At 42.2% G+C, this 71375-nt stretch overlaps 3 protein-coding genes and 1 long non-coding RNA gene across 6 annotated transcripts in view; 1 reads left to right on the top strand and 3 right to left on the bottom strand.

Annotated features, from left to right (window-relative positions):
* Nucleotides 1-21585: 21585 nt before the first annotated feature.
* On the bottom strand, nucleotides 21586-27489 carry LOC113422233 (uncharacterized). 2 transcript variants are annotated; one of them, XR_015747460.1, is made up of 3 exons: nucleotides 27278-27489; nucleotides 24387-26122; nucleotides 21586-23672 (listed from the first exon to the last, which is right to left on the bottom strand). XR_015747460.1 is itself a non-coding variant. In XM_087954511.1 (2 exons), the coding sequence occupies exon 2, from the start codon at nucleotides 26074-26076 to the stop codon at nucleotides 25045-25047; it is 1032 nt and encodes a 343-aa protein (XP_087810637.1). In that variant the 5' UTR covers nucleotides 26077-26122; nucleotides 27278-27489; the 3' UTR covers nucleotides 24376-25044. The 2 variants fall into 2 exon arrangements, 1 of the variants encoding a protein (XP_087810637.1); XM_087954511.1 differs by lacking the exon at nucleotides 21586-23672 and having other exon boundaries at nucleotides 24376-26122.
* Nucleotides 27490-34185: 6696 nt separating this feature from the next.
* LOC148131924 (uncharacterized) lies at nucleotides 34186-40967 on the bottom strand. Of its 2 annotated transcripts, none has more exons than XM_087954510.1 (2): nucleotides 40689-40967; nucleotides 34186-39333 (listed from the first exon to the last, which is right to left on the bottom strand). In XM_087954510.1, exons 1-2 carry the CDS (start codon nucleotides 40720-40722, stop codon nucleotides 38321-38323), a joined length of 1047 nt encoding a protein of 348 aa, XP_087810636.1. In that variant the 5' UTR covers nucleotides 40723-40967; the 3' UTR covers nucleotides 34186-38320. The 2 variants fall into 2 exon arrangements, with proteins under 2 accessions (XP_087810636.1, XP_087810635.1); XM_087954509.1 differs by having other exon boundaries at nucleotides 34186-39343; nucleotides 40696-40966.
* Nucleotides 40968-46489: 5522 nt separating this feature from the next.
* LOC113422227 (uncharacterized) lies at nucleotides 46490-48825 on the bottom strand. The gene is made up of 4 exons (XR_003372251.2): nucleotides 48663-48825; nucleotides 47965-48020; nucleotides 47764-47851; nucleotides 46490-46684 (listed from the first exon to the last, which is right to left on the bottom strand). It is a non-coding gene; the product is annotated as an uncharacterized LOC113422227 (long non-coding RNA).
* A 7756-nt stretch (nucleotides 48826-56581) lies between these two features.
* The window catches only part of CCDC51 (coiled-coil domain containing 51), a 22797-nt gene continuing 8003 nt past the window's right edge, over nucleotides 56582-71375 (top strand). The window contains exons 1-2 of the mRNA XM_087954508.1: nucleotides 56582-56911; nucleotides 67087-67251. Coding sequence (XP_087810634.1) covers nucleotides 56669-56911; nucleotides 67087-67251 — 408 coding nt within the window. The 5' untranslated portion in view covers nucleotides 56582-56668. The remainder of the gene's footprint in view (nucleotides 56912-67086; nucleotides 67252-71375) is intronic.

Here is a 71375-nt window from a genome sequence, read left to right as displayed (position 1 = left end):
ATAAAAACTGAATTTAGGAGAATTTATGCAAAGCCATCGGCACAGCTTATGGATGGATGAAAACTAATCAAGGAGAGAAGCAACCTAGAACTAAGGAGAAATTTCCAGATAGTTAAAACCATTAATCAGTGGAACAACTTGCCTCCAGAAGTTGTGAATGCTCCAATACTGGATGTTTATAAGAAGAGATTGGACAATTATTTATCTGAAATAGTATAGGGTTTCTTGCTTGAACGGGGTTGGTCTAGAAGACCTCCAAGGTCCCTTCTAACTATTATTCTGTTATAATGAAGAGGTGAGAAAAGTGCACACACTCAGGGAAAACAGCCTTTTATGGACAGGCTGCTTTCAAAATTTGGGAAATATGTTATAGTGCTTTCACAAAATTATTTCCCAGAGGTTGGGCTTGCGTGTTCACTACATGGCTACCATATTTGTATGTGTGTGTGTGTTTAAAACCCTGGAGAGCATAGTAATTCCGTAATTGCTAGTTATTTGCTTTCTTTTCATGAAGATTAAAGCTTTGGAATTGAAAAGCTAAGAAGCAGGAGTTGATAAGGGTGCCATTCTTTTGGTAAGAGCTCTTTTTCTCTGCCTCTCCTTCTCTGACACTCCCAAATGCAGGGAAGCAAGGAATAACTCTCGCAAAGGTGTTTGAACTGACACTGAGCAAGGGAGTTAGAAATAAGAATTGTGTTTGAGTTGCCCACTCAACATTTTATTTTATTTATTTTTATTTTATTTATTTTTATTTGTCAATCGCTAACAAAATAATAGGTATAAGTATATACATAGCTATGAATACATGAAATGGGTACATATAAGAAAAATAAAAAGAAACAATAGGACAGGGACGGTAGGCACGTTGGTGCGCTTATGCACACCCCCTAAAGACCTCTTAGGAAAGGGGTGAGGTCAATAGTAGACAGTCTAAGGTTAAAGTTTTTGGGGTTTGGAGAAGAAACCAGAGTCAGGTAGAGTATTCCAGACATTGACCACTCTGTTGCTGAAGTCGTATTTCCTGCAATCAAGTTTGGTGCGGTTAACCTTGAGTTTGTATCTATTGTGTGCTCTTGTGTTGTTATGGTTGAAGCTGAAGTATTCATTGACAGGTAAGTCATTGCAATGTATGATTTTATATACCATACTTAGATCAGACTGAAGACGGCGTAATTGAAGGTTTTCTAGGTCTAGAATTTCAAGTCTGGTGGCATAACGTATTCTACAACGAGTAGAGGAGTGGAGAACTCTTCTTGTGAAATATTTCTGGACTTTCTCAACTGTGCTAATATCATATACTGACTGATGAGGTGTATTCGAGTATTGGTCTAACAAATGTTTTGTATGCTCTAGTTAGTAGTGTGATATTACCAGAGAAAAAGCTACGTAGGATTAGGCTAACAACTGTTAATGCCTTTTTGGCTATATAGTTACAGTGGGCTCTAGCACTTAGATCATTAGAGATGAGTATTCCAAGGTCATTTACGGAGCTTGGATCATCAACAAGGTCTTGACTATTCAGCTTGTATTTTATTTTCTGATTTTTTTTGCCAATATGTAAGACAGAGCATTTATTTGTTGAGATTTGAAGTTGCCATTTGTTTGACCATTCTGATACATAGTCAATATCTTTTTGAAGGGTAGCAGTATTGTCTGTGGTATTGAACAGCTTTACATCATCAGCGAAGAGAACGCAGTTGCTCTTAATATGATTGCAGAGGTCATTTATGTAGAATATGAAGAGACTTGGTCCTAGAACACTGCCTTGGGGGACACCACTATTGACATGTACAGAATTTGATAGGACACTCCCAATTTTGACCATTTGTTGTCTGTTTGACAGGAATGCTTCTATCCAGTTATGCAGTTGTCCAGAGATACCATAAGATTTTAGTTTTAGGAGTAGTTTGTCGTGTACCACTAAATCAAAGGCTTTACAGAAGTCTATGTAGATTGCGTCTATTGTTTTGCCCTGATCGAGTTGTGTAGTCCATATGTTTTTGCAGTGTAAGAGTTGCAGATTACAGGATAGTTTTTTTTCTGAAACCAAATTGTTTATTAGAGAGTAGGTTGTTTGTCTCTAAGTGGAGGATAATGGATTGGTTAATAATTGATTCCATGACTTTACAGGTGACGCAGCATAAGGAGATTGGTCTGTAATTTTCAACTAGGCTGGGGTCTCCCTTTTTGAAGATGGGGATGACCGTGGCTTGTGACCATAGGTTAGGCAAGGAGCTGGTTCTGAAAGATTTTCATAGTTTATGCTTAGAGGTTCTGCTATGGCAGTGGATAGCTTTTTTAAGAAGTAGGCACATATTCCATCTGGTCCAATAGATAGAGATGGTTTTAGATTGCGTAGCGCTTTTTCAACATTGTCTTCTGTAAAATCGATATGTATTAGATCATTGTAGTTGTCTGTGGTTCAGCTAGGAAATACTGGGCATGATCCATTGCTGTTTACATTACTGAACCAAAGAATGTGTTAAAGATGTTGGCTTTAATGGTGTCGTCCTTGCAGTCTTTACCATTAGGTCCTATGAGGGGTGGGATGGACCTTGAGTCTTTTAGTTTGTTGTTTACAAAATTGTAAAAAGCGCGGGTGGAATTGGTGCGTAGGTGGTTTTCCTCTTGTTTAATGTGATAATTGGTGCATTCAGTCTGTATCTGGTGGCATAATTTTTGGTATCAGCTTTTGAAATTGGCAACGTGACCAATTTGTTTTTCTACAAGAGTGATCTCTTTTTGGATTGAAGTTTCCTTATTGTTATGGGTAATCTATTGTTTTTTTGTTTTGAGAGTTGTTGTTGGTACATATAGTTTGATGACTCTTTTGACTTCAAGTAAAAATATGTTGTAATGGTCTTCAACAGTATTGCATCCAGTGAATAGAGATTGCCAATCAAGGGATGAGAGATCGTTGTCTGTAAGATCATAGTTGCCTTTTTTGAAGTTATAATTGGGGATTACGTCATTGTGATGATTTTTGTGTGGACATATGTTGAGACAAAAGTCAATCATATTGTGGTCACTGTTGGAAAAGGGTTCTTTAGTTTGTATTCTGTAAATTAAATTCAAACTATTGCAGAAGATGAGATCGAGGCAGTTGTTAAGTCTACTATTGTTGGTTACTAGTTGTTCCAGTCCCAGATTTGTAACAGCATTGTAGAAGGTTGCGTGTATGGGTTCAGTTGTACATTCGTTTAGGGTCCAGTTAATATGAGGTAGATTGAAGTCACCAAGAAAGATAAAAGAGTGTGGGCAAGATGCTGCCCATGTTAGTAGTGTATTTAGCTTGTTTACATGTTCGATGTCATAATCAAGTGCTCTGTAACATAGTAAGAATCGAAATGTGATATTTAAGGACAGTTCACAGACGATGGTCTCAGGAAGAGCAAGCTCCTGGGTAACTTGGATGTTTTTTAGATGTAAGGACTTTTTATAGAAGATAGCAACACCACCTCCTCTACGGATTTCACGATCTGATCGGTAAACATGATAGTCTCTTACTGTGGTAATGGAGTCAGGGAGAGATGTGTTGAGCCATGTTTCATAGACAAATATGATGCCGAATTTAGCCATATTTAGTAAGAGGAGAAATTCATGTATTTTATTCACAAGGCTTCTTGCATTGAGTAGCTTGCATTTAAGGCCAGCAGTAGTTGGAATTGAGGTAGTTAGGGGCGTCCGTGCCTAGTCTTGGGTGATGATGGATTGGTTGAGGTAGGGTTGTGGTTGAAGGTTAAAGCTGAGTTGCGGGTTGTGTGACTTATTTTTGATACAGTCAGCACGGTAGTCAATGTACAGGTCCTTCTCTCCATTGTCTAGACATTTTTTGAGTTCAGTGCGGAGTACATGGGAGTGGGCACGTTGCTGTATGATTAGGTCAGGGCGAGAACGGAGGTTCTTATGGTTGGTGTTGCTTTTGGCAAGTGAATTTATAGAATAAATGAATTGACGTTTGCTTGATTCATTTTTGCAAATGACCCTGCAGAAGCGTGGGGCCACAGAGCCGTCTCTGTTTTTGTTTTTGTTTGTTTTTGTTTTTGTTTATTTCCTGTACCAAACACCAGGTTCATATCATTTGTGGTAGAAGCAAAAAAATATTGGAAGAAAATTCACATATGGCTGGAAACTATGACAAAGCAATGCATAGACTTGAAACCTGAGACATTCCTGTTGGGCATGCTACCAGAAAACTATAATAAAGGTAATACATATTTAATTTTACATATTCTAACAGCAGCCAAGATTGCATACACACAATACTGGAAAAACAAAGAAACCCCTACAGATAATATAATCAAAAAGATTCTGGAATGTGCAGAAATGGATAGGTTAACTCTAAAAATTAAAGAAAAGATTCAGAATATTTTATAACCTGGGAACTTTTCTACAAATGGTTAGTAGATAGATAGATAGAGGTTAGATGGGTGGATTTATATGAAAATATGGACTACATGGGAAAGAAAAACTGACTAATAAATATTTTGATAGTTATATAACTGATGTCAATATGGAAGATAGTATACTTTCTAATAATGATTGATATATCTTATATACAGGGATGGGATTCTACCGGTTCTGTCCACCTCTGTAGAACCGGTAGTTCTGAAGAGCAGCAGACAGAGAACATACATAGAACCAGTTCTATGTCTGCTGCTGTTTTGGCCCACCCGTCCGCCTGGGCTCTTACCTGACCTTTATTTCCTGCTTTTTCTATCGCAGCTGCTTTGCACGGCACAGCTGCAGTTGAAAAAGCAGGAAAAAGGGGCTTTTCCAACCGCTGCACACCTGGACGCAGCGCTGCTCAGTTGTCTGGGAAGCTCAGCAGGTCATAAATTGCACTCGCGCGATGCAGAGCGACAGAACCGGTAGTTATACTGGTCAGATCCCATCCCTGCTTATATATGTTTGTACATGATTATAATGATTGTGATGATGTTTATATTTTAACACTTTGGACACCTAGAAAACAAACTGTTCACTATAGAAATGGAATTTGTGATACAAAATAATAAAAATATTTAATAATAATAAAAAAAGAATGTTCAACTAGTCAGCATGTTCACAGTATGAAATCAATTTACTCTTCAAAGTCCACCTTTTGTAATTCTATTCTTTTATGGATCCAAAATGGGGGAGGATGTTCTGTTGTAGGGCTTGGAATTTTGGGAGTCAGAGCCGTCAAGACATCTGAAGCACAGAGTGATTAAAAAGCAGCATCATGTTCTGGTTCAGCACTTCTGGAACTTAAAATGACTAAACTGTTGCTTTATAGATTAGATTAGAATTCTTTTATTGGCCAAGTGTGATTGGACACACAAGGAATTTGTCTTTGGTGCAAATGCTCTCAGTGTACATAAAAGAAGATACATTCTTCAAGAGTCAAGAATCATCAGGTACAACACTTAGTAATAGTCATAGGTTACAATAAGCAATCAAATCATACTAGGAAACAGTATATTATTGGAGACTATTCCATCCTATACCTTCTGATTTTACAGAATAAAATAAAGTATATTTCTTTGGTGCATACACTTGATTTTCACATTGTTCTCTCCTCAGGTAAGCATAAGCAATGTATGTGGACAACGAAGGAGTAGTACAGGTGGTCCTTGGCATATGACCATTCATTTACTGACTTCAAAGTTAAAAAGGCACTGAAAAAAGGGACTGATGACCAGTTTTCATATTTAAAATCATTGCAGCATTTCCATGGTTACATGATCAAAATCTGAATGCTTGGCAACTGGGAGGTATTTATAACAGTTGTGGTGTCATGTAATGGTGTCGTCGTTGCAGTCTTTACCATTAGGTCCTATCGGGTGGGATGGACCTTGAATCTTTTAGTTTGTTGTTTACAAAATTGTAAAAAGCACGGATGGAATTGGTGCATAGAAGGTTTTCCTCTTGTTTAATGTGATAATTGCTGCAAAAGGGGCCCAAACCAAGTACTGAGTACATATGCATGCTTATACTTTTCAGAGGTCCGATATTGTTCTATGTACAATCCTTGTTTTATTGGTTGCATGTAATATTCTAATTTTCTGAGATTGTGGATTTGGGGTTTTCATGAGCTGTAAGCCATCATCATCACAATTATGACAAATCACGGCTTGAACTATCTTGCTTTGCATGTAATGAGTCTATCCAGGGGTGGGATTCTACCAGTTCGCACCTCTTCGCTAGAACCGGTTGTTAACATTCTAAGCAGTTCGGAGAACTCGTTGTTGGAAGAAATTACTGGCCTAATCCTGTAAGGAAGGCAGGAAGGAAACATTCTGGTGTTGCTTACAGAAACTGCCTCTCCGTTCACCCTTATTACATTCTTGGCAGGACTAGACTTCCTGTCTCTGGAACTTCTCTGCAGTTTTTTTCTCCTCCTTTGCTGGTACTTTGCTTGTGTGGAGTGACCATTCAAAGTTACAATGGCACTGAAAAAAGTGACTTATGACCATTTTTCACACTTATGACTGTTGCAGCATCCCCACAGTCATGAGAGGCCAGGCGAGGAGAAGTGTGCCTCAATGTGAGTGATATTGAGTTGGCCACGCTCAGCCAATAACATGACCACCAAGCCACGCCCACCAACTAAGCCACACCCACAGAACCGGTTGTTAAAAAAATTGAATCCCACCCCTGAGTCTATCTCATATATTAGTTTCACCTTTTAAGTTGCATTACTGAAATAAATGAACTTTTGCACAATATTCTAATTTTTCTAGTTTCACCTGTATGTGCCATTGCCCCTACTTTCTGGAATACTCTTCCCCTGCCCACCAACCTCCAGAGGTGATGTGAGCCGCTAACTTTCCTGGCTTTTTAAGAAGGGCATGGAGACCTGGCTCTGGGACTCAACGAATGGCATGCAACCATGGGGATGGTTAGTATCTTAAAGGCACTCCCTCCATCTTTAAGATTTAACTTATTCTACCTTCCTTTTTCAACTTGACTCCCATTTAACTGATGTATTTTTATATGGCTTTTACACTTTAGAATAGAATAGAATACTGTGATTGGACACACAAGGAATTTGTCTTGGTGTAAATACTCTCAGTATACATAAAGAAAAGGTACATTCGTTAAGAATCAAGAATCATAATGTACAACACTTAATGATAGTCATAGGGTACAATCAACAATCAAATCATACTAGGAAACAGTCACAAGTGGGAGGGGATGGGTGATAAGGAGTGGTGAGAAGATTAACAGTAATAGTAGTGTACACTTTGTAAATAGTTGAACAGTGTTGAGGGAATTATTTGTTTAGCAGAGTGATGGCTTTCGGGAAAAAGTTGTTCTTGTGTCTAGTTGTTCTGGTGTGCAGTGCTCTATAGCGTCATTTTGAGGGAAGGAGTTGAAACAGTTTGTGTCCGGGATGTGAGGGGTCTGTAAATATTTTCACAGCCGTCTTTTTGACTCGTGCAGTATACAGATCCTCAATTGAAGGCAGGTGGGTAGTAATTGTTTTTTCTGCAGTCCTAATTATCCTCTGAAGTCTGTGTCTATCTTGTTGGGTTGCAGAACCAAACCAGACAGTTATAGAGGTGCAGATGATAGACACAATCATTCCTCTGTAAAACTGTATCAGCAGCTCCTTGGGAAGTTTGAGCTTTCTGAGTTGGCGCAGAAAGAACATTCTTTGTAGTGCTTTTTTGATGATGTTTTTGATGTTAGGTGTCCATTTTAGGTCATGTGATATAGTAGAACCTAGAAATATGAAGGTCTCTACTGTTGATACTGTGTTGTCTAGTATTGTAAGAGGTGGTAGTATCGGAGGGTTTCTTCTAAAGTCTACCACCATTTCTACAGTTTTGAGTGTAAAAAATTTTTCTCCTGTAAACCACCCAGCGACCTCTCTAAGAATGAGATGGGCAGTACCTACATCTGATAAATAAATAAATAAATAAATAGAAAGAAAGAAAGAAAGAAAAAGAAAGAAAGAAAGAAAGAAAGAAAGAAAGAGAAAGAAAGAAAGAAAGAAAGAAAGAAAGAAAGAAAGAAAGAAAGAAAGAAAGAAAGAAAGAAAGAAAGACAGAAAGAAAGAAAGCATGTATTGGCAAACCAAGCCTATAGCACAAACAAGGCATAGGGTAAAAGTTTGACAAAAGCCATGCTTGGCTCTCAGTCAAGAAATCAGCCAAAATTTCAACAACCCCTCCTTCTTTGAAGAGAAGTTTGTGGCCTCCAGCTAACCCCCTCACAGCTCCATAAGTAGATTTTAGGAGAGAGAGATGCATTTTACAGCAGAAGCTTTTCACATGCTAAATAGGCTTGTTCAATGGTTATTAGCCACTATCCGGGATAGCCCACCTGACTTGGGTTGTGGGGGAAGGGTTTAGTTTCTCTGGTTGGTACACTACAGTAAGACAGCTCCTGTGCTCCAAATGCCAATGAAGTGAGTCTCTTCCCCCAATAATCTGGTTTCAATAAATGTAAAATAATATAAAAATTTACCTTACCCAAAATCACATGGACAGAAAAATATTACGATACAAGGAGAAATCCATAGATGTAATTGCAGGGGATTGAGAGGGAGGAGGTTGAATTTGGCTTGTATTTTCTTACAGGTGCATTCTGCTGTTGACTGTAATGACCCTAAGGCCGCCATGGCTGCAGAAATCTGGTGTGGCCCATCCCAGCTGTAAAGATGCTGATGGAGACAGGAAGGGAACAGGCACAGCGCAAGCCAACACAGTCCTAGGCTGCATTAACAGGGGGATAGAATCAAGATCACATGAAGTGTTAGTACCACTTTATAATGCTTTGGTTAAGATCACACTTGGAATATTGCATCTAGTTTTGGTCATCATGATATGAAAAAGATCTTGAGACTCTAGAAAGAGTGCAGAGAAGAGCAACAAAGATGTTTAGGGGACTGGAGGCTAAAACATATGAAGAACGGTTACTGGAATTGGGTAGGTCTAGTTTGATGAAAAGAAGGACCAGCAGTGACATGATAGCAGTCTTCCAATATCTCAGGGGTTGCCACAGAGAAGAGGGAGTCAAGCTATTCTCCAAAGCACCTGAAGGCAGGACAAGAAGCAAAGGGTGGAAACTAATCAAGGAGAGAAGCAACCTATACTAAGAAGAAATTTCCTGACAGAACAATTAATCAAGTTGCCCCCAGAAGTTGTGGGTGCTCCAACGCTGGAGATTTTAAAGAAGAGATTGGAAATTTAGACAATCATTTATAGGGTCTCCTGTCTGAGCAGGGGGTTGGGCTAGATTCTAGATCTAGGAGAACTCCAAGTTCCTGTAGGAAGTTAGCACCCACCCCTCTCCTAGAAAAATGAAATATCCTGGGAAATATTAAAAAGGCAGAATATTTCCCCTAAAAAGAGTAGAAACTCAAGAGCAGAAACTCACCTCAGAAGCAGAAACTCACCCCCACCTTTGTTAATGGGTGGGCCATTAAGGCCTGGGCCAGAATACTTTACATAACAGAGATCTCCAGGTAAAGCTATGGCAATTGCCAAAAGCCCTTTTCAGTGTATCATCATCATCCAGCAAGGCTCAACCAAGCCTGGGACTCAGGACAGCCTACAGAGTTGCCCCTGCATGGCCCCATGGGAGTCTGACAACCAATCAGAATACAAGCTCCAATTCAAATCCCAACAAAGGTTATAAAACCCAGGCACTCTCAACACCTCAGCCCTTTCTTGATCTCTTCCTTCACCTTGAAGCATGTGATCGTCCTTTTCACTTTGGAGCTTCAAGCCATGGGGTCCTGCTGTCCACCATTAAACCTTCCAAACAGCCTCCATGTTTCCAGTGTCTTTTTCCCCACTTGGAACTGAACCCAGAAGGACATTTCTTCCAACAGTCCATTCCAACTTTGTAATTCTGTTAAGCTATTTTTAGAAGGCCAAGTATAAATTACACTGTTTCTATGTTTGCTTCCCGCCTTTATTATTTTTACAAATAACTCGAGGCAGTGAACATATCCCACACACGTTCTTCCTCTTATTCCCACAACAACAACCCTGTGAGGTGGGTTGGGCGGAAAGAAAGTGACTGGCCCCAAATCTCCCAGCAGGCTTTCAGACTTGAACTCATGGTCTCCTGGTTTGTAGCCTAGTGCCTTAACTGCTAAACTGGCTCTCTTTGCCCACAAGCAGTTGTGTTCAATTGTGTGAAAGCAGGGAAAGGTGCAACATGCAGGAATTGGAATGGGGGGGAGTCGGCCTTATTTTGAATTAAATAAGTCTGTCCACACCAGGGGTCACCAACTTTTTGGACCTCAGGGACCACCAAGCTCATAATTTTAAATCCAGCCTACCAGAGACCCTGGGAAAATCCCACAAAAAGTCTGCAGGAAAATTCCCCACCCATTTTCCTACCGATCTTTATTTGGGATCAAGGATATCATCTCCAGATCCATTCTCAGGGGAAGAGAAAGAGAGAGAGACAGAGACTTTTGGCTTCGTGCAAGGAAAGCAGCAGAAGCAGCAAAAGTCTTCCTTTCTCTCCTGGAGGAGTTTGGGGGAAAGAAAGAAAGACTTTTGCTGCTTTCCTTGCGTGCAGCCAAAAGCAGAAGAAGGAAGCGGAAAGAAGCAGCCCGGTGGCCAGGCCAGGCACATGGGGCGCATGGGGCAAGTTCCCCCTCTGCCCTTTCCCCCTCCCCTCACTACCTCATGTTGTGCCCTGGCCCACTGGTTGATTGGCGACCAGAGTTCTGGTCTAGACAGGATTCTCCAACGCAATTTGCAGATTGTGGACTTCAACTCCCAGAATTCTCCAGCCAACATAGGTGGCTGGAGAATTCTGGGAGTTGAAGTCCACAAGTCTTAAAATTGCCAAGTTTGGAGAACTCTAGTCTAGACCAGCCAACATAGGTGGCTGGAGAATTCTGGGAGTTGAAGTCCACAAGTCTTAAAATTGCCAAGTTTGGAGAACTCTAGTCTAGACCAGCCAACATAGGTGGCTGGAGAATTCTGGGAGTTGAAGTCCACAAGTCTTAAAATTGCCAAGTTTGGAGAACTCTAGTCTAGACCAGCCAACATAGGTGGCTGGAGAATTCTGGGAGTTGAAGTCCACAAGTCTTAAAATTGCCAAGTTTGGGGACCCCTGATCTAGACCTAGATGCTTTTTTGTCACAAATTCTGGTATTGGCCAGAGAACATGTGGTCAAGAGGCATTTTTCTCCTTCTGGCAGCAGCACTGAAAACTCAAGCAGGGACCAGCATCATGTTGGGGGTTAAGGCATCCCCATTCAAATTAGGGGAAGAGTCTTTACTTAGGAAGGATGCGTGGACCTCGACAAAGGGGGAGCTGTGACCACCAGGGGGCTCTGGCTATTATTACTGCTGGAAAGAAAAAAGGTGATTTATACCCCTCCCTATCTCTCTGTCCTTTGACCAGGATATTAGGAGATTAACTTCCTGGGTCATCAGCAGGTCCAGACCAAGCCTCTCTGTTGTTCAATCCTTACATTCAGAAGAAGTGTTGGGGAGGGGGCAGGAGGAGGAAGAAGGGGAGGAAGGAGAAGCAGGAGGAAGATGAAAGAAATTTGAACTTGCTGCAAATTGCCTCCAGATCTGAAGAGGCATCTTTGGACAAGGATCTGACTATTTTCATGTAGGTGTTCTTATTGTTCTCCTGAACTTAGTCTACCCATATCATTTGTTTATTCAGTATGAAATTCGTCCTTAGCTCAATAGCAAATAATTTGGCACTAGGGACACCTTTAGTTAGAGCAGGTGTCAACCTTGGCAACTTTAAGCCTGGAGGACTTCAACTCCAGCAGAATTCTGGGAGTTGAAGTCCTCCAGGCTTAAAGCTGCCAAGGTTGGACACCCTGAGCTAGAGTTTGCTCCATGAAATGTAAATTATGGTGGGTTTCTTGATCTAAACCAGGAGTGGAGAACCCAGAAGCTGCAGTGGTTCCTTTCGGCTTTGCACCGCTCTACTTGTGCCTTCCTTAAGTCACCTGGAATGAACAGAGCTATTTTTTTTACTTTTTACCTGCCTATATCTGTGTTTGAGCCTTAAGGACATTTTAAGGGTCGACATTTATTCATTTAGTTATTAAAAATTATAACCTAATGTTAGGGATAACATTGTTTACCCTAACTGGTTTGGGTAAAAATAATAAATAAGGTATCATGGTTTGTTAGTTAAAGTGTGTGTAACTTTAACTGCAAGAATGTAATTAAGGGTGTGGTTGTAAAAGCACTATATTAGAAGCTCAGCTCTCTCTCTCTGGCTTACTGATCCCTAATTACTGGATGGATTGATGACTACGTCTTGTAGGAGTGTTGATTTTTCTCAACAGAGAGAAGATACATAGTAAGTGTACTGACATTGGCTATTCAACACGGACTTTGCAAATAGAGTATCCCGACAAGACTTGACTGAAATTGATATATGACTAATGGACCGTTTATTTTGACTATGCTATAATTCTTAAATGGAATAAACTATATTTTTGATAGCACAAGCGTATCTGTATTTTTACTGCGTGTTAACTAGAAAACTTATCTCAACATTACCTGTCTTCCTATCTGACTTCGCTGCACGTTCTGTTTAGTTTGTTTTCCTTAACACCGTTGGGAATCCAGGCTTAACACCTATCATGCTCCTTAGCTCCCTATTCTGCTTTGTCCTACAAAATCCACTAATATTTTCAAAAATGGCAAAAAGAGCTTTCTTTAAAAAAACACGTCCTAACCTCTTTGATGGCTTCATAATGCTATTGGGTCCAGAATTCCTGCAGAGAAAGTAAGTGGATTTATTTAGCAGACCTTCAATTATGGTCTTCATTTATGCTTGGGATTGGTGAGAGTCTATAGACGAAGGAGGGCCCAGCACAACACAGACCAGCCCATTGCAGTACTTAGGTTTTCTGTGCACAGTCTCTTGACTACGGAGATTCTCAGTCAATCATCCAGGCCATGATTGTCCCAAAGGTGATTTTCAAGAGGCAACTGGACTTTCTGGTGTTTCTTTGAAAACGTTTCACTTCTCATCCAAGAAGCTTCTTCGGCTCTGACTGGATCCTTCCATTCCCCACCGTCCAGTCAGAGCCAAAGAAGCTTCTTGGATGAGAAGCAAAACGTCTTCAAAGAAAAACCAGAAATTCCAGTCGCCTCTTGAAAAACATCTTTGGGATGTTTCTTATTCCCAAACAGCACCTCCTGTTAAAGCGGTAAGGTAAGGCTTGGCAGCCAACACTTTTGTGTTGAATCAGGCACTGTTTCTTCACCAGAAGCTCTTATAGCCCCGTTGACAGTTTAACAGTCATACTGAAAATAAAATAAACATCCTGGGCCAACTCCCCCATTGCTCTGCTGTTGATCTTCCTCTTGCTGTCATGGCTCCTGTACTCCTGTTTTCTAAAGATTTTACTTGATTGAAAAGAGAGCTTCCATGCTCTTTTACGTGAGAAATAAGCGTGTGTGACTCAAAAGACCACCTAAGAAGCGACTGGACATTACAGGGGTGGCTGCCTTCAAAAGCCACAATCTAATGAACAAACAGCATACAAATTGTTGCAATAAGCACAGGTAGTCCTCAACTTGCAATCATTTAATAACCATTTGAAGTTAAAACAGCTTGAAAAAAAGACTTATGATCATTTGCTGCCCAGGATCATTGTAGTATCCCCCAGGGTCATGTGATCAAAATTCAGATGCTTGGGAACTGACTCATATTTATGACGGTTGCAGCCTCCTGCAGTCATGTGATCACGTTGATCTCTCTGTCCTTTGACCAGGATATTAGGAGATTAACTTCCTGGGTCATCAGCAGGTCCAGACCAAGCCTCTCTGTTGTTCAATCCTTACATTCAGAAGAAGTGTTGGGGGAGGGGGCAGGAGGAGGAAGAAGGGGAGGAAGGAGAAGCAGGAGGAGAGATGAAAGAAATTTGAACTTGCTGCAAATTGCCTCCAGATCTGAAGAGGCATCTTTGGACAAGGATCTGACTATTTTCATGTAGGTGTTCTTATTGTTCTCCTGAACTTAGTCTACCCATATCATTTGTTTATTCAGTATGAAATTCGTCCCTTAGCTCAATAGCAAATAATTTGGCACTAGGGACATCTTTAGCTAGACGTGGTCCAACCTTGGCAACTGGAGTTAAGCCTCAGGCTTAAAGGGCGGTTGCAATGGGGGATCCAGGGAAGCTGGTGGAAGCTAAGTCTGACACCCTGAGCAGAGTTTGCTCCATGAAATGTAAATTATGGTGGGTTTCTTGATCTAAACCAGGAGTGGAGAACCCAGAAGCTGCAGTGGTTCCTTTTGCTTTGCACCGCTCTACTTGTGCCTTCCTTAAGTCACCTGGAATGAACAGAGCTATTTTTTTTAAACTTTTTTACCTGCCTATATCTGTGTTTGAGCCTTAAGGACATTTTAAGGGTCGACATTTATTCATTTAGTTATTAAAAATTATAACCTAGTGGGGGGGGGTAGGGGGGGGAGGTAGGGGGGGGGGGGGGGGGGGGGGGGGGGGGGGGGGGGGGGGGTTTGGGGGGGGGGGGGGGGGGGGGGGGGGGTTGGGGGGGGGGGGGTGGGGGGGGGGGGGGGGGGGGGGGGTTTTTTTTTTTTTTTTTTGGGGTTTGGGGTGTGGGGGGGGGGGGGGGGGGGGGGGGGGGGGGGGGTTGGTTTTTTTTGGGGGGGGGGGGGGGGGGGGGGGGTGGGTTGGGGGGGGGGGGGGGGGGGTTGTTTTTTGGGGGGGTTGTGGTGGGGGGTCGGCGGGGGGGGGTTGGGAGGGGTTTGGGTTTTTGGGGGGGGGGGGTTTTTTTTTGGTTTGTTTTTTTTTTGGGGGGTATTTTTTTTTTTTTTTTTGTGACAGGTGGGTTTTTTTTTTTTTGGGGTTTACCTAGAAACTTTTTCCCAATTTTTACTTTTTTTTTTTTTGTTTTGGTGGGGGTTTTTTTTGTTTTTTTTTTTTACACCCTGCTGGGGGACTAGGCTTAACACCTATCATGCTCCTTAGCTCCCTATTCTGCTTTGCCCTACAAAATCCACTAATATTTTCAAAAATGGCAAAAAGAGCTTTCTTTAAAAAAAAACACGTCCTAACCTCTTTGATGGCTTCATAATGCTATTGGGTCCAGAATTCCTGTAGGGAAAGTAAGTGGATTTATTTAGCAGACCTTCAATTATGGTCTTCATTTATGCTTGGGATTGGTGAGAGTCTATAGACGAAGGAGGGCCCAGCACAACACAGACCAGCCCATTGCAGTACTTAGGTTTTCTGTGCACAGTCTCTTGACTACGGAGATTCTCAGTCAATCATCCAGGCCATGATTGTCCCAAAGGTGATTTTCAAGAGGCAACTGGACTTTCTGGTGTTTCTTTGAAAACGTTTCACTTCTCATCCAAGAAGCTTCTTCGGCTCTGACTGGATCCTTCCATTCCCCACCGTCCAGTCAGAGCCAAAGAAGCTTCTTGGATGAGAAGCGAAACGTCTTCAAAGAAAAACCAGAAATTCCAGTCGCCTCTTGAAAAAACATCTTTGGGATGTTTCTTATTCCCAAACAGCACCTCCTGTTAAAGCGGTAAGGTAAGGCTTGGCAGCCAACACTTTTGTGTTGAATCAGGCACTGTTTCTTCACCAGAAGCTCTTATAGCCCCGTTGACAGTTTAACAGTCATACTGAAAATAAAATAAACATCCTGGGCCAACTCCCCCATTGCTCTGCTGTTGATCTTCCTCTTGCTGTCATGGCTCCTGTACTCCTGTTTTCTAAAGATTTTACTTGATTGAAAAGAGAGCTTCCATGCTCTTTTACGTGAGAAATAAGCGTGTGTGACTCAAAAGACCACCTAAGAAGCGACTGGACATTACAGGGGTGGCTGCCTTCAAAAGCCACAATCTAATGAACGAACAGCATACAAATTGTTGCAATAAGCACAGGTAGTCCTCAACTTGCAATCATTTAATAACCATTTGAAGTTAAAACAGCTTGAAAAAAAAGACTTATGATCATTTGCTGCCCAGGATCATTGTAGCATCCCCCAGGGTCATGTGATCAAAATTCAGATGCTTGGGAACTGACTCATATTTATGACGGTTGCAGCCTCCTGCAGTCATGTGATCACGTTTGACAACCTTCTGACAGGCAAAGTCAACGAGGAAGCCAGATTCCTTAACAACCGTTTTATTAACTTAAAAGCTGCAGAGATTCAACTGAACAACTGTGGCAAGAAAAATCGTAAAATGGGGCAAAATTCACTTAACAAATGTTTCACTTATAGCAACATAAATTTGAGGCTCAGTTGTCAAATCGAGGACTCCACGTGCTAATAAAATTTGGTTAACAAATTTTATTAAAAGCTGTAAGTTTACAAAAGCTAATGCCACATTTGTTCGTCAACAAAAGCTCCTCCCAGACTCTTGACCTATTCAGCGTTGTAGGTAGACCTCAACTTACAATAATTGGGACCGGAACTTCCATCACTAAGTGATACGGCTGTTAAGTGAGTTGCACCTGATTTTACAATCTGTTGCCATGTCCTGTCAGCTTTGGAAGCCATATTAGAATCAGAAGCTTCGTCCGGTTTGTCAGCCGGCTCGCGGCGGCAGGGATTTGGGCTGCGCGATCCCTGCCGCGCTAGCGTTTTTGGGGCTCCGACCCAGACGGGTACGGAGCTAGGCCACCCTGCAGGGGCAGCTGAAGGTAGGAGAGATCCGGAGAAGGGTTTGGGGGGTGTTGCAGACCCCTCCCCGGCCGGCAGAACCCCTTTCCCCAGGACGGTGCAGCGGCGGTCCGTAATGGCCGCCACAAAGAAGCTGGCAGCCGGGTAAGAATGCGCAGGAGGAAGTGGAGAAAGTGCTTGAGAGGAGAAAGTCTTTCTTGGTTCCTAGGACTCTAAGACATATTTAACAAAATTCCTGAAAAGTACGACTTTCTGAATGATACCTTCGAGAAGTGGAAAAAAGCGGCAGTTTAATGGTGCTGAAAGGATAGCTTACCCTCTTTTTTACGGAATAAAAAGTGAATATTAAGAAACCTATTTTTTTAGGTGAAAACTGGCTCTAAGCGATGAGTGGGAAAAGAGAGGACTAAAAAAAAATATTTGTATGCTAAGACCTTGTTGGAGGAGATGCCTTAAGGATTGAAAGACTAAAATATATTGCAATAAGATTTTAAGAAACAGATTTGGACTTTCTTTTCTCTAATTGATACTACCCTAGGAGAAGAGAGTGGGAACTCTGTCTTGGTTTGGACTGACTGAGAACTTTGGGATTGTCTTATTTTTCCTTTGGAATATTCTGGCTGTTGTAACAGAAAAGAAAAGAAAAGATTTATAATGGCTTCTTCTATCGAGGAACTGAGAAAAGATTATGAGCAAGCAAAACAAAATGGTAAAGCTGGTTTGAAAGAAGCCTTCCTTTTTTTTAGAAATGGCGCTTATTAACTATCAACAAACATTGCAACAGATGAAGACAGCAGAAGAAGAACAAAGAGAGGAAGCCATCTTTAATAAATCTCAGAACTCGACCAAGAGGGAAGGAAGAGGAAAAAGAAGAGAAATAAAGGACTTAAGATTTAAAAAAACATTTAAGAAAGGGAAAAACAAGGTGCAAAATCAATATAAGGATGGTAAACAAAAGGGAAGAGGAATACGACAGAGAAGGGAAGCCAGTAAGGCAGAGGCTAGAAGAAGGGGGCTAGAAAGGTTTGTTGGGGGAAGAAAGAAAGGGAAAAGGTGGAGAAAAGCTACAAAGTTTTGAAATTAAATGAGAAAAAGAAATTTTTTTAGGGATAAAGGATAAGTATAATTTCTTCAAAGAGATTTTGCAAGGTACATAAGATGATATTGTAGTATTGTATCAGAAATAGAAAATTTAAATGGCTTGAGAGTTGATAAGAGATTAAAATGTTGGAATGTTAATAATGATTGGTTTGAAAATATAATATGAGGGGAGATTTAGAATATTAAACTTTAATTAAAGAGTTTAATAAGATTATGGTATTGATGTTATTATAAAACTTTCATTATAGTATTTTGTTTTTAATATTTAAATCTATTGTTTAACTATGTATTTAATTGTTTTAGATGTATTATTCAGTTAGAATGTACCAAGCAAAATCGGATTGGGTATTTTAAAGATTAATTTGATTAATTTAGTGGGGAGATAGAAAGGCATCATACTCTGATTAGTGATTTCAGGAGAAATTTCTTTCTTTTTAAAAGGAATGAGACAAAGGTACAATAGAGAATGGACAAAAGATATAAATATAATGACTCAAATTAAGATGATTAATTAAGATAGAATTAAGAAGAGTGAAATATGTGGAGAAGTTAATATAGAAGACTTAGAATGGTAAATAAAATAAGTAATGCTATGTAAGATGAGCATGAATATAATTGAAGTCCATGAAAAGAGAGATACCTGGGTCCAAGTTACTTTCCAAAAAGATCTTTTTATGTTGTGTGTGTTGTGTGTATATGTTGTTGTTTTTTTGGGGAGAATTAATAAAACCTTGTAGAAATATAGAATGAGAATAAGTCAGAAAGAAATAGATGAAATAATAATAATAAAATTGAATAAGAGTAAAGAGAAATAAAGGGAAATTGGATAAGAGGTTTTTGTATGTTTATATGGAAATGGTTTAAAACAGAATTATAGTTTATCTGACTTGTTAAATTTATAGTGGAAAAAGGTTTAAACATGTAATGGATAATGATGACTTGTGTGTTTTGAAAATTAATAAAACTTGTTTAAAAAAAAAAAAAAAGAATCAGAAGCTTCCACGCTGCCATATTCTTGAGCCTGGGAATTAGGGATTTAAGAGAGCGTAGAGCAGGGGTCTCCAACCTTGGCAACTTTAAGCCTGGCGGACTTCAACTCCCAGAATTCTGGAGTTGAAGTCCTCAGCCAGCAAAGCTGGCTGGGGGCTAATTCTGGGAGTTGAAGTCCGCCAGGCTTAAAGTTGCCAAGGTTGGAGACCCCTGGCATAGAGCATAGTTTTAGACATAATACCATTCTTCTTATTGGTCAAGGTCATGTTGTTCCTGCACCTGGAAGAGGCGTAGTTGAAGGGATGTCTCAGGTTGGAACGGAAGGTGATTGGGTTGTGTGATGGATTGATGGGTGCAAGGGTTGGGTTTGTCTTTTTGAATTACTGAGGGAAAACCTGGAACTCTCAGGTTCGTGTTTTCCCCAGATGTGCCAGTATACCTACTCTAATAAAAATATAATATACTCTAATAAAAAGAACTTTTGAGAAAATGCCAGTCACGGAGTTTTTGGTTGGAGCTGGGTTTTTCTGGAATGCTGACGTGGTCATTAAGTGAATCACCATGATCATTAAGCAAATCACACACACCCCGACTTTGCTTGCCAAAGGGCATCTGGGAAGAGGGTAGATGCTACAATTATTATACATACGTGCTGGTTGCCAAGCACTCAAATCACAAACATAGGACCACACGGATGCTGTGATGGTACAAGGACATGTTGTTAGCTACTTTTTTCAATGCTGTCATAACTTGGGTTGTGTTCTGACCCATGCCCTTTTTCAACAAATCAAACACAATCCAAAAGGAACAGAACCTTGTAATGCTTTTACAAAATAATTAGCTGTGACAAGCACAAGCCTTGCCAAACTGTGCAAGACTTGCCAAGAGAGAACAGACAAGAAATAATTTGCAAAATATGAATCTTCAAATACAAACTCAGGATACTGGAATGTCCATGAGGCTGGGGTTTCAAAACATCTTTGCCTTCTGCAAAGAAGGTTACTTTCACATCTGGCTTTTATCTTCTTGAAGGAGGGGCCGTTACCTTGCAGCCTTACTCCTGAGTTGCCCATGCTGTTGTAACTGCTCTTTCCAAAGGAGAAATCCTGAGCTCACACGCACTTAGCACAGGCTTCTCGAGAACCTCCTCATCACTGCTGCCAGCCCCCACAATCTCCAAAAGCATTAGTCCAATCCCTAATTATCCCGGCCCCTCATCTGAATTTTCACTCTCTTCAGCCATCCGCACCTGCTGCCGGCTAACCACAACAGGTTGTTAAACGAATGGTCATGAGCCAAGGACTATTTGTACAAGTTTCTATGATGGCAGGAAAGATATGTTGGAGAGTTTGTCAACACTGGCAATTTTAAGATGGCGTGCGTCTGAATTACCAGAATTTCCACAGCCAGCTTGTTGAAGGTCACACATTTTAAAGTTGCCAATGTCGAGAAAATATGTGCGGATGAAGGTGCAGCTCCGTTGTGGTACCAGATGAATCCCCAGATGATCCAACAATACGATTTAGAGCAGGGCCCGCCAACCCTTTGGACCTCAGGGCCCACCAAACTCATAATTTTAAATCCCGCGGACCACTAATATGAATTTTGACTGACAGTGGCTTGCTGACGTTGGTGGGAAAGTCGGTCCCATATTCCAGAGCTGCAGTAGTCACAGGATTGGCCCTTTGGTCATCCCATCTCTCTCTCGAGGAGCGCTCGCAGAAGCAACGCGGGAAACTTTGGCCGGGCTCTTGAGAGACGAGAGTGACTCCGGCTGCTTCTCTCTGCAAGCGCTCCTCGGGAGAGAGACAATTTTGCAGGTAGCTTGGCCGAACTCCTGTCCCTGGGAGTCAAAAGTGCTGAAGTGAGAGCGGTGCAGAAAACTTTGGCCGGGCTCTCAAGAGACGAGAGTGACTCCAGTTGCTTCTCACCACCAACAGGCAGCCAAGCTATCTGCAAACTCTTGAGCGCTCCTCGAGAGAGACGATTTTGCAGATAGCTCGGCTGCCTGTTAGCGGAGAGAAGCAGCTGGAGTCACTCCTGTCTCTCGAGAGCCCGGAAAAACTTTCCCACATTGCTTCTGCGAGTGCTACTAGAGAGAGAGAGAGACGATTTTGCAGATAGCTTGGTCGAACTCCTGTCCCTGGGAGTTAAAGCACTGAAGCGCGAGCAGCGCCGATGCACAAATGTAAGTAACACAGCCCTCCCGCACCTTCCAGCCATCTCCATTGCCACTTTGGTCTATCTGTGCCGCCGCTCCTCTTGCCGCAACAGCACCATTACCTCATCCTGGCCGGCAAGGGCTGCGCTGCTTTTTGCAGTTGCACCACCTGCAAATTTGCACATTACACATGCCACCCCCTACGGCGGCGATTTCCAACCCCACCGCGGGCCTGTCCCATATTCCAGAGCTGCAGTAGTCACAGGACTGGCCCTTTGGTCATCCCGGAGCAGCTCCTCCAATCCATGGCAGGCCGGTGCACCCAGGTGGAGTAGCAGCTGCTCCGGGATGACCAAAGGGCCAGTCCTGTGACTACTGCAGCTCTGGAATATGGGACCGACTTTCCCACCAATGTCAGCAAGCCACCCCGGGGCGGATTTCCCTCCCCCGCTGTTGGTCTTACCTTCCAGTTCCAGGTCGCCTCAAGGTAAGGTTTGCGCTCGGTCGAAGGGTGGGGGCCAGCGGGTGGGTGGGCCCTGTGGGCGGCGCAGACTTGTGTTCCCACGCAGCCTGGATTAATTGCTTTGGGGGGGGTGTGCTTTGGAGAGGACATTTCCTTGCGGACCACCAAAATTTTCTCGTGGACCACCAGTGGTCCGTGGCCCACCAGTTGGCGACCACTGATTTAGAGCTTGCAAATGCACCAAATCTACGTATATAGTCCTTGACTTACAACAGTTCATTTATTGACCATTCAAAGTTACAAGGGCACTAAAAAAAGTGAATCCGGGTTGTTTTTCCCACAACCGTTGCACCAGTCCCGTGGCCACATGATCAAAATTTTGGATGCTTGGCAACTGACTCCTATTTATGATGGTTGCAGCGTGCAGGGCTCGTGCGATCCCCTTTTATGACCTTCTGACCACCAAAGTCAATGGGGAAACCGGATTCGTTTAACAACCCTGTTACTAACAACTGCAGGGATTCACTTAACAACGGTGGCAAAAAAAAAAAGTCGTGAAAGGAGGCAAAACTCATTTAACAAGTACTTCACTTAGCAGCAAAGATTTTAGGCTCAATTGTGGTTGTAAATCAAGACTACCTGTATTTCTGCGGTTTCAGGAAATCAAAGACTTCCATTTTGGGACAATTGTCCCAAAATGGAAGTCTTTGATTTTCTCTGGAATGGATAAACCAAATTAAGCAACTTGGACAATTCCAGCTGCTTAAATGCTATTGATCCTTCCTGTCCTGTCATGGAGCTCCATGCCTATTGGAAAACTTTCCCTTTGGCTGCCAGAAAAAACAGAGCCTTCTCTCCCCCCTCCCCCTCCCCATACTTCTTATAATTTGACAGGCTAAAAAACATTCAGTCAACCAATTTGCAGGACATCTTCTAAGAGCAGACAACAAATCCTAAAGAAGCTTGGGAGGAAGACAAGCAAGGATCCCACTGTTAACACATTCACCAGAACAAGAGGCGGTTTGCCTACTCAGGTTCTCTGTGTATGTGTAAGTGTGCATGCCTTTGAGTCATTGTTGACTCCTGGAGATTGGCTAGACCAGGGGTGTCAGGCCCCTGTTGGAATCTGATTCTGAGGGGGAGATTGAGCAGCTGACAGGGGGTGGGAGTGTGGCTCCAGTGGCTGTGGAAGAAACTGGGGAAGGGCACAGTCTGGCTGGGCATTCAGAGGAAGACCCAGGGCCTCTTCATCCTCGGGCACACAGGGAGGAACGGAGAAGGGAGCAACGTGAGTTACATGGGTTGCAGGGGAGAAAAGGGCCCTGATTCCCTTCATCAGCTGCAGCTATCTTTGTCATGTCTTATCTGGGTTTTAGCGTCCTCCCAACTGTGTGTGTTTCGTTATCTTTTGAAGTCTTTAATTCCTTATCCTGCCCTGTCTCATTAATTACTACAGCGTGGTTTGTGTTGGTTTTTATTTATAATTTATATGTACTTTGGGTTTGGACTGAATTTCTTCCCTTTAAAAACTGTTCTTGGGAGAGTTTTTTCTCCAGCCGATGATAACTGGACATTGGGGGCCAAGTTGGAAGTATTAAAGGGACTTTACCTACTTTTGTGACTTTGTTGCTTTTCTGCCACGCCCTGGGTCATCACAAGGGGGTCCCCAAACTTGGCAACTTTAAGACTTGTGGATTTCAACTCCCAGAATTCTCCAGCCAGCCATGTTGGCTGGAGAATTCTGGGACTTGAAGTCCACAAGTCTTAAACTTGCCAAGTTTGGAGACCTCTGGGCTAGACAAATCCCTGGAGATTTTTTGGGAAGGTTTTTCAGAAGTATTTCGCCCTTACCTCCTTCTCTGAGGTCTGAGGGAGAGGGACTGGCCCAAAGTCGGCCAACTGGCCTCAGGCAGGACTAGAATTCACAATCTGGTTTCTAGCATGGTGCTTTAGTTACTACACCAAACTGGCTCCATCACATACTCAGTGCAACAGCACCAATTCGATCTATAAACATCATGCATTAAACCTGTTTATTAAATTACAGTAATATTCTATTAACAGTTACAAAATCTGTCTGCATATTTGAGATGCCATCGACAAAACAAGAGAGATTTCTGGAAGGAAAAGTCCAGATGGAACAGGAATCCCTGCAAAAGAGAAACAAAAAAGAGTTTTGGTGAAAGAGCTGGAATCCCATTCATGGAAATGGTCTTGACTTTGGCAGATGAAAATTCAAACCTTTTTCTCTCATCTGTCGTGGAATGTGAGTGTTTGCCTTAGGCCATTTAGATGCGTTTGGAGTAAATAATAGAGTGTACAGGTAATCCTTGTTTAGCAGTAGCACTTAAGACTTATATACTGCTTTATACCGTGTTTCTCCAACAATACGGCCTCCACCAATAGGAAGACCCAGCATGTTTTCTAGGCATAAAATTAATTAAGCCCCTCCCCCCAAATTTAGGCCTAGTTTAAAACATGCAAAATAGGGGAAGGGTGGGGGGACTTGCCATTTGGAGTGCTGTTGGAGCTGCTGCCGCCGTTTGGAGCTGCCTCTGCCGTTTGGAGCTGCCTCTGCCGTTTGGAGCCGCTGCCGCCGTTTGAAGCTGCCACTTCCGCGTTTGGAGCACTGCCACTGTTTGGAGCACCACCGCCACTCCAAACACGGCGGCAGCTCCAAACACGGAAGCGGCAGCTCCAAACGTGACGGTGGCACTCCAAACGGCGGCGGCGGCTCCAAACGGCAGAGGCAGCTCCAAACGGCGGCAGCAGCTCCAACGGCACTCCAAACGGCAGCGGAATGGGCAGAAGGGAAAGCAACAGCGGCAGGTGCCAAAGGTCTTGGGTCTGCAGCAAAGGTGTTTGGTGGGAGTAGGGAGCTTTCTGCGCTTCGCCATGATCGCCCGTTAGGAGCGGCTGGTGGCGAGGCTGACCAGCGGGCGCTCTAGATGAGGATGAAAGGGGGGAAATTAAGTTACCCCCGAAAAGATGGCCTAGCCGTTTTTTCGGGGCTCAAAAAAAAATAAGGCCCGGCCTTATTATGTGAGAAACACGGTAGTGCTTTTACAGCCCTCTCCAAGTGGTTTACAGAACCAGCCTACTGCCCCCCTACAATCTGGGTCTTCATTTTACTGACCTCATAAGGAGGGAAGGCTGAGTCAACCTTGAGCCAGTCAGGATCAAACTCCTGGCAGTTGGCAGAATTAGTCTACAATGCTGCATCCTTAACCACTGTGCCATCACTGGCTGTTAATTTAGCAACCACAATTGTGACCAGCAATTCCGTTGTTAAACCATGTGGTTGTGAAATACCACTGTGTTTGTGATCTTTCTTCAGTTTTCCTTTGCTTTACTGACTTGTAAATGCAAAGATTGGTCATGACTGGTTATTTTTTTTTTCCATCCCTGTCATAACGGCAAATGGTTACTAAACAAGGTAGACGCTAAGCCAGGACTACCTGTATAGCCTTCCCATCTAAAATGGGAAAAGTGTTTTAGGTCTGCTGTGCCATGACGGTCAACAATATCTTAAAGAAACGATGACATCTTTTCCAAGTCTTGCGATGTGACGCTTTTCTTTAAAGAGCCACTGATAGGTAGCGTGAGCGTGGCCCATACATCAGATCCGAAACACCATTCCTGCCCTGGATCCCAACACCACCCAGGTCGAACCATCCACTTGCAAACGTCTAATGGAAATCCTGCCCTGCCCAATGGAAGGGCTCTCAGTACATTTGGTTAGGGTAAGGCCACAGAGGCAGGAGAGAGGCCGGGTTTTCTCCCGCGTGGATCCGCTGGTGCCTTTTGTGGTGAGAACTCCGGCTGAAGCTTTTCCCGCAGTAACTACAGGTGTACGGCTTCTCTCCTGTATGGATGCGGTTATGCTGGGTGAGGGTGGATTTGTCGGTGAAGCTCTTCCCGCAGACGGAGCAGGTGTAAGGTTTCTCTCCCGTGTGGATCCTCTTGTGCCGAATGAGGTTGGAGCTGACGTTGAAGCACTTCCCACAGTGGCTGCACTCAAACGGCTTCTCGCCCGTGTGGATGCGCATGTGTTTGACCAGGTCCGAGGTCTGGTTGAAACTCTGCCAGCATTCGGCACACGTGTGGGGGATTTCAAAGGAAGAGTCCGGCTTCTTGGAAACTCTGGGTCTCTGAGCATGTCCGGAAGCTGAGCTGGGGGAGACCACAGCAGTCTCCGGGACAGCGCAACTGCTCTGCCGTTTCCCGGGGGGGCTCTTCAGAGGCCTCTTCTCGTGGGAACTCTGGCTGAACATTTTCCCACAATCAATACACTGGAAGGGAGCCTCCCGCGAGTGGGTTCCCGCGTGTTGCTCCAAAGACGGCTTGTCTGCGAAGCTTTTCCCACACTCCGAGCAAAGGTAGGGCTTCTCCCTTGCGTGAATCCTCCGGTGCCTGCTCAGGTTGGAACGGATGCTGAAGGCTTTCCCACAGTCGGCGCATTTATAGGGCTTTTCTCCGGCATGGATCCTCTGGTGGCTCACCAGCTCCAAAGTTTGCGCAAAGGTTTGCCCGCACTCCGTGCAGATGTTAGGGTTCTCCCCCGAGTAACTTCTCTGGGGGGCGGTGGTGCCCTTTCGCTTCCCGGCCCTTTTGTTGGGGGTGCCTGCTTTCCCTTTCTCGTCTTCTCCCAAAAGGAGGCTCTTCTGCTGCTCTTCCAACTTCCACCGACTCTTCAGGCGTCTTTTATGAGTGGATATCTGAGGAAGTTTCCCTCTGGACCTTTTCGGAGGCATCATGAAACCGAGAGCTCTTCTTCCAGGTCACACCTGTTATTTCCCTCACCTGTTCAAAGACGACGACAACAACAAATCACATATAGCCACATAAATTGCAAACAAGTCTTTGTGTCAAAAACAATGCAGGCAATATCCTCGACTTACAACCATTCGTTTAGTGACCGTTCTAAGTTATATAACAGCATTGAAAAAAGTGACTTATAACCAGTTTTTTACACGTACAACCACTGCAGCATTGCTCTAGTACAGGGGTGTCAAACTGGTGGCCCGCGGGTTTGATGCGTCACGCACAGGCCAGGCCCACCCCAGTTCCGCGAAGGGGAAAAGCATCATGTGATGGCAATCATGTCACGCCACAAGTTTGACACCTGTGCCCTAGGAATGTACTCAGCAGCTGGCATATTTTGATGACAATTGAATTGTCCTGGGATCATGCGATCACCATTTGTAACCTTCACAGTCGGCTTCCAACAAGCAAAAGTCAATGAGGGAGCCAGGTTCACTTCACAACCACATGATCCGCTTAACAATTTTTGGCAAAAATGTGACAAAACTCCTTGAACAACTGCCTTGCTTAGCAATGGAGATTTGGGGCCTCAGTTGTGGTCATAAGTCAAGGACTACCGTTGATGTTAGAAAAATTGCAGGTTGGCAAAATTCCCCTCCGTCAAGCACGCACCCACGCTCTCTTTTATTGGTTTTTCATACATATTTTTTTCTTGTGCCACTGGCCATTTCCTCTAGCAGGGCTGCCACTTCTGCATCCTAACCTGGACTCCGTGGACTGCCTGGACCTCAGCAGTTCTCAGGGGTCTCTGCCCCAACACACGTGCATTGAAGGCGATCCCTTTCCAGACCCATGAAAAGCTTCTGTCCATTTAAGAGCTCCAGACAAGGGGGGGGAAAAACACCCAGCCAAAGCTGGGCAAAAGGCACCCCAAGGCCGCATTGAAAGCCTCCCAGGCGCAGGTGGCATTAAAGGTGGCATTAAAGCCCTGCTCCTCCTCGTTATTTGCACCCAGCTGAGGGAGCAGCCGGTTGTCTGAAGACCAAACGCAAATGGCCAGAGGAGGAGACGAGGCTGACTTGCATCCCCTCGCGGGGAAAGAGCGGAGCAGAAAGGACCAAGCGCCGGAATCTCTCCCTTCCTCGGATGGAAAAAGGGAATCTCTTACCCGTTTGGAGCCGGGGTTGTACTCACGGCGGAGACCCGGACGGAAAGATGAAAAGCATCCGTCCGGGAGTCCAGACGCTTCCCCCGTCACTCTGCAAGTCAGTCGCTCGGCGCAGCCCCGAGTCCACCGTCCGAGGCTCCTGCCGGGCTGCCAAGCCGAGCAAGCGGCTGGGGCTGCGGAGCTGGCAGCGGAGGAGGAGTGGCAGGAAACGGCCCTCGCGCCTAACCTGGGAAGCCCAACCTCGGCGGCGACGGAGGAGGAGGGCGAAGCAAGCGAGGCGGAGGGCGAGCCGCTTCTTCCACCGAGGGAGCCCTCTCGCGGCCGCCGAGCTCGGGCTCGGCTGCGCGGCGTGTGGATGCGCCGCGAGTCCGGGTTTCAGTCGAGCCCCGGCGCCGGAGTCTCTTCCCACCCACCCACCCACCCATCCATCCATCCATCCATCCATCTATCATCATCTATCTATCTATCTATCTATCTATCTATCTATCTATCTATCTATCTATCTATCTATCTATCTATCTATCTATCTATCTATCTATCTATCTACACACACACACACACACCTAAAGTTGCAACGGGGCAGACGAGGCTTGCCCTGGTCGCCTTCCAGGATAATCCGTAGGGCTATTTGGGGAGGGGTCGAGCCCCTACGCATCCGAGGGGAGCAGAAATGCCGGAGGATAGCGGAAAGGCTTCGCTTGTGCACCCCCTTCAAATCTTTCTGGGGACCCCTGATCAGTTATTTAGAGGTGGAGTTCAAATAAAGCAGAGGTCTCCAAAGTTGGCCACTTTAAGACTTGTGGACTTCAATTCCCAGAATTCTCCAGCCAGCTGTCTTAACCACAAGTCTTCAAGTGGCCAACTTTGGAGACCCCTGAAATAAAATGTAGCGATTTTTACTAGAGTTATACCTCACATTTATCTTGTGCAACTCAAGGCGGCATACATCTGCTTCCCTCCTCTTTACCCCCCATAACAACCTCCCTGCGAGGTGGGTTGGACTGAGAGGGGCTGCCACAGGGAGGAAGGGGTCAAGCTATTTTCTAAAGCACCCAAAGGCCAGACAAGGAATAATGGATGGAAACTGAACAAGGAGAGATTTAACCTGGGAATAAGGAGAAACTTTCAAAACCATAAAGATCTTCAAGTCCTTATTTTGTAATTGCCTATTGGATGAAGTTTCCAAATTTCCAACACTGTGGAAATTCACAGCATTACTTGAGCCAAAGGCTGCATCTCAGAGCATCCTACTCATAGGGCTGACTTTCTGGAACGCTTGAAGGAGGGAGAGCTTGTAAAATTGGATCATTCTCTTTAAAGCTTCCACTCTGATTCTTCTCCCACCTTAGTGTGTTGCTGTCATCTAGCGGTCACCTGAATTTTGGCAGCCCAGATTTCTTGACTCATATTTACTTAGATACCTGTGATTAGCTACCAATACCAAACTATGTGGTCGGGCTTAGTTTTGGGGAGGAAAATAAAGGAGGGGGTTGGAATTCTGCCTACCAGGATCCATTGGTATTCATCTGGCTAGCGTCCTGTCAGTGTGTGAGAGAGTTGTTGGATGTTTGGAAACTGAAACAGTATTTGCTGTGTGAGCAAGGAGGAGACAGGGCGTGGTTTAGCTCAACTGTTCTGTATACTAAAGCTGCTTGGTTCTGCTTGTGTTTTGCATTTGGAACAGATTTCTTTTCAGGTGGGGAGGGGGAGTAGAACTCCTTAGCATCAGAGTGTGTTAATAATAATATACAAAATACTAATGCTCTCATGGTCATTTCAAAAATCCCTTTCTTAGTGAGCACCTAGAAGCCAAGAGGAACATGCATGCCAAATTTCAAGTTTGTAGGCTTTATAGTTCTGGAGATTTTGTGATGATGCGAGAGTGGTATTTCATATATAGATAAATTTGTATCTTGCCCTTATTATTTTTGCAAATAACTCAAGGTGGCAAATAGATCCAACACAACTTCCTCCTATTTTTCCCTCAACAACCACTTGTGAGATGGGTTGGGCTGAGAGGGGGTAGCCAAAGTCAGTCCCCCAGTTGATTTTCATGGTTAAGGCAGGACTTGAACTCACCACCTCCCGCTTTCCAGCCTCATGGGGAAATATGCAAATCCAAACCAAGCAAACCACATTATGACTGAGATTCATGAACCCCGAGCCTGTGAAACATATAGGTTTGGGGTGAATCCTGCAAGAAAGAAAGTATATTTCACTGCCAATGGAATTTGAGACCCTTTGTGTGCAACCTGCTTGGACAATATGAAAGTTCAGATCTCGTTGGATAATATGAAAGGTTCAGATGTTTTCTTTGTGACACCCAGACAAGACCTGTCAGTCCTCTGAATGTCAAACTACAAACTATCCCAAAACCAACCTGCTTAGCTTCCAAGTCCTCCTGCTTTCCAAGCCAGGCCTTTGTTTCCTCTAGTCCAGCATTATTAACTGGCTGCAACTTCGAACTCAGATTCTTTGCAGTTTTTCAGCTTGAGAACTCTCTAGTGCAGAGGCCAAGGAGAACCAAGATTATTATTATTTTTTTAAAAAGAGCCAAGATGTTTTAAATATAAAAGCACACAGTCCAGCTTCCTGATTTGCCAGTAACTGATCTCATTTCAGATTATTTCCATGAGTGTTTTCTCTCTCCGGGGCCCATCTAAAATCAGGAGTGGAGTACACCCATAAGTGTCTCTCAATGGGATGCAAATATCCTTCAGATTTTAAGTAGTGTGCTTTCAATATTAATATCTGACCGTACAACTAATAAGTTCGCCTGCTGTGTATGCTGGCTAACCAAGCCAGTGTGGCATGATGGTCAAACCCTTGGCAGCCCTTGGGTGCCAAGGTTCAAGGCCATTCCTCTGTTGAAAGGCTGTTAAATGCCTTTCTTCTGAGGGTTTGGTTTTCCTGCTGGGAATACTCCAGTGCAAGGATTCAGACAACTACTTGGAAGCCAGTTCTTTTTATTTTTCAGGAAGGCGAGAGATAGCAAGAAGTCTGCGTTCCTGGAGCTAGCTCTCTTTGTATAATAAAACCCTGAATTTTATACTTTTTCTCCTTTTGTGTGTGAGTGCTTGTGTTTGTATTTCTTAATGTTTTAAATCCTGTCAGGGGTTGTCTTCATTTCCGCCAGAGGGTAAACTCCGTGGGGTGCAGAAGGCAAACTTGGCAGGGTAGTTTGATTGGATTATCAGTTTCCTAATGTTTTCTTATATTTGTTTTGTGGCAATCTCCTGTCTGTCTCCTTTGCAATATATTTTGTGTCTTTTGTCTGTTTGTTTAGCTGATTTGGCATGTCTTATGTTTGTAAGGGTTTTCTTTTCTTGTTTCCTTAGTTTTCTTAATTATTTGGGCTTTTGTCTAAGGGGCTTCTTTCAATACCTTTTATTAAATCTCTTTTCCTATGCAAGTTTGTTTTATGGCTGGCCTGATGTTCCCTTTGGGCTTTTCCTGCTTGGGTGTCACCACTGTCCTCATGAAGTTCCCTTTCCACACCTCAGCCACGCAAAATCAATAAAATGACTGGGTTACAGGTAGTCCTTGACTTACAACCATTTGTTTGTCTCAATTTTCTAATAGCTGCATTGAAAATTTCTGTTGGCGTAATATCCTGATGAGATTAATATTTCACTCATAAAAAATACATGTGATCCAATCTGTCCTCATGCTTTTTTGCCCAGAAACTCTTCCCTTTCTCCATTTTGTGAAATGTTGGCTTCTATGCGCTGCCATGTACAGTATGTTTCAAAGTGGTGACGCTGATTGCTGTACATGGGAAATGTTGCTGGAGCAAAACACTTGTTCCTTATGTAATTAGGGACGTTTGGCCTCTTGCTTCTCTTCCATCTGACTGCAACACTTGAGTTCCCCTTAAGCTGAAGGGAGTCTGCTTCAGTGGTGGGTTTCAAAGTGGTTTACCATGAGTTTGGTGGGCGTGGCTTTGTGGGCGTGTGGGCGCACACACCAAATGTGTTCTTTGCACACACACAGAGGCTTTCCTACTCATCTCTTGCACTCCTGCACTCTCCCTGTGTCTTCAGCAGCTGGTGTGAGGCAATCTGCTGTGCCACTCAAAGCAGCTACACTTAAGAATTGTGGCAAAAAAATATCATAAAATTGAGCATGATTCCCTTCAAGAACTGTCTCGCTTAGCAATGGGATTTCTGGTCTTGGTTGTTGTAAATCAAGGACTACTTGCATATAAATTGCAAATCCTTTTTATGCTTCGGTCATTAAGGCAAAGGAGGCTGTGCAAAAGACATCTTAAGAGGTAAAACAAATGCATCGAAGGGGCTCAAAGCTCAGGGAATTTGCCCAAATGGTATTTCATAAAGCCAGTGGATGATATAAGTCTGTCACTGCCTTTTCTGAGGAGCAAAGCCTTCTTCTCTTGGCTGCATCACCTACAGACCACCAACCTATCTGGTGTAGCCTGATTAGATCGGACGTATTTGCTGTAGCGTTTCATAGCAGCTGAAAGGCAATGGAGAAAGCCTGAAAGCCCAAATGAGTATCTGAAGATTATAACCTGGAGCTCCCAAGTCCTATCTTTCATGACTTGCTTTAATTTTTTCACAGCTAATGGTCACCAGTAGAGCATGAAGAAATAACTCCCGTAGTTGGACTAATATTCTCCGTAAAACAGCATCAGCCGAAGGGTTATAAAGCTACACTGCTACAAATGCAAGAGCATAGAAGAGATTTCAAAAAAACATGGCCGGTGCCCTAAAAATGTCTTGGATTCAGACTGGAGCCAGATCTAAACAAAAGAATAATGTCATGGGTACAAGTAGGCACAATAGCCAAACATTGCAATTCTGCTTACCTGCTTATCTTTTTAGAAACCATTTTTCAGCGGTTCCACTGAAAGAACCTTAGATGTATGACCAAATTTTGTTATGGAGTCTAATTTCCCCCCAAAAAACGCATCAGAAAAAGTATAGAACACACTAGCAAGGGAGGAAGTTCCCAGTTTAGGAAAAGAACAATAAAACTTCTGTCTCGGTTCGTGGATCACGATAAATTATGGGTAGTTTGCTGATTTGGGCTTAGTATGCTGAATGCTTAACTTATTGGAGATATGGTTGTTAAATGAACACGAGTCATTAAGTGGAGCAACGGGGAGCCTCAAAGGGAGGCCAAGCTGGGAGGCCTGGCATCAGGCCTTCTTCAGGCCTCACCCACTCTGAGGCAACCTGCACTTTCCTTCCCACCCCTCAGGGTCCCTGCAGGCCTTGGAAATGCTTCCCAACCCCTCTGGGCCTCATCCCACATTGGCCATCACACACTCACCTTTCTCAGGCGCTGGCACTAGGGACGAGCTCTTTGTTCCTGGACCGTATGGTGCGATCCCAGAAACAGCTACTGTTTTGGCGGCAGCTGTACCGAATGGTGGGTGCTTTGGAAATGGTGGTCGGTTCCAGGATCATGTCATGCACCCCAGAGAACAAGCTCCGCTTCTCTTTAACACAAGTTCTGGACTGCTACAAGCCCCCTACGGTCCTTTCTGAAGCGTGCAAAAGTGAACGACCATGAGTGTGCTACAGCAGCCCACCACTTTGTGAATGGGTCGTAAGTAACACGTGTTTGGATGTCCTCCCGAACAGTCACTGGTCATAAGTTAAAAGACCTGTAATTCCTTCTGCCCACTACAGTCAGCTGGTTGCACTTTACAATTGGTGCGATGCAAACACCAGTGTGATTAACTTGCCGGTCATTTTCTACATTCAAGACCTCAGCATAGGATAAGCTACCTGTTCTTCGGTTGCATTTGGAGGATCCTGGCCAAAATATGCAAAATTTGACTTGCCTTCCATTAGGAAGGAACGCCGTACGTGGCACAACTGTGACTGATAGCAATAGCACTTAAGACTTATATATCACTTCACGGTGCTTTACAGCCCTCTCTAAGCAGTTTAGAGTCAGCATCATTGCCCCCAATGAACTGGGGTCCTAATTTTACCCACCTCGGAAGGATGGAAGGTTGAGTCAACCTTGAGCCTGGTGGGATTCAATCTGCCAAATTGCAGGCAGCTGGCAGTCAGCAGAAGTAGCCTGCAGTGCTGCATTCTAACCACTGCGCCACCGAGGCTGGTGACCTTGCTTACAATTTCTCTGGGTTGCAAGGAAGTATTTGTGGAAGCCCCTTGGGATGGGCCATAGAGGGACATCATCCTTTCTGCTCTTTTGTGTAACGTTGCTTACCCCAAAAGGGAATAAATAGCATGAAGGTTATGTATGTATGGCTTAATCACCCAAGAAGTGAGCCCCTAGGACAGGTGTGGGCAATTAATTTCTCCAAGGGGCCACATGAGAAATTGGACTGTTTTGAAAGGCCAAAATCAATAGGGCTGTGAACAGGGGTGGGATTCTACCAGTATTACTATCAGTTCGGTGACTACGTTTTGCTGCGTGCATGTGTAAAAAAAACCATCAGCTGTGCTGCCCGGACAGCTAAAAAGCACTGTGCGTGGGTGGGCAGCATTTGAAAAGCCACTTTTTCTCTGCTTTTTCAACCTCAGCTGTGCCGTGCAAAGCAGCTGCGGTTGAAAAAGCAGGAAATAAAGGACAGGTAAGAGCCTGGGCGGGCGGGTAGGCCAAACAGCAGCAGACCCAAAACCGGTTCTGTGTCTGCTGCTCTTCAGAGCTACCGATTCTATAGAACCGGGCAGAACCGATAGCATCCCACCCCTGGCTGTGAAGGTTCGTAGGTATGCACGCACACATACAAACTGAAAATAAGAAGCAGTCATCTTCAAAATACGGTAAAGTCAATTGCATGCCGGGCATACACTTACTTACATCTTATTTTTAATTTCCAGTTGAAATTAGGAGGAGCCAGACAAAAGGCCAGATGCGTAAAATGCCCAGATCTGCCCTAGAAGTACAATCGGTGGTGGAATTTAGAACAGAACAGTAGAAAGAGGAAAACTTGAACAGAACAGGTTGGATTTTATTTTATTTTTTAATTTTCATTCACCAGGGAAATGCTTAAGATACTATTCATATACTATTAATTTATTATAAATCTCCATTCACTGTAATAACACGATTGCTTTAAAATTATACATTACCTTTTTCTGGGGGGGGGGGGAGTGACTCACGCAGACACACAGACATCCCGAGCTGTGCTCTAAATCAACGGTAGTCACTATGGGGAGCAGGTTTCAATACCCACCAATCCAGAGCTCCAGGTTCCCCCACCGTTTCCTTGCGAGATCCAGTAAGGTAACCCTCCCTATGAAGGGAAAGTTATTTGGTGTATAGAGATGTATTTATACCTGAAATTAATATGAAAGTTTGCCTTGAAAAACAGATGGGCAAGACTGTGGGAAAACTCAGTGCACTGGGAAACCTATGGACCATAAACACCTCATAGATGGCTAATGGTACTATAGTTCATTCAAGTTCTATCGTTAAGCTTAGTGTACCAACTATATGTAACACCGTGGGAGTATTGGGGTAAGCAAGAGTGAGAAGGAACATTTGGCAATAACCTTACTAATTCAGACTCATTGAGTCTGACAGAGTTTAGCATCTGCTAAGAATGTTGGATTATCTTCTCCTCTTTGCAGACCAGCTTAGTTTGGAGGGAAGAGTAATATAATGCAAGACTCTATGATGACCCATCTAGAAACTGAAAGATTTTCATTAGTTACAGGATGGAACATAAACCACCTCTTTGCCTTCAACATCTGGTATTTAATTATGCTACCTGCACTGGACCTGACTTTCCTTCCATTTCTCACAATCAGCAGGCCTTGACTGATCTACCAGGAATGGGAGCATGTCATCTTCCAGACCAGAGTTTCTCAATTTTAGCAGCTTTATGAAGTCTGGACTTCAACTCCCAGAACTCCCCAGCCACCCATGCTGGCTGGGGAATTCTGGGAGTTGAAGTCCAGACTTCATAAAGTTGAGAAGGTGGAGAAATGGTACTCTACTCTACTCTGCAGCAGCAGGGAACTGCTACAAACTGGAGACCAAATAAATTTGGAGGGAGAAAAGTTCCCTACCGCTGATGCATCACCCTTTAAAAAAAGTGAACTAGGACACAATTCCCCTTTGTGAAACTGATCTTCAGTAGACGGGTATGGAACCTTTCATAGTTTACTAACTTAGAAAACCCCATTAATTCTTTCAAATGAGCTTCTGGGGATACAAAGGTTCATTGTCTTGGTTATCCAAGAATGTAAAAACACAAAAGGAAATGGTGCTTTGAGCACTCAAGTCAGAGGTTGTATTCAGCAGGTTCTGACCAGTTCTGGAGAACCGGTAGCGGAAATTTTGAGTAATTCGGTGAATTTCATTCAAATTGCAAATCCCACCTCTGACTGGAGAAGATTTTACAGTATCCTTCCCCTGCCATGCCCACCAAGCCACGCCCACAGAACCGGTAGTAAAAAAAATTGAATCCCACCACTGACTCAAGACACTCTATGCCATTGCAAAATACTTTGGGGTAGAGTTGTGCCAAATGCTGCAATGACCAACGTAATGAATGTTAGACTGCGGGCGGCGCTGCAGTGATACTTCAGAGATTATGCTGCAGACAGAACAGCACAAATATTTGAGGTCAGGTTGTACCAAGCCAACTTAAAAACAAACAAAGAAAGAAAACAAACCCACACAAAGCGCAAAACCAAAATTCTTAAAAATAATGTGAAAACATTCCAAATGCCCATGTTAACCAAGATATTGCTCTGTTGAACATTAAAAAAAATGCAAACAGAAGCAACTGGAATGCTTTGTGGGGTTTTTGTTGTTGTTGTTGTTCTTTTCCCCCTCTATCTGTAGAACTAGGGAACACTTATCCTTACCTTCTCAGTATCATCAGTAATAACTAAAAAGCCTTAATTAACCTGTAGAATCAATTGCTACAATAGGTAAAAGGTCCTATCAGATTCTATTAAATGACAAATATTTTCATAAAGGTTATCTACAGAAAGGATAAAAGGTAGCCACAAAAATTATTTCACTACAGCAAAAAACACTCTTCTATGGACAGCTAATTCCAAACCTTCCCCACTGTGTAACTTATTTTTCATTTTCTGGCTACTTCTGTTAGATCTAGATATACAGCCTCAGCTGGCTTCTAAAGTTCAACATTATTTGCCTTCTTTTCATTAATTAATCAACACAACTCTCTGGTTAGTAGATCACCACATATTCCTGATGGATCTTTTCTTTCTCTCCAATTTTCTTTTTTTTAAATATAGACAAGAACCCGAGGCACAGAAGAAACAACTCTGCCTGCAAAGTACCAAGATTCAAATAAAATTTTCTCCAGTCTGAGTAGCAGGGACTGCTAGATGGATCAGAACTGGAGAGAACATGGATCTGAACATAAACTGGACTTAACAAATCAGAACATACACAGAAATTAAGGGATAAGGTGACTGCAGCTCTTCTGGACATTCCAATGTCCTGAAGGCTGTGATGTTTCAAATAAAATAAAATAAAAAATAAAAAAAAGCATTAGAAAAACAGGACTCAAGGTCCACTGAGAATTTTGGTAAGATTCTTCATGGTGGAATAAATGCTATCTATACGTGACCAGCTCACCACAAAAAAGTACAAATATCCTCCATTTTATTACATATTGCATTCATGTTTAGTGGTCCGCTAATCCAGGTGTGTTGAGTTATTTTCAGATCCCACCTTGCTTAGTTTGGTTTTTAACCAGTCTGTGTGTACATGTGTGACACCCACCCACACAGACATACATGTACACACCTCCTCAGTCCCCTGGGCAACTGAGGGAGTCTCTGGCCTGGAGAAGTCCAAGCACAATAGCCACACAACAGTCTCTTAAAGTGCCAACGCACAATTTGTCTTCCTGTCATTAGAGAATTATGACCATCTTCAGCTGCTGGACGTCCATTCCTAATTGCCCAATGCTGAGAAAGAGCAGCAAAGAACAACAGATCCAAGATTTTACAAACATAATTTTCAGAGAGGCCTCAAGGGAATTCAACCCACTCAGTTAACCACACAAGAAATCTGGAGGGAAAAAAAAATCTCAGTCCATCAAAACACAAGGTTCATTCACTTGGGCCTCCTAATTTAGTAGATAGTTGTAGAGAGTCAGGAAATATCATTCTCCCCTAAAGCCAAAGACTCATTCAGGCAATTTTACACCTTGTCTAAATTACTCCACAGAGTCTTTACATAGAGATTGGGAGCCTTCCCATCTCTCTTCACTTGTGGCCTGGTCCGTTCAATCCAGCTTCTCTCAGTCCAGTCTACCCAGATGTATCTGATTACAACTCCCATCCTCCCCAGGTTGAAACGGAGGAGGATGGGAGCCACTATCCAGCATACCTGGAGATCCCCGGGCCGAGAGAAAGGCTGTTTTAGGTGAGCCAGAAACAAAGGGAATCAACACAAGGGAATCACCAGGAGGTTCGCTCATAATTAAATACAATTTGGAGATTATCAATAAATAATTTGATAGTTTTCCATATAAAAACAGAAGTGATATATACAGGATTTCAAAGTATCCCCAATATTCCTGTGAAGGACCTATTTGAGAAATAACCAAACATTGATAACTCTGAATACCCACCTGGAATTTGGAATATTCCAAGGCTCTGAGCAAAATTCAGCACATCTAAGCATTCATTCTAATTTACCCCGTAGTTTTCTCCAAATCAATGTGCTGCAGCTGCATTGAACCGTAGCCTCATAAAATTCCCAGAAAACTGCAGTTCAACACCCCTACAGCAATGTTCTTCAACCTTGGCTGCTGGAAGATGTGTGAACTTCAGCTCCCAGAATTCCCCAGTCAGCAAGCTAGCTGGGGAATTCTGGGCGTTGAAGTCCGCACATCTTCCATCAGCCAAGGTTAAAGAACACAGTCATAGAATATTTCAGGCAGGAAAAGGCTGATCTGTATCACTTAGAACTGACCACATCTTTAGACATTGCTAAGTTATAGTCAATTGAAAGCAAACTTTCTGGGGCAGAGATCCATCAAAAGGGTCCTACACTCTTCAGAAACAAAAATAAAGGAAGTTCCCCAAGACACAGTTATCTCTACCTTCCCTTCCCATGGGAGCAACCTGTTAAAACAAGGGGATCGGGTAGGCAAAGAGGGGGTTCTCTCGGTTGTGGATCTTCTCATGTCTCTTGTGGTGGGAGCTGTGGCTGAAACATTTGCCACAGAACCGGCAAGCGTAAGGTTTCTCCCCGGTGTGGATCCGATGGTGCTGGACCAGGGTCGATTTGTCAGTGAAGCAATTCCCACACTCGGTACACACATACGGCTTTTCGCCAGTGTGGATTCTCTGGTGTCGAAAGAGGTTAGAACTGACGTTGAAGCTCTTCTCGCAGATGTTGCACTTGTAGGGTTTCTCCCCCGTGTGGATGCGCATGTGCTTGATCAGGTCAGCATTGTGGCCGAAACTCCGCAGGCACTCCGTACACGTGTTCATCACTTCCGCCTTCTGTTTCGCTTTGGGTTTCTCGTCAATGGCGTTGGCCCTGCCCACCGGGGGGCAGGCTTCTTGGGGCTCCTCCACCGGCTCCTTCAAATGCTTCTTCTTGTGAGAGCTGCGGCTGTAGCTTTTGCCACAGTCAATGCACTCGTAGGGCTTCTCGCCCGTGTGGATCCGTTGGTGCTGAGTAAGGTTGGACTTGTCGTTGAATCGCTTGCCACAGTCGAGGCAGATGTACGGCTTTTCCCCGGTGTGGATCCTCTGGTGTCGGTTGAGGCTGGAACGGACAGAAAAGCTTTTCCCACATTCAGAACACTTGTGCGGTTTATCGTCGCTCTGGACAGGCCACGGGCTAATCAGGCTGGAGTTCTGGATGAAGACCTTCCCACATTCAATGCAGATATCCGGGATCTCTTCGGTTTGGGTACCCCGATGCACCAAGAAGGCTTTGCGTTTCTTGATGGTATGCACTGGTTTCACAGGCCATGTCATTGATGGTATTTTCTTCTCCCTTGTTTCGGACACGCGGGCTTGGCTGTGTCCAGGGCTTAAGCTTAGCATCTTAAACAATTTTCTTTTGGTCACCAGCTGAGACCGAGCCTCCTCCGGGCTAAAGTTCTCCATATGGCTCATCCTGTGACCTCCTCTTACCTGGTGGGGGAGTCAATATGTTGTACAGTTAAGGTTGGAGAATTCACACAACAGGAAAAACATCTATACTTTAAGCCTCCCTCACCACACAAATGTAAGCCCACAGCATTCACAGTCCAGTGTTGTTGTTCTCATTTCTGGAAAAGCTGCATTCCTGGAAATTTTTTTCCATGTGACCTATTATCTTCTGACTTCCACTTTTTAATCATTTCCCACCAATTCACCTACTTTTCTGTTAAAGATCCAATTTATCTGCAGACTTGCAATGCAAACAACTTCTTAAAAAAGTACACACTGAAGTGGAGTAAAATTTGCAGGACTCCTACCAATTCTATGCAGGAAAATCTACGCTACAAGGTTCGAAGAATAACCATGCTCTTATCAATTAAAAATGACGTGAAAAACTTGCCTCTGGAGTTCTTGGTGCTCCCTGTTCTTGGTTATTTGCTTACAGGCATTTCATTACCCAATTTAGTAACATCACAAGGCACAATGAAGTTACTTAGTTGCATAACAAAATGTCTGCAAACAAACTAAGTTCAGAGAGTACCGAGAACCCCCTTCATTATTTTACCATGTTAAATTATTTAAATGTTACTAATAGCACATATGTGTTAGACATGCTTAAAAGTACAGTATGATTGTTGGAAAGTTTGGGGTTTTGTTCCATTTTTGTTTTTTTACACATAAAATAATATTCAGAATTTAAAATCCTGCATTCCCTAGAAAGGGTCAAGGGGACTGAATGGGTGCTTCAAACATTAGAGGGTGGACCAGATTCTGATGTCGGCAAGCAGCAATTTACTGCACTTATAAAGCCAGACATATTTGCCTAAGTTTAGATTGGACAGTCATTAATGTCCTGTAACAGTAAAAAAAAAAAAAAACCTAATAAAACGACACACTCCCCCCACCCCATCTTCTGCTAAGGGCCATCATTTATAAATTCTAGTTCATTTCTTCCTCAAGCAAACAATCAAGTAAAGCACATCCTATAAGGACTTTATTCCAAAACATTTCATTTACTCACTACAAAGACAAGGGTCGTTTTGATTAAGGAACAGGAAGACATTCAGAATACAAAGGCTTCCACTCACACCTGCTATCACTAAGATAATAGGAAGCCTTATAGTAGACTATCATCTATAAGCGACACTTTGCATTTCGCCCGGAGTGGGAGAAGGGAACAGAAGACAGTTCAGAAAGGAAAGGTATTCTGCGTATGCTCAGAGACACTATGCTTCCTCGCTTGCTCATCCTTTCTTCCCACCCCAGGAGGAGGGTAGCAATGCAAAGACTTGCAACTCGACCCGCCGCTCTCCACTCCCGGGGGCTTGGCGGGGACATTCTACCTTGTGCTCCCGGACGCCCGAGCTCATAAAGGCGGCAGCGGCGGGCGCCGCGTCCCGCGGAAGCCGCAAACGGGTTGGCAGAGGCGGAGAAGCCGCGGAGCCGCTTTGTGCCGGGGAGCCGGGGTGCAAATGGCCCGTGCGCCCGCCTACATCGCCGCCGCGCGCCTCCCGGGCTTCGGGGAAGGGCGCGAGAGCAGCCGCGCGCCTGCAACTCGCCCGCCTCGCCTACAATGGAAGAGCAGAAGGAGGCGGCTGCTTGCATCAAGAGCTACCTCTGACCCAGGAAACTAACTGAACGCTGCCAAGCGGCCCCGTTCAAACAAAGCCAAGCCGCCTCCTGATGCAAACGCCAGAGCCCCCTGCTGGACGAAGGGGGAATCTCGCAGCGGCCTGCTGGGAACTCCCTGCCTCAATGGCAGGGCGAGGGCGTGAGGCTCTCTGAGATTGTGCAGAGTGCCTTTGGAAGCTGGGTGGTCTGTATCAAAGGTTTTCCAGCTGTGAGAGTATTTGAGCGGATTTAAGGAAGTGTGAGTCTTAAAAATTCCTCTTGTTCACTCAACCCACAAATTAGCCAACTGTGTGTGAATTCAGACTTGGAGACAGTATGATTCAGTTTCTGGGATTCTCCATAAATGGATTAATTGTGAGAATGAATATATACTGTTTAACTAATATGCAATTACAGCATCACACATTCCTTACATTTGAGTAAGGAAGCCATTTATTTGTACATGGCCATCACTGTTGTTGCAGCGTTTACATACTGTATGTGGGATGACTTGATTTCTCCCTGCATTCTTTTTTCCCCCCAATTCATTTCTGATTGCCATTAATTGCAGTTTTAAAAATGAGTTGTATATATGGCCTTTTCCCAGGATTAAGGGGATATATGGAGCCCTGGAATTTATGGAGTCAAAAGTTGTGGGTTTACATAACTGGCCCACACCTGCCACATCTTGTTAGAATTGTCTTCCTGCCATATTTGTATGTAAGCTAAAATTACAGTATCTGAAGAAAAGAGTGTGAAGGTGATAGAAGGTCCAGAGTTTTTCCTGCCTTACTTTCTCCCATTAAGCTTCTCACTTCATATCCCACTTATCCTTGAATCCTTCAGAAGGCCTCACACTCCGTGACCCCCACCTTGCTTTCCCAATCCTGCTGGTCACTGCTCTTTTTGAACTAGTAGCAGGTTGGGGTGCGGCTAGAGGTCAATGGAGGTGGGATCCAGCTGTTTTCCAGCAGGCAAAGCCCCCCCCCCCCACAGCATTTCACTCTCTCTTCCACTCCCCACAGTTCTAGGATTTGAAATTTAAAGAGGTACTCACCTGCTTTCAAGCCGCTGTTGAGTTCAAATCTCAAGGAGTCCCTTTACTACCCAATGCCTCCCAGGGAAGGGTCCGTGGATGCTCTCCCCAGTCCATCCGGCTGGGTTTTGATCTCCGGACCCCATCCGGTGGCTAGGTTGGCTGGGAAGCCACCAGTCGCCAATTGAGGAAAGGAAAAAAGAAGCCTTTCCCTTTAAGGAATAGGCAAAGTTCTTTCCTTTTGTGGATTCAAATTTCCTGGCTGGGAGAAATGCAAAATGATTTGGTCAACTGCATTGAAAGTCAGAATCAGTTTATTAATAGGAAGGCAGGTAAAAAGAAATCTCACAGCGTTCCTAGGATTAATCTAATAAGTGAGTAGGAAAACCTCTCTCTTATACACTTCTTTGATTTTCTTTGAAGTCTTTGATTTGTGTTTGTGTTGTTCCTGTCTCTTTGAGATTGGGATCTTTTCCTGGGATCTTGGTTTTATGGTCCTGATCCTTTGTAGTTGCTTGTTTGCTATCATGTTTCCTTCCTGCCATGCCTTTTGGTTTGCTTTTCACAAGTTTTTATAACTTGCCATCTATTTGATTTCTATGGGAAAGGATCTTAGCTAGTTTGTAGGGGTTTTTTCTCTGTATCTCCTGCCTGTAATTTTCTCCTTCCTTTGTTGTGAAAAGTAAGCTGGCTCCAGGTATTTTAGTAGCCTTTCTTGACAAAGGGTGGGGGCTGTTTCCCTAGAAGAGGGGGGAATTGTAACTTTGAATCCACAAAAGGAAAGAACTTTGCGGTTTTTCCTTAAAGGCCAAGGCTTTTTTTCTTTCCTCAGTACCAAATTGGGAAAGAAACCTATTCCCTCCATTTAATGAACTCTTATTTCCTCAGGACATGTCTAGGTGAGTTAATCTGAAAGTAACACTACTTTTCTGGATTCTAGCTATGGATGAAACATTAAGATCAGCCACAAAATGGAAATGGTCTCACTGCAGTGCCTCCTCAGTTGTTGTTTTTTTTAAATGATCTGATGCAGGCTGGAATACAGTATTGTTGAAAAAGTCAAGATAGCGGCCCCAACAACAAGACTGAAACTCTGCCTTTGGCCATAACTTGCAGACACCCCAAATACTGGCCAAAATGCTGAACCAGCAAGTCAGAATTGGTCTCAGTATGCAGCTTGGTGTGACTTGTACAGCAAATTGTTCACCTGTGGTCAGTTTAATACGTGATTCAGCATGTGCAAATATGCTGTTGTTGGAAGTTGTGATTCCCCTGTCTTCTAGGAAAACATTAGAAGAAAGGAAGAGGTGAAAACACAAGCAGGGTCAGCTCCATCAGCCCCCACCCTTTGTCAAGTAGGGCTATTAAAATAGCTGGAACCAGCTTACTTTTCACAACAAAGGAAGGAGAAAATTACAGAGAAAAAACCCTACAAACTAGCTAAGATCCTTTCCCATAGAAATCAAATATGGCAAGCTATAAAAAAACTTGTGAAAAGCAAACCAAAAGGCACAGCAGGAAACATGATAGCAAACAAGCAACTACAAAGGATCAGGACCATAAAACCAAGATTCCAATCTCAAAGAGACAGGAATTCAACACACACAAATCAAAGGCTTCACTTCCAAATCAAAGGACCTGAAAAAGTATAAGAAAGGGGTTTTCTTACCCACTTATTAGATTAATCCTAGGAACACTGTGAGATTTCTTCCTATCTGCCTTCCTATTAATAAACTGATTCTGACTTTCACAGCAGTTGACCAAATCATTTTGCATTTCTCCCAGCCAAGAAATTTTAATCCACAAAAGGAAAGAACTTTGCCTATTCTGTAAAGGGCAAGGTTTCTCTTTTTCCTTTCCTCACTGTCTGCCAATTGAGAGATTAAAAGTAATGAGGGAGATGGGCAGTTAAGAAATATGAAATATAAACAAAACAAATAACTTTCCCCACCTAAGAACTCCTTCAGTATTTCCAGTAAATGCAACAATTAAAATATGTTCATTTTGCCCTGCTTTGGAAATTGAACATGCAAAAAAAATGCAACCAAAAGGTAAGTACTACATATAAGCAGGCTCCTTTTAAGCTGAGCCATGCGGATGACCAAATGCTGCAAGGAAGTGAAGCAAGGACTGACCGGTATAGAATGAGTCCAACCTCCCTGGACAGTTCCTCCTAGTGGCTGGACTTTATTTATCCCTCTTACAGATCTTTCACCTTCTCTTTCACAGCCCAAGAAACTAGGGAGGGTCTCTTCCCAGTTTCTTACCATTCTGACTATCCAGTTGCAGGCTAAGTGGTCTTATCTTATCATTGCCCTAGGCAGCATCTCCCAAGGTCCTTTCCCATATACCATCACAGAAAGTGCTTCCAGGCCTAAAAGATTCTGTTATTGTAAACTTAGAATAAGTAGTGTTATATTTGTATTCATATATTTTTTGGTGTTGTGGAAGAGAGGGGTATTTTTTTGTTTTTTTTTTGTGTTTTATTGAATTGAAAATATTTTTTTTTTTTTTTTTTTAATTTTGCTCTCTTGTCTGGACTACCTCAAAGGGCTGACACACACTGACTGCATTTATGGGGCTTCCTTCCAAGAAGGATTCTTTGATGCCTATTCAGGCTGAAGCTGACTCCAGAGCTTTTGCCACAGTCAAGTCATTTGTAGGGTTTTTCATCAAAATGCATACACCGATAAGCTTGAGTTCTGGCTGAATGTCTTTCAAAATTCAGAAGATTGGTTTCTCTTCTGCCCAAGTGTCCTGGTATATGATAAAATCCTTGCACTTCTTGAACCCCTAAACAGCTTTTGCTGGTCTTCCTCTTCTTGTGCTTTAGCAATGCTATTGCTCTGCCAAAGCTAACAAATAACTCAATTTCTAGACCAGATTATCCAGTGTAAAATAATCATTAATTGCATCCTGTACTCCTCATCAAACTTTGCAAGTTTGCTTGGTCCAATCAGTTCAAACTTATCCTCTGACCCCAAAGCCAATAAAATCTGTGACTGATGATCAAGAAGAAATTAGGATATACCTGAAAGAAACTGAATATATTTCCTGTTTGAATATCTTGTCTTTGTTTTACCACTTCAAACTCCATTTCCTTGTCTAACATTGTTTACCCATTGTGTAATATTTCCCTTTTTGGAGTAAACAATGCTATGCAAAGAAATGAAATCTGAAAATTAATAATGCTTTTCCATATTTTTCTATCCATGAGACCATGCTGGTTTTCACCTTGTCCATATATCATTTCATAAATTGCATGTATCTGTCGTACCTGCTCTGTATGCAACATTTTCTGCTAAAGGTAAGAACAATGCCAGCCATTCAAATCCCAGTTTTATCCCATCCATGTATGTATGCTGTTCTAGGCAAGCCAGCATCATTTATGCTCAATGATGCAGTGGTTAGAGCGCAGTACTGCAGGCTACTTCTGCAGCAGCCAGCTCCCTGCAATTTGGCAGATCGCATCTCACCAGGCTGAAGGTTGACTCAGCTTTCCATCCTTCTGAGGTGGGTAAAAGGAGAATCCAGATTGTTGGGGGCAATAGGCTGACTCTGTAAACCGCTTTGAGAGAGCTGTAAAGCACTACAAAGCAGTATATAAGTCTAAGTGCTATTGCTATTAGTTTGCAAACCAACATACTGTTGCCTGCATCACACAAGCTGAGATGCATGCAGTGTACTGACATGCATGTTGGGTGTTTCTAAGTTTATCTGGCTTCGGTAAAACATCTGAGTAATTTCCCAATTTATAGCCATGCAGGATTTCAAATGTAAGCTAAATTTCCAAACATCACCAAATATTCCTTTAAATGTTATGATTGCTAGTACAGGTAGTCCTCGATTTTCTGGCTGAGGAATTCTGGGAGTTGAAGTCCACAAGTCTTAAAGTTGTTAGGTTTGGGGACCCGATGTAGTGGCTATTCGAAACTACAACGGCACTGAAAAAAATGACTTACGACCATTTTTCACAATTACGATGTTTGCAGCATCCCCACCTGATCAAAATTCAGATGTTTGCCAAGTGGTTCATACTTACGACCGTCGCAGTGTCCCGGGGTCATGTGATCTCCTTTTGCAACCTTCTGACAAGCAAAGTCAATGGGGAAGCTAGATTCATTTAACAATTGGGTTACTAACTTATCAATTGCAGTAATTCACTTAATAACTTTGGCAAGGAAGGTCGTAAAGTGGGGCAAAACTCACTTAACAAATGTCTTAACAGCAGAAATGTTGGGCTCAATTGTGTCCATTAAGCCGAGGACTATCTGTAAACACTATCAACACAGTACAATTAATACATCTCTTTCTCTTTCAAACTATATTAAGACATGAGGAAACCCATTCTGAACAAGAAGCTACAATTATCTTCCCTCAATTTAGTACCTCCAAATATGCAGTTCCCATCATGCCCTTGACCTCCCTTTTCATATCCTCCATTTTCTGAATACCAAAAGAAACACCATAGCTGAAAGAGTGAGCAGTCATTAAAACAAACCAATACTTTATTTTGTTTGAACGAAATGTACAAAGGTGCTTATATTAATGTTTCCCGCAACATTAGCTTAGAAATTCCTCCTACTGCTAAGCTTCAAAGGGGAAGGAACTCATTCTGTTTTTCTTGCCATCATGGTCTCAGAGAACACTCTACTTCTTGCCAGATTTTTTAATCCCACCTCCAGCTGCAAAAAAAAAATAAAGAGTGGGGGGAGAGAGAGAGAGAGATTACCAATGGTTTTAGACAGATAGCATGAGAGGGGGAAAAAAACCCGAAGACCTTATTTCTCAGCCTGAGGTTTAAAGATAAATGCTCCCTGAAGTTCAGCTCAATTGCTCATGAGTACATGGACATCATTGTATAACGTTCTTCAATTTATTTCAGAAGTGATTTGCTGCTGCTTCCTTGTCAGATTGTTTTACCTTCTGATAAATCTCTACAGAAGATTCTTTCTATGAATCAGCCTACATTTTTTTTTTGATTTCTAGAAATGTTGCAATGTTTTCTATTGCCTTTCCTTTTTGGATTAAAATACTGCACATTTGGAAAATATGACGTGTTGACTACCCAGATTACTTTCAGACAAAACATGCTTCCATCTAAAAATGATCAAGCTTAATGCCTTGAATATGCAAAATGAACCCAGGAAGTGTTTAAATATAAGAAAATGTTATCAAGATACAATTAGAAAGATTACAACATGACTTAGCTTTACCCTCCAATAAGTTCCAATGACCAACCCAGTCGAAGGATGTATTATTACTCTATCCTAGCTCGGTGCTATCTAGACATGTTAGACTATATCATACTGATTGGCAACAATACTATATGAGCTACACAGGCAATACATCTGAAAGGCAAGGGCAGGAAAAATACTTTATCCTAATAATTATCCTCATAAGTTCCATTGACGAGAATAAATATAGTTTCACAAATATGTTAAGCAGCTTACCCAATTAAGGGTCTACTAGCTAAGATTCCAGACAAAATCAAACTTGAAATTCTACTGAAAAAAGTGGCAAGAGGAATATTTTCTTTATCCCACTCCCCTAAGTAGAATATATATATTAGAATAGTAGAATAGTAGAATACGGTATATATTTTTTAAAAAGCAGAGACTAAAATGTTGAGTGTCTGAGTCTTGTGATTCACCACTAATTTCATCACAAGTCTTTCTGGTATTTCTTTATCCTGAACTCTTCTGTAGCTCCATCGCTAGAGACGATCCCTTATTTACAGGGAATTTAAGAGAAAGCAACTTACTAAGGGGGCCCTTGCCAGCAGCTTTTGCCTTCATCTCATCCAGTTTCTTTTGTTCCTCCTTCTGCTTCTGCTTGAAAGCTTTATCTTCCTGTAAAGACATTTACCAACTAGAGTTAAAAATGAACACGGAGCATTAACCATCTTCTTAAATCATGCAATTTGACCAGCAGCCCCAACCTTCTTCTCTCGTTTTTTTCTCACCTCATCTAATTCCTTCGACTGCTTCTTGGCTTGTTTCAAAGGCTTCTTCTTTCCACCTATAGCGAAGGAGATCATATGAAATTAGCCCACAATTAGCAACATCTCCCAATCTGGCATCTTCTATCAATGCTGGGATTCCCAGAATACCTTCGTGGCTGGGAATTCTGGGGCTTGAAGTCCCAGCGTACCTGGAGGAACCTTCAAGAAGAGATCGGACTGCCATTTGTCAGAAATGGTGTAGTCTCTTCCTCTTGGGCGGGGGGAGTTGGACTAGATGACCTATAAGGTCCCTTCCAACTCTGATTACCTGTTATCTGTTTAACTGTGCTAAAGCAAACTGTCAGAGGGCTAAACAAAAAACTGAACATACCCAAACTATGTTTAGCTTCTCCAGATGGACCAGGCTGGACGCTCCTATCACACCCATCCAACATAACTCTAATTGCTGGGCATGATAGGGCTTGGAGTCAAAGAAACCAGGAAGGAGGCAGATTATAGAGGATTGAATTGAAGCCTTCTCCCCCACGCATGCACCAAAAGGATTTCCAGCAGGTCCCCCTCCCTCCCAAATATTAGCACACCAGAGCCTCTCCCCCCACCAGAGACCCCTGCACTTCTGCCACCAGTCCCCCCGCAATCCTCCCCACCCGCTCTCTTTCCCGCCATCATAACCCAGCCATCAACCAGGCGAGCGCTACCTTCGCGTCCCGACATGGCGCTCCTACTGGCAGGCGAAGGCGCTTCTTTCTACCGTCCGCTCGTCTCGCAAGAAAAGCCCCCGACGGACAACCCAGAAACGCACCGCCTAGGAACAGAGCTCAGACAGCGACTTCCGCCCGCACCCGTGACGGCGCAGCCATTGACACCAAGGGAAAAAAATGTAATCCTAGAGATAGAAAAGGTGTAGGGTTCACTTCCGGAAATTTTTATCATGGGTTTTATCAAGGCGATCGTCCTCCATAACAAACACATTGGTGGGCTGTGTATATGTGGAGTGTTTTATTTATTTATTTATTTTTATTTATTTATTTATTTATTTATTTGATTTGCCAATTGTTTACAAGATAATAAGTATAAGCGTATACATAGTTGTGAATACATGAAATGGGTACATATAAGAAAAATAAAAGAATAAGAGAAACAATAGGACAGGGACGGTAGGCACGTTGGTGCGCTTGTAGAAAAGAGTATGAAGAGAGACTGTATATTTGTGTATATGATGTGACACGTTTTTGTAAGATATTTTAATATAATTTATGTACACGCGCTGGTGTTCTTCCTGTAGAACAGAAAAGAATTGATGTAGCTCTGAGTTAGCTGTGTGATCTTTACTACCGAGTCCTTACATATACTTCGTATATCTATCTACATCTACATAAATATATAAACATGTATATAGGATGTAATGCATGGAGTACAGAGAGCGCGTGTGTATGTATGAATGTATATATACACACAGGCTCACACGTTCGTATGTGTATTAATGTATATACACACAGACCTCCGTTCATACATGTGTATTAATGTATATACACACACAGACTCACACATTCATACATATACATGCCCTCCCTATACCCCATGTATGTGTGTCACATCATATACATATTTATATATTTATATAGATGTAGATAGATATACGAAATATATCCAAGTTCTCTGTAGTAAAGATCACACAGCTAAGCCACAGCTACATCTATTCTTTTCTGTTCTACAGGAAGAACTCCAGCGAGTGTGTATTATAAATTATATAAAAATATATTATCAAAATTATATAAAAATACATGCATTGCTGTGGACAATCAGATTGGTGGAAATAACCAATTAGGGATAGATGTTCAGTAGTTTTTTTTAAAAGGCTTTTATGAGAAGCGCCTCCCACCCGCTTGAATGAAACTATAATTTAATGCGGGAGGGTTTTCGCCGGCTTATTCTTTATTGGCCAAGTGTGATTGGACACACAAGGAATTTGTCTTGGTGCAAATGTAAAAAAGAAAAGATACATTCATCAAGTGTCATCAGGTACAACACTTAATAATAGTCATGGGATAGAATAAGCAATCATAGATTTGCTAAAGGTAGAATGACACCACCCCCACCGTCCTCAAAAAACGTCCGTAGCTATTGAAGACTTTCGCTTTTGGTCCCAAATTCTCCGATTGCGTTTCCCTACATCCACAGAGAGCCTTGCATTGTTTCCGCCGCGACTTTTGCCCGCTTCCGGCTCGGCGGCATGTGAACCCGAGGAAGGAAGCGTGCAGCGGACTGGAGGGGGAACGTCGTGGTAAGCGATTGAGTGAATGAATGAATGAAGGGGTCCCTTCGGGGCACAGAGAAGCAGGGTTGGGGGTTGCTGCGGTCCCGGGAAACGTGCACGTGGGGAGGCTTTAGGTGGGGCAACAAAGCATCCAAGGGGTGGGGGAGATGGAAGAAATAACTTCCTGCATGCGCGCAGCTCTAATTTTTGAGATCCAGTGGGTCAGCCAAGGAGGCTTAATTCCCCTGAAATCGCAATTTGATTTCCACTTCTCTTAAACGTAGCAATCTATAAATTCATTTGCAAGTTTCCCAAGTGCCGCCTTAGCAAAAATTGGTACAAAGCAGGAAGCGGTTACAACATTAAAACTTTATTATATAATTTCAAACATCGGATTCCTTTCCGGAATAATTGAAATAATAATGACAGAGCTTAAAAACAAAGGTGGTAAATTACAGGTTAGATTTAAAAAACAACAACAGGGTACCTGCAAAACGGACCTCTGAAGATGATCTTACTGTTGGAGCATGAAAGGATTTTCATACGGAGATTAACCGAGCCTTCCTCAAGGCTTTGTAGCAGTGTCTCTCAACCTTGGCAACTTGAAGGTGTGTGGACCTCAACTCCCAGAATTCCGAAGCCAGCCAGGGAATTCTGGGAGGTGAAGTCCACACATCTTCAAGTTATGGAGGTTGGGAAGCACTGAAGTCTATAGTGTTTTTGAAAATGTTGAATTGCAACAGGGAACATGTCTTGTTGGCTCTCCTCGCAAGGATGAGTGAGAATTGTAACCGCATGGTGGTGACTTTGGGAAAGATGGACTGAAAACAGGATTTTGAAGGTTGTCCAGAAAGAACAAGAAATAATAGGAGCTTTTTAAAAAAAATAATTAAAAAAAATATTTTACAATTCAGTCAACAATGTTGTTGCCATACTGTTGGATTCAGGGAAGTTCCCAAAGCTGTATATCCAGTGACCCTCAATTTCAAATAGAAATGATAGAATCTGGCCTGGGGACACCATAAGTGGTATCCTGAGATGAGTTTGGGGAAATTGCTTTATCCCATAGCTGTAACTTGGACATTTAAATAAGATAAAGCCATAAGGGATAACACTGTTTCTAAAGGTGTAAATCTGGGCATTAGAATGAAAGAGTTGATATACCTCTTAAAATTTAGGGACTATGAGAGATAGGTCATATTCTGTGGGTGGCTGCCTTATGAGTAGCTCATTGCTCATAGAAAGCAGTTTAGGCAGTATTCATTATGCTATAATGAATTCCTTGCTGTTGTTCCCTTTCCAATGAACAATATAGCAAGATGGCCATAAAACATCAGCTCATGTACATGTGTTTGATCGTATGTTTTAAAACAGTGTTTTCCAAACTTGCAACTTTAACATATGCAGACTTCACGCATTCTCGTGTTGGATACATAGGCAGCTAACAGTGCTATTTCTACGTTCTGTTTCTTCCCCTCGTGTAATGGGTTAATTATGATGGCTGTCAGTGTCTTACGGGCAATATTCTCTTCAGCCTTCTAAGGAAGCTGTATTTGCGAAGAAGATGTCCGTTTGCCACCCCTTGTTCCACTTCAGTCTTCGATAGACACTTTAGACTGCGATAATCGTGACTGCCTACAGTCCATTTTGATCTACCAGCTTCCTTCTTTTCACAAGTCTTTAATTTCCATTTTTTTCTTCCCCCTTGCCAGCCCCCACTTTTCCTATTTATTTATTTATTTATTTACATCATGTGGCCACCCCCTCACAGAACATGACTCTGGATGGCATGCAATAAAACTACACCATAAAAACTAACAATTAAAAAAAACATCCCACAAAGAAGATCTCCGATCAGAATTAATAGTAGCAGATTAGCTGAAAAACTTATTTTTAGAGGCAATACAGCCATCTCACCAATTTACTACTTCCTTGGGAAGCCGGATGTCACTACCGTGTTTTAAGGGACTTCTAGAAATACGTCAAGAGATGGGGCCAGTCTCACTTTATGAGGAAATGACGTTGTACAGGGTAGGAACCATGAGACTAAAGGCCCATCTCCTGCGTCTTGCCAATTATAACTGCTTCATGAACTAGACCCATAGAGTACCCCTTCTGTCAGCCCCAATGGTGGAATCTGGCACTGAGTTGAGGGAAGGAGTGAAACACCTGATTAGCTTTGAGTCACTTGTCAGGAGGAAGCAGCTGAAGGAAGACCCCCTCTAAAGCTTCACAACATTTATCTAGTAGTTCTATAGTGAATGCTTTAGTCTTGCAAGATTCCTGTCTGTAGGCCGGCAACCATAAACATGCCCCTCTGATCAGCTCTTCCTCTCATTTCTGGTTCCTTGTGCCTGACGTGAGCAGATATAATCAGGTAGAGGTAGGTAAAGGTAAAAGAGCCCCTGCATATTTTATTCTGCTAGTTTTAGTTGACTATAAGGGTGGTGTTCATATCTGTTTCAAGGCCACTGAGCCAGCGCTGTCTGAAGAATTTTCTGAAGTCATGTGGTTAGCATGATGTCACAGAGCGCTGTTAACTTCCCCACTGAAGTACCTATTTATCTACTTGCATTTGCATGCTTTTGAAGAGTGGTGCAGTGGCCTAGAGGTGGAGCTCTTGCCCTCACAGTTGGGAGGCTGTGAGTTTGATCCTAAGTAGAGGCAGATATTTCTCTCTCTGGGCACACTGAGAATATATCTGCTGAATATAACTCTGCATTGGTGACCGGAAGGGCATCTGGCCAGTAAACACTCAGCTCCATTCAGTTGCCCAGACTCCACCCCGCAAGGGATTATGGGGTCGTTAAAAGAGGATAATAATTTGCATGCTTTCAAACTGCTAGGTTGACAGGAGCTGGGGCAAAAATGAGAGCTCACCCCATCGCATGGTGCTTAGGTCTCGAACCTGGGTTATCAGCTTTTCAGCTGACAAGCTCAGAGTCTTAACCGCTGAGCGATCGCACTACCTCGGGTGTAGACAGATCCTCAAATAACTTGGTCCCAGGAGATGTGACATAGGGCTCTAAAGGTCCAAATCAGCACCTTGAATTGAGCCTAGAAGCAAATTGGCAATCAATACCTCTTGCAGAGCAGAGTTACACACGAGTAGAGTTACTGCTTGCAGAGCATGTTACACACATGTGCCACTCTAGAGACACATGTAACTGCTCATGCTGCCCCCTTTTGTTCCAGGTGAAGCTCCTGAATAGGCTTCAAGGGCAGCCCCATGGAGAGCACAATTATAGCAATCCAATCAAGAGGTTACATAGTACCCCTGAGCAGAACTGCCTGCTCCAGGAATGTGCATAACTGACACACAACATGAAACTGTGCAGAGAAGTTTTCTTTTTTTAAAAAAAGCTACTATGGGTAAGAAAGTATGTTTATCTCTGTCTCAGCTAATGTGAGCTAAGATAGAACAATGTCTGTGCTTGGATAAGAAGACCACAGGATGGTAGAACAGGCCTGGATGATGACATGCTGTCATAAGGAGCATTGATGGCTTTTGACTCCAAATGTCTAGACTATATGGCTGATTTTATAGATATCTCCATTCCCAACATCTGTAACTTGTTTAGGGACAGCTTTCAGGATAACAACATTATACAAAGAGGTATTCATTCATATCCATATAACTATCATTTCCATGCAAATCTTCCCGCATCCTTTACTTTACTTTACTTTCATCCCAAATCTTCTCATGATTTGTATTTTAATTTCCAGTCATTTTGCTGGAAGCTCTTGGTTTTATCTACTCCATTTACTTCCATAGAATTTTAATTATTTTTTAAAATCAAAATTGCTCTCCATTTTCCCTACCCTTTTAATCATATAATCCGTTGCTCTCTTTCATTTCTTTGTTTACAAGGTTTTTTCATTATGCACATTATAAATTATATTTTCCTCATTCTCATATTTTGTAGTATCATTCTCATATTTTGTAGTAATCTTCAATGTTGGCTTCATGTAGAGATTAAGAAGCATGAGGAGCAGATAAAGCCTTTAGAAGTCCATAGCAAAGTAAAATAATCTGAAACAACGATTGCTTGCACCATCTGGAATTAGTCAGCAAAGTAGGAATGGAACCACCGGGTAATTGTGTCCTACAATCCCTCTTTCCCCTCCAGACAGCTAATCTGAAATCGATCTCATGGTGAAAAACCACTCAGAGATTTAATTGCTTGCGATAATCTAGTGGCCGCATTAGAAAGAGTCTTAAATAAAAATTCATGCCATCCAAGAATTGCCTAGCATTGAATCCCAGTTACCACTGCCTGGGATCCTTGCTTCAAAATGGAAGATTAGCAACTAGTTCCTCAAGGTTCAAAACCGAGCTTTATTTAGAAATAATGTTTGCAGCCATCTCTTTCTCCAAACTTTCAGTTTCCTATGCTTTTAAAAATGTCGTGGTATACTTCAAAAAATCTGTATATATCACATGAAGAAAATGTGTGCACAAAAATGTATAAGTGAGAAGTAAGCTCCTCCAAACTTGAATATTTGTAAGGAAAACGCTGTAAGGTAAAGGTTCCTGTCGCATATACGTGCTAGTCGTTTCCGGCTCTAGATTGCTCATTTCCATTACAAAGCCAAAGAGCCAGCGCTGTCCAAAGACATCTCCATGTGACTAAACGCCGAAGGCACATGGAGCACTGTTACCTTCCAATCAAAGTGGTCCTTATTTTTCTACTTGCATTTTTACATGCTTTCGAACTGCTAGTTTGGCAGAAGCTGTGACAAGTAACGGGAGCTCATTCCGTTACGCAGTGCTGGGGATTCGAACCGCCAAACTGCCTACCTTTCTGATCGACAAGCTCAGCGTCTTAGCCATTGAGCCACCACATCCCCTAAGGAAAATGCTGTACATATATATATATAAATGCGTACATCAGATTTGCTTCCAGAAATATGAATATATGGGGTTTTTTGCAAGTTTGAGGGGCTCCTTTTCCTAAATTTGCAAACTGAAATAGAAACTGAGTTAAATTTATTACATGGAAAAATGAGAATCTGAGCACAACTGATATGGACCTCTCTATCTGTTTATCTAGATCAACCCCCCCCCCCCCCCCCCCCCCCCCCCCCCCCCCCCCCCCCACCCCCCCCCCCCTCCCCCTTTTCTTTTTTTTTGTTTGTTTTTTCTCTTGTCTTGGGTTTTTGTCTTCCCTCCCGGGGGTTAATTAGCTTAAGAGAATTAAGAATCTTCAATGTTTCTATTTCTCATCCAGACAAAACACGTACTGTATGTGCTGAATTTCTCCACCCAACAGAGAGGGAGAGAATACAGGGTGGAAGCTAGAAATACAAAAATTATGGAGTATGGGAGACTGTGATTTTTTTCTCATCAGGAAAAGCTTTCCTTCCCCTTCCTTCCTTCCTTCCTCCCTCTCATTCACTCTTCTTTTTTCTGACAGTGAGAACAATTAATCACTGGAACATCTTGCCTTCAGAAGAGATTTTTAAGAAGTGATTGGACAGTCATTTGTCTGGAAAGTTAATATAAGGTCTTCTGCTTGAACAGGGATTGGACTAAAAGACTTCCAAGGTCTCCTCCAACTGTGTTATATTTTTTCTTCTGTTAAATTTGGGTGTAGCGAGTCCACATGTCATATCATTCTATGGATGTAGAGATTCATTTGGAGTTTGGGGCATGTTGAGGTAATTCCCCGTTAGGAGAATGAGCGCATACAGGGAGACGTATTTGAGAGGAGTGTTTGAATAATACACATACAGCACAAAGATACACTGTACAGTAAATGTAGGTTTTTACTTCCAGAAACGTTAAGCAAAGTCCAAAATAAGCAATCCAAAGTCATTCACAGGTTAAATCAGTCAGTTTTTCATCCAGGGATAATCCAAATATCAAATTCCAGTGTCAAAAACAGTTCAGTATCAGACTTACATTAAATCCAGTAATATCAGTCAAATTAGAAGAAATGGAGCAACGGCAATATTTTCCAACAGAAGGAAACAGAGATAGAGTCACACTCTCTTCTGAGATTAAGACTAAACAAACCAGGTTTCTGGCTCCATTTTATGGCCATTTGAGATGCATGCTCTTGCATTCCCTTAAAGATATAGTACTAAAATGTTTATCCTGGTTTATATATTACTAACCCAAATAGCTGTTAGATGACTTATATTCCTAACAGGGCACTCTCTGAGCTGCACGGTTTTTCTTGCATATCTTTCATTATGAAACTAGGGAACATCATCAGTGCTGGATTAATTTGAACACTCATTTCAACCCATGGTTTGCTTTTTAAAAACCTTTGTAGATTAATTCTTTTTTTTTTTAAATGGGTTTCTGACATGGTACTCTTGTTGCCTTCGATTCTTGTCTCCTGGCAGGTATCCCCCCCCCCCTGCAATGGTGTCCCTGCGTGCACAGCTCCCGTGAAGTGCCCAGACTTGCTAGTTCACTTGTTGTCAGCGCATCACAAAATGCAACGTCCCCATTTGTTATCTTTTGTGAGGATGTACTGCTCTCCGGCCTCCAAAAAGCCTGAAGCGGCCAACGCAATGGAAACGGCTAAAGTTTTTCTTTGTCGCCTCTCTGGAGCTGGAAAGGATTTGGGAAGACACTCCATTCAGCGAATCTCTGCAACCACGCAAAGCTGGTGGGACAAATACGAGGAATTTGTGGGCATCAACGAAGTCCGAGAAGCCCAGGGAAAAGTGGCTGAGGTAATGAAAGGATAATGGGTGCATCTGGGGTATCATTTCTTTGGGGTGGGAATGCCTGCTTACAGGTGGTCCTTGACTTACGACCACAACTGAGCCAGTGGTGGTATTTTACCGGTTCAGCCCAGTTTGGCCAAATCTGTAGCTCTGACGATCATCATGTGAGCGAACTGGTTTGCTCCAACGATCAGCTGTTGGGCCCTCCCACTTGCCTCGGCTCTGTTCTGACCTTTATTTCCTGCTTTTCAACCTCAGCTGCTTCGTGCGGCACAGCGGATTGCCACACGTCAGCTGTGGAAGACCCAGGGAGAGTGCAGGATTGCAGGAGAAGCTTAGGCAACCCTCTGCGTACGCGTGAAATGTGCGTTTGGCGCAGAACCGGTGGTAAAAAAAAAATTTGAAACCCACCAACTGAACTGAGCCCAAAATTTCTGTGGTTAAATCGAGGCAGAGAGGTGAGTTTTGCCCCATTTTTTTTTATAATCTTTTTTTTTTTTTTTTTGGCCATGGTTGTTAAACAGCTGTGTTGTTGTTAAATGAATCATGCGGCCGTTAAGTGAATCTGGCTTCCCCCCATTGACTTTGCTTGTTGAAAGCCAGGTGGGAAGTGATGATCACATGAAACCCCTCCCCCCCCGGGACAGTACAACCGTCACAAATACACGCCAGTTGCCAAGCACTTGAGATTTGATCATGTGACCACGTGGGTGCTGCAGTGGTTGTAAGAGAGAAAGCCGGTCATAAGTCAGTGTCTTCAATGCCTTTGTAACTTCTGATGGTCACTAAGTGAAATGTAAATGTAAGCAGGGGTGGGCTTCAAAAATTTTAGCAACGGGTTCTCTGCCTGGTTGCTGGGAGGGCGTGGCCATGGTGGGTGTGGCCTAGTTGGCCTCCTGCACCATGGCAGGGGGGCATTTTTGCCCTCCCTGGGCTCCAGAGGCTTTCCTTGAGCCTCCGGGAGGGTGAAAACAGCCTCCCCGGGCTCCGGAGGCTCTCTGGAAGCCAGAAACGGGCCCGTTTCCAGCCTTCCTGAACTCCCAGGAGGCCATTTTTCGCCCTCCCCGAGCCTCTGTGTGTGCCCTGCATCCAAAATGGGCCCTGTGGGGACTCCTGGGAGGGGAGGGGAGAGGAGGGGTGGGCAGGGCCAACCAGGAGTGGGAATTGGAGGCTCTCTGAACTGTGCAGAATCTTAACTAGGGGCTCTCTTGAATCTCCAGCAGCCTGGTTGTAAGTTCACAATTGAAAGGATGAGGTACAACAGTTGACCCAAAGGAACAACCTTCACAATATAACAAAAGGCTGTTAAAATGGTAACAACCAAACCTTCTCCTTGTCTTTGATGTACATAGCGGATGACATGATGAAGAGACTTATGACCACAATTGAGCCTAACATTTCAGTTGTTAAGCAAGACAGTTGTTAAGTGAGCTTTGCCCATTTGATTTCTTTTCTCGTCATAGTTGTTAAGTGAATCACTGCAGTTGTTGAGTTAGTAACATGGTTGTGAACCTGGCTTCCCCCATTGGCTTTGCTTGTCAGAAGGTCACATAAGGTGATCACATGACCCTTGGACACTGCAACCGTCATAAATATGAGCCAGTTGCCAATTGTCTGAGTGGGGAAGTGGCAACGGTCATAAATGTGAAAAACGGTCATAAGTCACATTTTTCAGTGCCGTTGTAACTTCGAACAGACACTAAACAAAAGGGCAAAGACCATCTGTATTAGAAATATTACACTGCTCAAAAAAATAAAGGGAACACAAAAATAAGACATCCTAGATCTGAATGAATGAAATATTCTTATTAAATACTTTGTTCATTACATAGTTGAATGTGTTGACAGCAAACTCACACAAAAATTAACAATGGAAATCAAATTTAGCAACCCATGGAGGTCTGGATTTGGAGTTACACTCAAAATTAAAGTGGAAAAAAACACTACAGGCTGATCCAACTTTGATGTAATGTCCTTAAAACAAGTCAAAATGAGGCTCAGTAGTGTGTGTGGCCTCCACATGCCTGTATGACCTCCCTACAGTGCCTGGGCATGCTCCTGATGAGGTGGCGGATGGTCTCCTGAGGGATCTCCTCCCACACCTGGACTAAAGCATCCCCCAACTCCTGGACAGTCTGTGGTGCAACGTGGCGTTGGTGCATGGAGCAAGACATGATGTCCCAGATGTGCTCAATTGGATTCAGGTCTGGGGAACGGCTGGGCCAGTCCATAGCATCAATGCCTTCGTCTTGCAGGAACTGCTGACACACTCCAGCCACATGAAGTCTAGCATTGTCTTGCATTAGGAGGAACCCAGGGCCAACTGTACCAGCAAATGGTCTCACAAGGGGTCTGAGGATCTCATCTCGGTACCTAATGGCAGTCAGTCTACCTCTGGCGAGCACATGGAGGGCTGTGCGGCCCCCTAAAGAAATGCCAGCCCACACCATTACTGACCCACTGCCAAAACGGTCATGCTGGAGGATGTTGCAGGCAGCAGAATGTTCTCCACGGCGTCTCCAGACCCTGTCACGTCTGTCACATGTGCTCAGTGTGAACCTGCTTTCATCTGTGAAAAGCACAGGACGCCAGTAGCAAATTTGCCAATCTTGGTGTTCTCTGGCAAATGCCAAACGTCCTGCATGGTGTTGGGCTGTAAGCACAGTCCCCACCTGTGGATGTTGGGCCCTCATACCACCCTCATGGAGTCTGTTTCTGACCGTTTGAGCAGCGACATGCACATTTGTGACCCGCTGGAGGTCATTTAGCAGGGCTCTGGCAGTGCTCCTCCCGTCCCTCCTTGCAGAAAGGCGGAGGTAGCGGTCCTGATGCTGGGTTGTTGCCCTCCTATGGCCTCCCCCACGTCTCCTGTACTGGCCTGTCTCCTGGTAGCGCCTCCATGCTCTGGACATTACGCTGACAGACACAGCAAACCTTCTTGCCACAGCTCACATTGTTGTGCCATCCTGGATGAGCTGCACTACCTGAGCCACTTGTGTGGGTTGTAGACTCTGTTTCATGCTACCACTAGAGTGAAAGTACCGCCAGCATTCAAAAGTGACCAAACCATCAGCCAGAAAGCATAGGAACTGAGAAGTGGTCTGTGGTCATCACCTGCAGAACCACGCCTTTATTGGGGATGTCTTGCTAACTGCCTATGCTTTCCACCTGTTGTCTATTCCATTTGCACATAGCATGTGAAATTGATTGTCAATAAGTGTTGCTACCTAAGTGGACAGTTTGATTTCACAGAAGTGTGATTGACTTGGAGTTACATTGTGTTGTTTAAGTGTTCCCTTTATTTTTTTTGTTTTAAAACAAACTTTATTGATTACAAAACCAAAATATCAAACAAACACAACACACAGAAGAAGAAAGAAAAGAAATAGAAAAAGAGAAAATGATTAAAAAAACTAACAATTCTACTATCGACAGTCTATGGTTCCTTGTTTGTTATCAATATTGGTGATACATTTACAAATACATCTTATTGCGAATATATAATTATGATTTACATTTTATGTTATTTACTAATATATTTTCTATTTTTGTTCTATCCAATCATACCAGCATTCCCAGCTTCTATAATATTCTGATGTTTCTTTTTCCTTAAGTGCTAAGTAAGGTTAACTTGTCCATCTCTGCACAGGCTGTTATCTTCTGTATAACCATCTCCACTGTTGGAATATCTGCTTGTTTCCAACACTGTGCAAAGGTTATTCTGGCTGCAGTAAGAATATGCAGTATTATATATTTAACCTTTTTAGGAATTTGTCTATTAAATATCCCCAATAGGAAGAATTCTGGTTTTAATTCAATTTGCTCCGCCGTTATTTCCTCTAACCATTTTTTTATTCTATGCCAGTATCTTTGGGCTTCAGTGCAGGACCACCACATATGAAAAAATGTTTCCTGTTTCTTTTTACATTTCCAGCAATTCGGATTCATGTTAGGAGACATTTTCGCTATTCTCAAGGGTGAGAGATGCCATCTATAAAACATTTTATAGGCATTTTCTTTATATGCTGCTGATCTTGTAATTTTATTATTCCTTGTCCAAACCTTTTCCCATTCTAATAATGTAATGCTACGTCCTATGTTTCTGCTCCAAGCTATCATGTTGCCTTTGACTACTTCCTCTTCTAATTCTGTCTCTAGTAAATAATTATAAAATTTAGTTCTACATTCTAATAATGTAATGCTACGTCCTATGTTTCTGCTCCAAGTTATCATGTTGCCTTTGACTACTTCCTCTTCTAATTCCGTCTCTAGTAAATAATTATAAAATTTAGTTATATTTTTTTAATCTGGACCTAATAAAATTTTATCTATTTGTTGTGCCTTGGTATAAATTCCAAAATTTTTCTTGTCCTGGCTATATCTATTTTGAATTTGCAAGTAAGGTCTACTTGTAGCCCTTGTTCTTGGAGATCTTGCCATGATTTTAAAGTTCCTTGCGCATCAAGAAGGTCTTTGTATTTTATCATTTTATTAAGATCTAGATTGTTTGGATGTATCATCGCCTCCATCGTTGAGATCCAAATTGGGATTTTTAAATAATGTTTTTTTTTTATTTTGTTCCAATTAGCCAATAAGGAATCACTAATTATATGTCTGTGGAAATACTTCTGCTTAATTTTCCCAATGTCCCATAAAAATGCATGCCATCCCCTCTGTAAATCATGGCCTTCTAAAAATAAGATCCTTTTATTCGACAGATTTACCCACTCTTTCAACCAGAGTAAGGAGGCTGCACTATAATATAATTCCAAATTTGGGAGTGCCATACCTCCCCTGCTCTTCATATCTTGCATTGCCTTTAGGTTTATCCTTGGTTTTTTCCCTTGCCAGATAAATTTGGTGATTATCTTGTTAAGTTCCACGAAGTAATTTTTATGTATTTTTATTGGTATTGTTTGGAATAAGTAAATAAATTTGGGCAGAATATTCATTTTTATAGTGGCAATCCTCCATAATAAGGAGATTTGCAATTTAACCCATATCTCTAAATCTTTTTTAACTTGCTGTAATAATTTATTATAATTATTTTCCATTAGAGTTTTGCATCTTCTTTTTTAATTTTTAGTCCTTTTATTCCTGGGTTCTGTCTAATTCGTGTAATGTTTCCATAGATAATATGAAGAGCAGGGGGGATAATGGACATCCCTGCCTGACTCCTTTCTCTATTTTTATTGAGTGCGTGTACTCTCCATTAATTATATTCGCCTTTTGTGAATCATAAATTGTAGTCACAATGTTTTCAAACTTAGTGCCTAGATTCATATTGTAAATTTATTGAATTAGGAATTGCCAATTTAAATTGTAAAAGGCCTTCTTCTGTGCATCCAAGAATACAAGGGCTATTTGTTTTTCCGGGTGGGCTTTGTAGTATTCCAAAACATTTAATACTATCCTTAAATTATTCCTGATTTGTCTATTAGGAAGAAATCCATTTTGATCTTTATGTATATATTCATTCAATATTTTTTTCAATCTATTTGCTATAATTGTAGTAAATATTTTATAATCAGTATTTAACAGGGAAATTGGTCTATAGTTTTGTATATGTCGTGAATCTGAATCTTCTTTCGGAATCAACGATATCAATGTCTCCTTCCACGAATCCGGCATTCTTGCTGCTAGTAGGACCTCATTATATCTTCCACCATAAGAAGTCTTATTTGTTCTCCTATTTTTTTTATAAAGTTCCCCTGGTATCCCATCGGGTGCTGGGGTTTTATTGTTCTTTTGGTTTTCTATTGCTGCTTTTAACTCGGGCCACGTAATATCTCTAATTAACATATCCTTCATCTCCTCCTTAATTATTTTATCTTTAGTAATACCCAAATAGTTTCTTATTATATCCTCATTTACCTCCTTCTTTTTATAAAGATCTTCAAAAAATTTACATGCAATTTCTTTTTTCTGTTCTATCCCTTGTTGGGCATCCTCATCTATTAATTGGTAGATGAATCTTTTTTGTTTTTGTTTTTTAAGTTTATAGGCCAACCACCTTCCTGGTTTATTGGCCTGTTCAAAAAATATCTGTCTGGCTGTATTTAACTTTGAGACCATTCCTTCTTGTTCGATTAAATTAAATTTCTGTTTAGTTATTATCATCTGTTTTTTCAATTTGCAATCTTTTGGGGTGTTTTGCAGCTGAATTTCTAATTCTTTGATTCTTTGTTCTAATTTATTTATTTATTTTTGTTGGGCATATTTTTTTTATTTCTTTTAGAAGTGTATGATATCGTTATGCCTCTTATTACTGCCTTCAATGTATCCCAAATATTCTGTTTCATAGTTGCCTCATTATTATTTTCTTTTAAAAAATAGTCTAATTCCTCGTCAAGTTTATTCATAAATTCTTTCTCTTTAATTAACTGTGTATTTAAGGTCCACCTTTCCCTTGGTTTCTTCCTGCCTTTCCACACTATCTGGATCGGGTTATGATCTGCCCATTCGTTTGGTAAGATTTCAATCTCTTTTAATTCATTTACTAATTCACCATTCATCCACACCATATCAATTCGTGTCCATGATTGGTGAGGGTTGGAGTAAAATGTAAATTGCTTTTTCTCAGGGTTTAATTTCCTCCACATGTCTATCAAATTTAGTTCAATCATCATTTCTTCACATGTTTTTGCTAGTTCTCTTTTTTCTTCTTCTTTCCCCCCCACCACTACTATGATCTTTCTGGTGGTCCACAATAGCATTGAAATCTCCCAAGATACAAATATTTCTTTTATCTAATTCCACTAATTTCTCATGTAATTGTTTAAAAAATTCCTTTTGGTTATCATTAGGGGCATAGATTACCACTAGTAGAATTAGAATTGATTTAATCCAAATTTGTAACATCAGAATTCTTCCATTGGGGTCTATCCAAATTGGCTCTGCTTTCATATCGTCTTTCACATATACTGCTATCCCTTTCTTTTTCCTAAAATCTGCTGGCGACATATACAAATTCCCTAGCTTGGGGCATTCTAAATATTTTTCTTCTTCCTTCCTTATATGAGTTTCTTGTAAACATATCTGCATTTTGTTTAATTAATTTGGTTAATATTCTTTTCCTTTTTATTCTAGAGTTTAGGCCATTTATGTTAATTGATAGTATTTTTTTTTCTTCATCCATCACCTAATTGACTCTTCCTCTTTGTCTTGTAGTTACTCCTGTCTTTCTTTGTGGCTGATTGTGCGTCTTCAGTTCTTCTCTCTCTTGATGTTGTTTATTTTTTGAATTCCTACAATTCCCATCTCTATTTTTTGGTAGTCTTGGTCGTCTTGCGAATTCATTTCTAACTCGTCTCTACTACTCGATTCTTCATGGCCTATCAATCGTTTGTAGAAATCTTGGGCTTTTTCCACAGAGTCTACTTTAATTTTTCTTTCTTCCCAAATGATTAGCATTCCCTCTGGGATTAGCCATCTAAATATGATACCTTTTTGGTTTAATTGGTTCGCCAAGAATTTATAATCTCGCCTCTGCTCTCTCACTCTTCTTGGGATTTGTTTAAGCACCAAGATTTCTTTCCCTTTGTATGTAATTGTTTCTTCTCTAGAAATTTAAATATAATACCTCGAACTTTCCTTCTGGCAAATCTCACATGGACCTCTTTTGGATGTTTATGTCGTCTTGCATAATTTGTGCTCACACTGTATACTTCGTCTAACTCTTTCAGAATATCATCCTTATCTTTTTCCAATAGGTCTGCTAATATTCCTGCCATCACTTGTTCTAAGTCCTCTTCTTTAGATTCCATTATATTTTGGAATCTTAGATATGCTGCGGCCTTATCCATTTCCAAATATACCAAGGAGTCGTCCATTTCTTTACTCACATTTCTTAATTGCTGACCAACCATTTCCAGCTTCTTTTCCGTTTTTTCCGTTCTTTTCTCAACCTCCTTTATTGTTGATTCATTCCTTTCTAGTGCTTGCTGTATTGTTTCAATTTTTTGATCCAGCTTTAGAATGTCTAGTTTCATTTCTGCCTTTAAATTTCCCATCTCTTCTTTTAGTTCATTTGTTTCAGCTCTTGATTCAATATGATTTTTACCACTATTTCCTGAAGCTTCAGCATGGACTCTTGTAAAGTAAGAAGGGTCGATTGAATATTGGCATTCGTGATGATAGGTTGTTTTTCTCCAGATAAAGTTTCTTCAATTGTCTTTTGTGCCATCACTGAGGTTGATGGCACTGAAGTTGTTTGTATTGAAGAAGTCTTCTTTCCAGTTTTAAGCGTTGCATTAGTGACAGAAGTTATTTCTTGTAAAATTTGTTTTTGTTTTTGTATTATATTAACTATGTTATCCCAAATTAACATTCACTATTAAGAAATATCAACTATAAATGGCCACTACGCTAAATAATATGATATGTTACAGGATTAACCTCTCTTATCAATATATATATATATATATTTTCCAGAACACTTTTATAGCTAATTTCTAAATCAAATATCTGGATTTATAATTCTTAATAATATACCAAATTCCTCTATTTAAATTTAAATAATATTAACCTGTATATCTATAAATACTATAGAATCCCAAATCTCAAAATAGTGTTATAAAATAATATTTCAAATATTTACAAATCTAAATATAGATATATCAACCTTACTATACAATAATTAATTAGTTAATCTATAATAATCACAATTAATTATTTAATTCAATCTACTCAATGCCTATAATCAAATATCTATACCTAAATAATTAATTAATTATCACCTCCCTTTTTATGTGTGTTATAACCAAATATAAACTACAATATTACTAATGTATTAATTAAATATATATAAATTACATTTACCACATTCAAAAATCAGTTAAGCTGGTGTCAAGAAATAATTATTGCAATCCACAAATTTAAATGCTTAAAGTGTCTTAATATAATTATTCAGTTCTTCAAGATTCCTTCACCGAGCGCACCGGAAGTACAGAGTTGCTGAGTAATGTCTTTGATTTCTGATTTCACTATCTCACCACACTTTCCGCTGTAGTCGTTTCTCCTTTCGTTTGAAAGTTTAACAAGTCAATTTTTAGATTCAAATAGTCTCTTTCTTTAATAAATCTTCTCTACTTACTACAGCTCCAGTCCAGTAATCCAAAGGGAGACTAATAAATTATTCAATTTCATTCATGGAATATTTAAAGTTGTAGTTTAATTCCTTACCCCCCATCTCAAGTTCGTCCTTCCAATTTTCCCCGAAGTCCACAATTCAAATCCTTCAAAGTTTCCTTAAATTAAATGATTGTTCTTTCTTTCTTCTTTTTTTTTCTCTCCCCCAATTATCAGTCTCTCAGATCCCTCCGATTCTCTTATCTTCTCTGTCTGATCGCTCGCGTCCTTACCCTCTTCCGTCTCACGAGCCCTTTCGCTTTCGCCGCCGCTCATATTTGCTTTGGCCGCTGTTTTCGGGCTTCGCTCCGACTAAGATACTCCAATATTCAATGCTCAATCAGGATCGCAAATTCTTTCACTCGCACTCTTCGTTCACCACAGTCTGTCACTCACTCGCTTCCCCTTGTATGCAACAATCAAGGCTTTAGGACCGCCATTGCTGACAGTCTCTTGTTGTCGGTCTCTACAGGGTTTGTCTACGTCGCGATGAGAATCGCCTTTTCCATGCCACGACTTGAGTCTCCCCACACTGGCACACTTCTCTACAAGATGCGTGCACTCCTAAGGGTCACTCCAACAGCAAGAGGAGATAGCATGAAACCCAAAGCGAGCTTCAGCACCTCCATTCGCCCATATCTCGTCACCGGAAGTCAAGTGTTCCCTTTATTTTTTTGAGCAGTGTATATTTCTCTGATCATTTGCATATCATCCTTTATGCAGCATATCTACTATTATTAACATAAGGTTGTTTATCTCAGTCCGGTGCCTTGAAATGGCAAGAATTGGCATTGTCGTTGCCAGAATTCACATGAACACGGCCAAAATATGCTAGTTGAAGTAAGCTAGTATCCACCCCATTCTGGTGGATTCGGCCAAGGCTGTGGATCTGAGCTGCAAACTCAACCCGACCACTAGATGGGCGGAAAGATTCAAAACAGTCTTTACTCTTTGTTGCCATCCAGTGGCAATCTGAATTTTTGCAGTTCCGTTGTGTCCTATTTAGGCTCTCAGTAAGCAGTCAACTTTCCCTTTTGCTAAATGTCTTCCAGGCTGAAAAACAGTTTATGTTTGCTCGAGGAATTGTACGAGAAACCCGTGACACATGGGAGACTCAGCAGCTGAAATTGAAAGAAATTCGGGATCGTTTAGACAGAGTTTCACGTGAGGACGCTCAGTATCTGGAACTGGCAACGTTGGAGCACAAATTATTGCAGGTAAGAAGAGTCCCAGGTGTTGGAGGCATTTGAATCAGTCGGCTTTCCCTTTTTGAATTTGAGTTATGTTTGGGCTTTTATTCCCCATCATTTTGGAACTGCTTCAAATTGACATGTTAAAACAAGGACGGGCAACTATGATGACTTTACAGTCTGGGGACTTCAACTCCCCAAATTCCTTAGCCAACCATGCAGGCTCAGGAACTCTGGGAGTTGAAGTCTACAGATCGTCAAGTTGCCCCTGTTGCCCACCCCGGTGTTAAAACATGAATATGGAAAATAGAATTTCCAATTAAAAACCTGTCACAGTTTCGCTGACTGGTTATGGAAATGTTTCTTTCAATTAGGAGGGAACTTAGCCAAATCCTATACCGCCGGAGCCTTTGTGGAAAGAAATGAAGCGTTCAGCTAATCAGCAAAAATGCTAACAATAGGCTGACCTTTCATACACAAGAGCACATTTTTGCAACTAGCTACCAATCACATTTGGATAATTGGCTTTGGTGAATTTATTCTGGGGAGAGAGATGTTTCTTTATTGATTATTTTGAATAATTGCACTTTCCTTTCGGTTTGGTCTTTCTGAAGACAGGTTAGGTTAAATTTGTTGAGGTATGTGAGCTGGGGCACATGCTACACAGCTTTCCATGGTTTCTTTCCCATAATACAAGTATGGTCTTACAAGAATAAAAAGTGGTATTGGACAGAGAACAAGCATTCCTGAAACTTAATTTAGAAAGGCACTTAGTTTACAAGTTGCTCTTGGCATATGACTAGTCAATTAGAGTTGGGGCTAGTTATGCTGGTTATCTCCCCCTCGCGATCATGTGACCAAACTGGGTGCTCTGGTTTTTTGGCTAAAACTATGTCCATTGCAAGCCATTAGTTCACTTAATGACCGTGGTGTTTACTTAACAACTGCGATGGTCGTTTTACAACTGCCACATTTGCTTAATAACCTCTGCAAAAAAGTTTGCAAAATTGGGTGAGATTGAAGGAGTCAGTCCCCTGATCAATTGGTTTTACGACCCTCATGACTTACAACTGTGAAGTACAGGCTGGCTCTATTACGGTTGTAAGCCAAGGACTACTTGTATAAAAATCCTTTGGTGACAGCTTCAAGCTAATCGTGGTGGAAACATGTAAGTAGAGTCAGGCCCAATAATGTTGCCATGGATGGATCCACGGAGTAACTAATAATTAAAGGAGATTTTAGCCAGGTAGGTGGCAGCACTTGATTTTGGTTGATCTTGAAAAGCTACACAGAACTGAACCTCATTTCTATTTCTTGCCTTCCCTGAGATATGAACTAGTGAGTGTTTGCGTGACTTGCTTAGAGGACCTGGGAGGGTGTTTCTCTTTTCTGATGTGGTTTCCAAAATATAGGTGAAATGTAAGCTCCAGAAAGCTTCCTAGTGCTTGTGGTGGGTGCAAGCATCCCTTCTGATTATCTAAGACAGTGTTTCCCAACCTTAGCAGCTTTAAGATACATGGACATCAGTTCTCAGAATTCTCGTAGGGAAATTCTTGGCTGGCAGGAGAATTCTTGGACTTGAAGTCCACGCATCTTAAAGTTTGAGAAACATGGAGTCATGCTTTAGATCCGGCAGGCTGAGTGAGAGATTGTCATCCGTGTAATAGGCAATACAATAGCATTGTGCAAAACGCTTGTCCCTGTTCTTAAAGCAGAGAACATACATTACTCAGCCTTTCCTAGCTGCTACAGCATTTAAAATAACAATAGCACTTAGGCTTATATACCGCTTCACAGTGCTTTACCGCCTTCTCTAAGTGGTTTACAAAATCAGCATATTGCCCCTAACAATCTGGTTCCTCGTTTTACCAACCTCAGAAGGATGGAAGGCTGAGGCAACCTTGAACCGGTCAGGATCGAACTCCTGGCAGTGAGCAGTGAGTTAGCCTGCAGTACTGAATTCTAACCACTGCACCACCAAGATTCTTACTGTCACATACAGTCCACCAATACCTCTTTTTATCATAGTATGTTTTTTTGTTCTGTTTTTATTTAGAATTAGGGGCTGAGAAATTTTAAGACGTATTAAGCTTTACAGAGACAACATGTTATGCCTTGAACTCTTTCTTCCATATCAGCTCCTGAACACACATACATCCTCCAGTGACATGATTGCATTTCAGATGCTTGACAACTGGCTCGTATTTAAGGCTGGTTGCAGCATTGTGTGATTCATGTGACTGCGATTTGCAATGTTTTTTGCTGGCTTCCAGCAAAAAGCACCCATGTGGGAGAATGGATTCATTGAACAACCATGTTTTTACTACAACTGTAGTAAAAACGGTTATAAAATTAAGTCCAGTCATCTCTCAGGTGGTAGAATAATAAGCCAACAATGATCTGGCTGCCTTTTTAAAACTGAGCATTATGTCAGGAACTTTTCAATGCATTCAGGGAAAGCTAATTTTAATCAGAATTGCCTATTTCTAGAGTCGTGGTTAGAATGCAGTATTGCAGGCTAACTCTGCCCAGTGCCAGCAGTTTGATTCTGACCAGCTCAAGGTTGACTCAGCCTTCCATCCATCTGAGGTCAGTAAAATGAGGACCCAGATTGTTGGGTGCAATGTGCTGGCTATGGAAACCGCTTAGAGAGGGCTGTAAAGCACTATGAAGCAGTATACAAGTCTAAGTGCTATTGCTATTTCTTCTTGATGGTCAGTGATTTTAGATTTTAAAATAATCCAAGAATTCTTTAATGGGTTTCATCAAAATCCAGTCTGTCAATGTGTTTTTGCATTCCATCACTGGTCACTTCTGCTTCACTAAATCCTTCAGATTATTTTCCCAAGAAAACCATCCCTGGCACGTATATCTTTCCAAAACAAAAATTTCAGGAAACTTCCCTGCAGTCCTTCCCTTTTTTAGCAAACCTTTTGTCGACTAGCAATCCGGCTGTTTCCCTGGTTGCTCTCTTCCTTCTAATTATTTGTAATATTTTTAGCAGTAATTTCTTTTTCTTTTCGCCATGGTTCCCATGCCTTGCTGTTTGCCAACTTGCCATCCGTCTAGCTTTCCTTTGGGAAGTACTTTTAAGAAGGTCTGACATTCCTTCTATTCCCAAAATATACATGTTTAATTTTGTGGATACAGAAATAAATGGGGGGGATAGGGTGGGAGGAAAAAGAGTCAAAACAAAATATTTCATCCATTTTTGCCCTTCAGCGCAGGGTAAAAGAATGCAATCTCTTAGCGTCTTTTCCTACTATTATGTACACAGAATTTCAGAGTTACCTGCTTTTTACATCGTACTTGATGGATGGCCAGGACTTGCTATGCAGGTCAGGTTACACAACAAAGAAAATTAATTCATTCATGCATCTCCCAGGAAGCAATTCTGGGCTGTGCTTCTTGATATTAGAATATTGACTAGTTTCACAGGCTGGAATCCAGGTAGTCCTTGACTTAGGACCACTATTGAACCCAAATTTCTGTTGCTAAGTCAGTTGGTTGTTCAGTGATGTTTTGTCCATTTATGATCTTTCTTGCCACAATAGTTAAGTGGATCACTGCAGTTGTCACAGTTGTGAACCTGGCTTCCCCATTGACTTTGCTTGCCAGAAGGTCACAAAATTGACACTGGGGAACCTGCAACAGTTGTGAATGAAACCATGGAGGTACAGGTAGTCCTTGACTTACGACCACAATTGAGCCCAAAACCTTTGCTGCTAAGTGAAACGTTTGTTAAGTGAGTTTTGCCCCGTTTTACAACTTTTTTGTCGCAGCTGGCCAGATGTTCCTAGGAAGCCCAGGATCAAACCATCCAGGGCTCTTCTGTTTCTCCAGCTGAATTGCTAAGGTCATCCACTTCTCCAGCTGCAATGCTTAGCATGCTTGCTGGAAATAAGTGCTGTGTGGGGCATGGTGAGGTTTAGGTTCTACTCAAACATACGAAAGGTAAATACCAACTGGCATGAACCCCTCCTAGCTCTCTCTTTGGAGTCTCCAAAACAACTCCCTGAACCGCATGTTCCAAAACTCGAATAGCACAAAGGTGTAAACTTAATTTGACACAACTAAAAATGTGTTACGTGCAATTTGTATGATTTCCCACGAATTTAAGATTCTACCCCTTTTTGTCACCTTGCAAAATT

The sequence above is a fragment of the Notechis scutatus genome, chromosome 2, assembly GCF_049901735.1.
Source record: "Notechis scutatus isolate UNSWTSFEM ecotype Mainland chromosome 2, rNotScu1.2, whole genome shotgun sequence".
NCBI lineage: Eukaryota > Metazoa > Chordata > Lepidosauria > Squamata > Elapidae > Notechis > Notechis scutatus.
This window is presented reverse-complemented; position numbering and strand designations above follow the sequence as displayed.

Excerpts from the sequence above, each read along its gene's own strand:
- LOC113422233 (XM_087954511.1), bottom strand. The coding sequence starts at position 26,076 with ATGATGCCTCCGAAAAGGTCCAGAGGGAAACTTCCTCAGATATCCACT.
- LOC148131924 (XM_087954509.1), bottom strand. The coding sequence starts at position 40,722 with ATGAGCTCGGGCGTCCGGGAGCACAAG. Across the intron at positions 39,344-40,695 it reads CGGGCGTCCGGGAGCACAAG|GTAAGAGGAGGTCACAGGAT; the intron begins GTAGAATGTCCC and ends CTCCCCCACCAG.